The sequence below is a fragment of the Pristiophorus japonicus genome, chromosome 32 (genome assembly GCF_044704955.1).
Source record: "Pristiophorus japonicus isolate sPriJap1 chromosome 32, sPriJap1.hap1, whole genome shotgun sequence".
NCBI classification, from domain to species: Eukaryota; Metazoa; Chordata; class Chondrichthyes; family Pristiophoridae; genus Pristiophorus; species Pristiophorus japonicus.
Genome location: NC_092008.1, coordinates 5741209 through 5813297, shown reverse-complemented (window position 1 = coordinate 5813297; position 72089 = coordinate 5741209). Strand labels below are relative to the sequence as shown.

General features: G+C 46.1%; 1 pseudogene; it reads left to right on the top strand.

The window, feature by feature from the left end:
* The first annotated feature begins 34029 nt into the window (after positions 1-34029).
* LOC139240525 (uncharacterized) lies at positions 34030-54838 on the top strand (annotated as a pseudogene).
* Positions 54839-72089: the final 17251 nt, after the last annotated feature.

Sequence of the window (72089 nt, the reverse complement as noted above, 5' to 3'; positions counted from 1 at the left end):
CAGGAACCTTGTTTTTTCCATTACCCAGGATCCGGACTAACTCACTCATGGATCTGTATTTCCCGTGAGATTACTAGCCCTCATGCTACATCCAATGTGCATCTATATATTCGCCCAGATACTCTATATTCCATTATCTGCTCTGTATGGGAGTGTCTGACGAGAGATGGTAGGCAACAAATCAGACAATGAAAGAATAAATTATTCCCAGTATTGACACGGTCGCCAATTATGTTCGGTCTCTGGGATAGTCAATCATACTTACACTTAACTCAAGTTTCACGATTGAGGTATCCGATTAATACACTTTATTTGTCAAATAATTGATACAACTCTTTAATTGCATTGTCCTTGCGAGTGGTACCGAAAATTCTTCACCTGCAAAGGATTCAGCTGGTGTTGTAAACATGTGGCCTAAACTGCTCATGCTCGTATAATTTGTCAAAGGCAAATCGTGCTTGACTAACTTGATTAATTTATTTGACGAAATTTCAAAAGACACTTTCTGAAGTGCCGCATAGTAGATTTGCTGGCAAAATTGAAGCCCATGGTATTAAAGGGACAGTGGTTGCCGAGATACGAAATCAGCTGAGAAGCAGAAAGCAGAGAGTATTGGCGAACTTTTGTTATTCAGACAGCGGATAAGTACCCGATGGTGTCAGCAATGTAGCGCTGTTGGGATCACTGGTCCTTTAGGATATATATTAATGTCCTGGAACTGAGTACACAGAACATAATATCCAAGTTTGCAAATGTCACAAAGTTGCGAATTAAGTAAAATGGGAGGAACGTACCAGAATCCAGGTGTACATAGTCAGGCTAGTGACTTCAACAGAAACATGGCAGTGGACATTTGAAGCAGAGAATTGTGCATTGAAGCATATTGTAGGTACAAATGAGGAGATGCAACATGAATTAAATGGTACAATTAAAAAGAGGCTGTCAGAATTCTCGGAACTGTTACTTCACAGTACCGAGAAGGTTTAAATAGATTTAATCATCAATGGTTTCGGCACAGTAGATCGAGGAATATTGTTTCCATTGGCTGGAGGCTTGCTAACCAGTGGACACAGATTTAAATTCCTGACAAGAAATCTAATGGGGAAATAAAGAGTTGTTTGGACACCTCTAATTATTGTCGTGAATGACGAGACTGAAAGGGTGGATAATCCGGCTTCAGTACTAACAGTCACGAAGGAATTGGATAAATATTTGATAGGTAAAATTACCAAAACTATGGGGCAAGACCAGCTGAGTGGGACTAATTGCATATCTTTTTCAAAGAGCTGGAAAATGCACGATGGCCCGAATTATCTGCTTATGTGCTATGTAATCCTACGAACTATTTCAGCGCATGTCCGAACCTTATCGTCTTGAATATTCATGCTATCTAGATCAAAATCCCTGAAAGGTTCGGGTGTGTTGTGTATTTTATCAGGTTAATTATGTCCTCGTAACGTGATACTATTCTGTCAACCCGTGCTAACTACGTCTGTGTAATATGTGATTGTGTTAAACCTCGACGTCCCCACATCAGGTAACGTTTCCTTTCTGCCGCAATGTCATCTATATTGAGTTTATTTTGTTTTCTACATGAGAAACCGTGGATATTCACCATGGCCTTCTCCTGCTTCGCTCCTTTCCGTACATCATGTTGATTTCTGATGCTGCATCTTCTACATTCAGTCTCACCATTTAATGATTTTAATAATTCGGAGATACTGACATTTCACCACATTCTTCAACTGCTCTCTGAACTTATTCTGGGTCACGGCATAAATACAAGTGTTTGTGCAGCAACTCAGGAGCTGGAGCATAAATCCTATTTCTTTCATGTAAGCAGGTAGATGTATTGGAGCATAAAGTAAGTATAACAATCGGTTCCAAATAGAAAACAACATAAACACAGCCCATAACAGAATGAAATTCCCTGAAATAATAAGCAGTAAAATGATGGATTTCCTTCGTCGCTCCATCTCTATGTCACTGGCAATCCCCTCGCTGCTGTGATTCTGGAGTCTCCTGCGGACTCTGCTGGCCACTAAAATATCTCTGATGGTTAAAGCATTGAGGAGCAGAATCAGAACAAATGGGATGCAAGGGGTGAGAATAGAATGAAGAAGCTCGAGTGTTCCCCACAAACGTGAAATCATAACAAGAACACTCACGTAACAGAACCAGGGGGTATTGGCAAACCTGTACCAAGGTAAATACATAAAGTACCAGAAAATGTTCTTTAAACAGCTCAGCACAGTCGCTGCTCCAAGAACGACAGCCGCGGTTTTCTCAGTGCAATATTTAGTTTTCAGCTTCTGGAAACAAATTGCCACGAATCGCTCAAAGGTGAAAGTGACGGTGAACCAGACAGAACAGTCTGTAGCTACATAAAGCAGGACGGCGTGGATATTACACATGCGGATTTCTCGCACAAAATACAGACGATGAACAATTGGAATCTGCCTCAATATCAGGTCAGTGATAACAACCATTAGATCCATCTCTGCCATGGCCACCAAGTAGCGAGTGACGCATTTGGAGAGACTGCACTTTCCCCGAGACAGGATCACAATCGTCATTGAGTTAGCTGTGAGGAAGGGACATCAAAAGGAAATTAACACAACAGGACGAAAGTGAATTCAGCGGGTTGAAGGGGTTCGGGTAAAATTTCTACATTTATTACTGCTTCCAGTGATGGAATTTAATAATGTTCCAGAGAAAGTGCTTTCTGCTGGAGACTGGATGCACAATGCTAACTGTGCAACTCACCAATCAGCAAAGAATAGTAACTGGAACCGGGGCATGGGATTTAATATTGCAAGAGTAATGTGCCATCCAATCAGTGGATCAATATTGAAGTGGCATTAGCCCTCATCTCCAGGTTTGTTAAATCATTGCCTACTGCTGCAGGAAACCTGGAACCATCGACCTTCTGGGATTCTGTTCCCAGTCTGCACCCAATCAGGAGTTAGTTTGGGTAATTGGACTGTGGCTGAAATGTCTTGGTAAGTCATTATGGGCCGTAATTCAGCGGCAGAAATTGCAGGAGTGCGTCCGGTGAGAGTGAGTAAGTGACCGGGGGAGAATGAATCAGTAACCAGCGACAGTGAGTCACTGACCGGGGACAGTGAGTCAGTGACAAGGGGCAGTGAATCAGCAACAAAGGAGAGTGAGTCAGTAACCATGGGAGAGTGAGTGAGTGACCAGGGAGAGTGAGTCAGTGACCGGGGAGAGGGAGTCAGTAACCAGCGGGGGGTGAGTCAGTGACTCGGGGAGAGTGAGTTACTGACCGGGGGTGAGTGAATCAGTAACCAGGGAGAGTGAGTCCGTGACCGGGGAGAGTGAGTCAGTGACCAGGGGAGAGTGAGTCAGTGACTGGCGGAGAGTGAGTAATTGACCCTTGAGATAGACCCTGGAAGAGCATGAACAAAATATACGGGAGCAAAGCGACTTTGGGTATTGTATTTAAACTCGTCTGTGATTCCCTCTGAGCCGAATGCTTAGGGCAATCCTACGCCTTATCAGGGCACAAAAAGGATCATTTGATTGAGGTGAGGAAGAGAAAAATATTTAACATTTTAATCTGGTGTGAAAGCATGTAATAAAACAGAGCAATACTTCCACATGCACTTAAATCTGACATATTACATCCCATGAAAATAACACATTATTAAATAACATTTTAGATGACTTTCAACTCACCGATCCTCCAAAAGGTTTCAAATAATCTCGACTATAAATGTTCTAATGCTGTGACCAGTCCTGTTTTGAGGATGGCCCGCACCTGACGTTTCCTTCTCACTGCTGATGCTCAGTCGATTTATATCTATCTGTGCTGGTGTAAAATGGGCAATATGGAACCAATCCAGCCTTCTACATCCCGCATTAATGTGAAGGCAATGGGCGGTGGTGTATAACTGGGGGCTAATTCTAATCGCTCCATTTAAAAAATCGCACAAAGATCAAACTGTCCACTGCTGTGTGATTAGACATTTTTGTGATTGTGTTTAATATAACATAGATTAAATTTAGCACCTTGTGGTGTGTTAAAATCTCTGCATCCAATTAAATGATTTGTTTACCCGGAGTTCTACATCTGTGGTTGAGATTTAATTAAATATCCGAATCCAACTAGATCAGCGCTAATCCAGAGTTCTTTATCTGTGGTTGAGATTTGATGGAACTCCAATTGACGCGGTGAATTTGCATCAATAAAGTGATTTCACCATTCATTGTACTCCCTGCCAATCAACAAGAATCAGTTGCACGGAAGCAGAGCAAGAGATGGGGCAGAGTCAGAAGAGGTCTCATTGAGAGATTCTCCTGAACTGTGCTTGATGGACACGGGGTGGGGATTCCTTCTTCACAGATATGATCGGAAATCAATCCATTGATCTATAATGGGAGACACATTCAATCACGAATTAATTTGTAATCCCATCCTAACCTCCCAGAACACTGACTTATGCTGGGAAAGAGATTGTACAAAGGGGGTCATCAGACTGGATCTGGATCAAGATGGACATTATCGAACATTCACGGTGTGTTTCTGAGCTTTCTGCCACGACTGGTTTCCGAACTTGGTATAATTCACTGTTCCCAGTGCACGGTGATCGATTCTGGAAACCCATGAACACATCTGTCCGATTGAATAGAATGCGCTCTACACACACAGACTCTAAGAGAATCATCCAGTGAGATTGCGTATGCTAGAAATTAACAAACGAGTCAGTTCTCTGTCAGACCCTATCACATGGACAAAAGATGAAAAGGTGATATTTGCTATTCACTGCACTCAGATCAGTCAATGGGTGAATGTGACACCGTCACATTCGGGAATCACAGAGCATTGTCAGCCCCACATCCAGAGACAATATGTGGTGTCAATTAATTTCTGGATATTCTGACCTCAATGAGGTAATGCAGTCACACAGTTAAACATGATCTACAACATGAGAACTGGACACAGTGACTTACCAGGGACTCCGACCACAGCCAGAAGCGGTTAGTATATCTTTTGTATCTCAAAAACGAACCCTAGTATTGTAAACTCACTGATTCATAAATACATTCTTCTCCTCTCGTTAGAGCCGCTGATTGCTGTGAATGCCGGAGTTGATGCTCGCTGCGAGACTGTGGTACTGTGGTAAAACACATTGAGATGTTCACCGTATTAATAGAAGAGATAACCTCTCCAGTAATACAATTATGGTCCATGGAGAGGTACATTAATTACAGTCACCGAACAAACACATTTAATTAATCTATGGGGTATATATCAATTACAGTCAATGAACAAACACATTCAGTTAACCCCTTTCAAACCAACACCCCTCGCACCACTAAATGCACTTATGGATGTACGGTAGAATGACCCATTGTTGTAAAAGTACTTTAGTAATGAGCAAGAACAAAAATGTTAAATCAACAGTCTGAGCACACTGATTGTCAACTTGATTTCTTCAAGCTTGCCAACTTAGTTGGCTCGCTTTTTGCGGTCACATACAAGGCCATCTCCGGCAGCTTCGTGAATCGATCACTTTCCACAGCCCCTATTGCATTCCAACACCACTTCTAGCTGCATCTACGCATGTGAAAAATCTCTCCACAATTCACTTACTACTTTTGGGCACTGCAGTCTGACTAACTTCTCCATTTTCCAAGGTAGTTCTGCAGCTGTCGATCAGCTCCACCACTCACTCACTGACAGTTTTGATGTCCTTGTCCCCGGTAAAACTCTGACCTCTCCTACACTGGTTATTTTCTCAGGAATAAGACCCATTTTAGCTCCCATAGGTCCAAGGCCATTATTTAATCGTATCTGGCCCACATCTGGTTTACTCATTTAATGTGGAAGCTGGCTCTTCAAATACAGGCCTATCAGATCATGCATCTTTCACCCTAAGCAGATCCAATATCCAATATTATCATGGAAAGCAAACATGGACCCCGGCTTCCATTCAAAACTAACAACCATATTGTTAAACACCTCTGCCCTGCCCCGCTACACACACCTCCAAAATCAACTCCGAGGAACTGATGTAATTATTTGTCACAAATACTGAAATTATCTATTCACCTGTTTTTGGCTCATCTCCTTCCCCATCCCCATCAAGGAAAACATCTCCTGCTCTAGCTCTGAATTATGATTCTTCGCTAGATTTTCAAATATTTCCCCTCATGTCCTATCCGAGCTCATCGAGTCAATGAGGCAGACCTTCTGCTATAGTGAATCCAATTAATACAAACTCTGACATCCGAACTTCACTTCCTGGTGCACATGTTAACTGCACATTTAAAAACAGAGCCACCATCACATCAAAGCCTTCCTGGCAAAGAAGGCTCACCATCACCTCATGAACTGCCCGGTGAAAGAAAATTTCCATCATCACCTCAAGTCTCTCCCGTTTAAGGAGACATCCCATCATCAACTCAAGGCTCATCCAGTTAAAGAGGATGCCGTTGATCACCATTCTGACTGCCCGTTTAAATAAGGTCCATCATCACCTCAGTTCTTGACCAGTTAACGAGAAGGCCCTTCATCACCAATAGGATTGCCCATTTAAATAAGGTCCACCATCACGTCAGGATTTGACCAGTAAAAGAGAAGGCCGACCTTTACTTCAAGAACCACCCATTGTTGTCGTTGTCTGTCTGTTCAATTGTTCAACATTGACACCATATTCGTTATAATTATATGGCTTTATTTAGCATAAGCAAGACTTAATACCTTACAATATTTAAGCAGCAAGTTACAAAGTACGACTGAGAATAATATTATTCCTGCCCTTTCGGTAGACGATGCGATCTATTCCTCATATCTCCTACTCACATACGCATGTCCACCTGTCTGTTAACCTCCGTGGATCTTCTGCATTGAGAGACAAATGAAAACCCTGGGATATACCCCAAAAACCGGAAATGTTGACAAGTTCATGCAACAGCAGCGACTGGTCTTAGGCCTCTGTCATAGAAACATAGAACATAGAAAATAGGTGCAGGAGTAGGTCATTCGGCCCTTCTAGCCTGCACCGCCATTCAATGAGTTCATGGCTGAACAAACATGCTCAATACCCATCGCAACTGGTGAAACTTGCATCTACGAATGGGCATGCATACACAACACTTGCGATCTATTAGTTCTTTGATCTCCTGATCATTTTCATCAAACAAGTCCTGATGTTTTCTGGTTGAGTGACCAAGTGTCTCTTCACAAGCACTGGTTGTAGAGACCTGGAGGGCAGACCAAGCGCTATGGGGATTCAACGTCTCAGGGTGATCAAGGCATGCCAAATTGGCTGTGAGGCGCTGGCTGTATAGGGCTCTCTTAGCTGGGTCTCTAAGTGCCCTGGCATTAAATTTTTTGTGGAACTGCTTCTGCTGTTCCCTCTGCTTTGGGGCAATGTTAATGTTGATGATGGATCGGATTAGGCGGTGTTCCATCCAGCAGTCATCAGCTCCTGTCATAGCGTGGGTGATGTGCACATCCTTGCAATCCCTGGCTCGGACGTTGACATCGTCAAGCAGGTGCCAGTGTTTGGAGCGAGGGTGTTGCCACAATGCCTTCTATTTGTCCCTCTTGCGGACCAGGGTGTTGGTAATGAGGAGTTCATGTTCTAGACATTTTGTCAAGAGTAGGGTACCCCTGGAATTGGCTTTCCCTACCCTCTCTGTGCCAATCACATCTCCCCAGAGGGCTGTGTCCTTGCCAACCCTGGCATTAAAATCACCCAGGAGGATCAATTCGTCACCCGTGGGGACATTGGACAGGGATGTCTCGAGGTTAGAATAAAAACTCTATTTAGCCTCATCTGTTGCATCGACTATCGGGGCATACGCACTGATGACTGTGGCACATTGGTTCCGAGATATGGTGATACGGAGAGTCATGAGGCCTTGGTTGATCCCACAGGGGGAGTCCTTGAGGCGGTCGACCAGATCCTTCTTGATGGAAAAGCTGACTCCATGAAGGAGGCGTTCTGCCTCTGGTTTCCCTTTCCAGAAGAAGGTGTAACCTCCACCATTTTCCTTCAACTGGCCTTCTCCTACCTGCTGGGTCTCGCTTCGGGTGGCGATGTCAATGTCAAAGCATCTGAGTTCCCGGGCAACTATGGTGGAGCAGCGTTCCGGCCTTTTGCTGTTGGGATTTTCCATGAGGGTCCTGGTGTTCCAGGTCCCGAACTTCATACTGACGGAGTGGAAAATGCCTCTGCGTGAGGTCTTTTAATGTGGGGTGGCCACTGCACACGGGAAACCTCAAGGGCTTAGCTGAACAAGGTCTTGGTCCAGTGGCAAGGGGGTCCAAGACTACTGGAGAACAGGCACAGCTCGATAAGCCTAATTGCCGACGGCGAAGTTTTGTCCGCAAGCTCAGCGTCGGGTAGTGCCATTGATGGTAGATGATCCGAGGCTAGGTTGGCGGGGGGCAGGCATTTGGAAAGTGACTTCCAAAGTTATTTTAAAGGATTAAAAGTTGATAAAGGTTCCCAATTCTATTCAAAAGTTTCTAAGAGTTGTGAAAACGTTTTAAGAATTTTCTAAGAGTTGTTAAAAATCTAAGATGTAAATCAATAATAGATTATAAAAGTTTAACCAATTTCAAAAATTTCTAAAATGTATTAAAAGTCAAAGATGTAAGTTAATAATAAATGTTTTAAAGTATTTCGGTTGAGAGTCTAAAATGTAAAGTTCTCCCAAATTGTTTAATTAGTTTCCAAGTTGTCTAAAAGTTTAAAAACATTTTAAAAATTAATTAAAAGTTGGTTGGGAGTATGAGACGACGTGAAGCCTCGGTCCCTTCAGCCGCTTCAGCACCGGCCTCGGAGTCCCTTCGGCGGATTGAACGCCGGCCTTGGAGTCCCTTCAGCCGGCCCCACGTCCTCGAGTCCCTTTGGCAGGTCGTAGCGGAGACCACTCGGCCGGCCAGATGACCCTGCTCTCTCAGTGTCTCCGCTGGGCTGGGGCCCGTGCTCTCTCGGTGTCTCCGCCAGGAATTCTTGGAGGGTGGTCTTCACTTCCAGCTTGCTAGCGGTATTGTTGACAGAAGCGGCCGGCACAGAGTCCCTTCAGCGGGGCCCACACTCAATCCACCACACGTGCACGCACCCATCAAACATTTCCAGGGCAGGTATAGCACAGGGTAAGATACAGAATAAAGCTCCATCAACACTGTCCCATCAAATACTCTCAGGACAGTTACAGGGGGCTCAATACTGAGAAATGCTCCCGATAGACTGTCCCATCAAACACTCCCAGGGAAGGTACAGCAAAGGGTTCGAGACAGAGTAAAGCTCACTCTACACTGTCCCATCAAACAAAACCAGGGCAGGAGCACCACCGGGTTAGATTCAGAGTAAATCTCAATCGACATTGCCCCATCACACACTCCCAGGACAGGTGCAGGGGGTTAGACAGAGTAAAGCTGCCTCCGCACTGTCCCATAAAACACTCCAAGGGCAGGGACAGCACGTGGTTAGATGCAGAGTAAAGCTCCCTCTGCACTGTCCCATCAAACACTCGCAGGGCAGGTATAGCAAGGGGTTAGATACAGAGTAAAGCTGCCGCTCCACTGTCCCATCAAACACTCCCAGAGCAGGTGCAGCACGGGATAGATACAGAGTACATCTCCCTGCACACTGCCCAATCAAACACTCTCAGGGCAGGTGCAGGGCATTAGATGGAGAGTAAAGCTCACTCCATAATGTTGCATCAAACACTCTCGCGGCAGGTACAGCACTAGGTTAAATACAGAGTAATATGCCCTCTACACTGCCCCACCATACATTCCCAGGGCAGGTGCAGGGGTTAGATGCAAAATAAAGCTCCCTCTACACTGTCCCATCACACACTCCCAGGGCAGGTGCAGGGGGTAAGATACAGAGTAAACGTCGCTCTATACTGCCCCATCACACACTCCCAGGGCAAGTACAGGGGTTTAGATATAGAGTAAATCTCCCGCTACACTGTCATATCAAACACTCCAGGGGCAGGTACAGCATGGGTTAGATGCAGAGCCGGCGAGGTGGAAGCGCAGGGAATGGGGTAGGAACACGGGGCCTCACACATTTAGATTAGTAAAAGTCCAAAGCAACAACCAGACCCTGAGACCCAGGAGCAGCGGGTAACTGTACCGCGCAGATAACAGAGCTGAAACAGATACAATCACACTGTTTGAATATTTAAGCTCAGTTGCTTGACCAAGAACACAGCAGCCTCGTGCACTAATGGATAATAATTTCATTGATGGTATTCTCAGCTTCGATTCCCTGCCACGGTTGTTCTTCACACTGGGAATAAAATATCCATCAGTGAAATGAATCGTCGGTTGATTTATCGTGAAATTCAATGAATACCAAACCTCGCTAGTTATCATTTTCCGCAAGTGAAGCTATCATTCCAAGGAATGCTCTTTGTTAAAATGAATAATTTCCATCCTTTTTGTGCATTTGCTCCACCGTGCAAACTACCACCACACCTCCAACCTCCTTTTTCTCTCCAAAGCCCTTGAAAGTGTTGTCGGCTCCCTAATCCCGGCCCATCTTTCCTGGAACTCAAAGGTTAAATCCGTCCAATCAGGTTTGCGCACCTGCCATAGTCCCGAAACGACTCTTGCAACAGTGACACATAACGTCCTGTGTGACTGTGACAAAAGGTAAACTCTCCCGCGCCGTCCTTCCCAACTTAGCTGCGGGAGTTGCCGTGTTGAACACTCCATCCTTCTCCAACGCGTCTCCACCGCTATCCAGCTGGATGTGACTGCAATCCCCTCGTTCGATTTTCATTTAACGTCTAGTCGCCACAGAATCGCCTGCAATAGCTTTTCATCCCGCTGTGGCACTATTAACTCTGGTGTCCACCAAGGAGCAATCTTTGGCCCCCTCCTCTATTCATCAACCTGCTGCACCCTGGCGACATCATCTGGAAACACAGCATCAGATTCCACATGTACACTGGTGACACCCAGATTTACATCACCACCAGCGCTCTCCACCCTCCACTGTCTCCAAATGATCAGATGTCCTACATCCGGTGCTGCATGAGCTAACAATTTTTCCAACTACATATTGTGAATATTGAAGCCATTGTTTTCAGTCCATGCAACAAGCTCTGTTTCCTCGCCATCCAGACCAGTTCTCCACCTGCCAACATTTTGAGGCTGAAATAGACGGTTAGCAACTTTGGTGTCACATTTGACCCCAATATGAGCCTCCAACTACACATCCACTCTTTCACCAAGATCACCTATTTCCACTTCCATCTGACTGCACCGCTGCCTCGGCTCAGCTGCTGCTGACACCCTCAACCATGCCTTTTTTACATCTAGACTTGACTATTCCAATGCGATGCCTACCGGCTGCCCACGTTCTATCCTCCTTAAATTTGAGGTCATCCAAAACTCTGCCACCCATTTCCTAACTAGTACCCAGTCGCGATTACCCTTCACCCCTGTGCTTGCTGACCAACATTGACTCGTGGTTAAGCAATGTCTCTATATTAAAATTCAAATAAATGGTTCCAAATCCCCCCCGTGGCCTCGCCCCTCCCTATCTCTATAATCTCCTCCAGCCCCACAACCCCGCAAGATATCTGCGCTTCTCTAATTTTAGTCTCTTGAGTATCCGGAGTTTAATCGCTCCACCATTGGTTTATTATTTGTTGCTGAAATTCGCAGACAACAGAAACAACATAAATTCAACACACGCCCGCTGAGAATAGGGTCTGGGAGCGGCTCCTTGCCCGAAAAGCATTTTAACCAATTAAGCCATTGAACCAATTCAAAATCAAATCTCACAGCCTCTCACAAGTATCTAGCAGCTACCCGCTACTCTCTGTTGCAGATTTAGACCGTCAGCTACACTTGTCTATTTGCCTGTGAATCCTAATGCTGCATTTATCGTCCAAACTGGGGCTATGTTCATTTGAATTAGTTTACTTGTCCGATTCGTGCTGACCTGGACGTTGAAGGACCAACTTGCTCAATGAAGCAAGAAAATATCTATTATAAAAATGGACACTGATAACAAAAGCGATCCAGTTCACCCTCCCTCAGTAAGTGGTCGTGGCCCAAAGGATGTGAAGACTGGGTTAGGTGTAAATCGTGTTGTTATCACATGATGGCAGTTTTGAGATCTACCCCAGGGCATTTTACACACTGGGTGAGGATGTCTCCTGCGCGGGAGGGATCTCTTGTACACCCGACAGTTTCAGAAATTCTCTAACCTGATGTAATGCTAATACAACAACTGGTTTCTCCAACAGAAGGAGACAGTTCATTTACAACACTGATGATCTGTGCAAATGGGCTGGATTTTCAGTATAATGTTCCCAGTACGCCAAGGATTGGAAGGAGCAGGTGCTGCAATACTGCGCAGCAGCCAGAGGATGGTGCAGCAGTAACAGGTGTTGCAGTACTGTATTGCACCCAGAGGAGGGAGCAGCTGTATCAGGTGGTGCAATACTGGACAGCGGCCAAAGGACGGAGCAACTGTTGCAGATGGTGTAGTACTGTACAGAATCATAGAATCAGAGAAGTTTACATCAAGAAGGAGGCTAATTCAGCACATAGTTTCCATACCGGTCGACCAAGAGCTATCATGCCTAATGCCACCTTGCAAATCTGGTCCCTAGCCCTGTACGTTACGACACTTCAAGTGCACATCCAAGTGTTTTTAAAATGTGGTGATGCTTTCTGCCTCGAGCATTCATTCAGGCAGTGCTTTCCAGATGCTACCACCCTATTACTGAAGACATTTCCCCTCATATCTCCTCTACATCTCCCCCCAGTTACTTTAAATCTATGCTCCCTACTGGATCACCGTTCTGTCAAGGGAAATAGGTCATTCCAATCCTATCTATAGGTCATTCCAATCCTCTCTATACAGGCCCTTCATAATTTTATATACCTCAATCAGGTCTCCCCTGAGTCTACTCTGTCACAAAGGAAACAGACCCAGCATCTCCAACCTTAGCTCATGGCCAAAATTCTCCAGTACAGGAAATATTCTTCTCAATCTCCTCTGCACCCTTTCCAGTGCAATCACATCATTCCTCTACTGTGGTGACCAGAACTGCAGACAGTGTTGCAGCTGCGGCCTAAACTGTGTTTTACATATTCGAGCATAACGTCCTTGCTCTTGTGTTCTATGCCTCGACTAACAAAGGCAAATATTCCATTGACATTCTGAAGTACCTTGTCTTCCTGGCCTGTTATCTTCAGGGAGCCAGAGGAGGGAGCAGCTGCACAAGGTGTTGCAATACTGCACAGTGGCCAGTGGAGGGAGCACCAGTACCCAACACTCGCCGATCCTGCAGAACATACGTGGTGGGAGGAGCGATTTTAATCCAACCGCAGGGTGTCCAAATCGATATCTTGGACAGTTTACAATGTAGGCATCGTAGCATGGCATTACAGAGATATACAAGTTAGTAACTTTTGTGCAATACTAGTTGAACTTACATTGTGGGAGAAAGACCAAGGTGGAGCATGCTCAAAATTAATAGTGAACTCGTGAGGACTGACATCAGGAGAATGATCAGCACTTAGAGTGGATTCCAGGCAGAGTGGTGATGGTGAAGTCAAGGACATGATTTAGGAAATAACTGGAATGAGCAATGAGGTTAAACCTGCCGTTGTTCAGGAGAGCTCAATTAGATTGGGAAGAATGGGCTTCCTCACGAGTAAGAATCATGGGATCAGTACGGGAAGGTGTGAGAAAGGTGTCTGCCCTCCCCAATTGCGTCATTATGTATATGAATGACTGTCTGCAAACTGAATAAGACTGTGACGCCAATCACCCTGATCAATATTTATGCCTCAATCAACATAACAAAGGACAAATTACGTGGTCATTGAATAATGCTGTGTGTGGGAGCTTACTGTGCGCAAATTGACTGCCGTGTTTCCGACAATACAACAGTGACTACACTTCTGAAATGCTGCATTGGCTGTAATGCACTTTCGGATGTCCGGGGGTCGTGAACTGCGCAAAAACGTGCAAGTGCTGCATCTGCCTCAGTAAGATGAAAGTGTAGTGCGGGTTAAATATCGAATTCATATTCCAACCAAACTCGCTGACACAAATTGTATGTTATTGAGGAGCCATTACTGGGAATTATTTGCACTGACCGTCTTCCCACAGCGCTTCAGATTCATGCAGTTTTACTTGGGAACTTCACCATCTTTTCACACCATCACCCCACCTGCAGGGTTACGGACCGAGAGCTGCTAATTGGGATTAGACTGGATGAGCTTTTGTTGCACGGAGCAGATATAATGGTAAGCACTGCAGGGAATAGAATACGACCAGGATGATCTCCTGGACTAGTTTCGATCGCCTGGATGGGTTAGAGAGGAATCTTCCGAGATGTTTTCTCCCTTAATTGGCTTGGGTCTTTACCTGTTTTTTGCCTCTCCCAGGAGCTCACATGGCTTCTGTTGAGGCGGAGTTTAGATGTTTTTAGTTTAAAGAGTGTCGGAGTTGTGTGGCTGGGTACTCTTTGTATTTCTATCATTGTTTATGGGTTGGTATGTAATTTTAACGCTGCTGATGAAGGACTGTGCGGCTCTTTGTCGGCCGGCACGGATACGGTGGGCCGGAATAGCCTCCTTCTGCGCTGTAACTTTCTATATTTCTAAGAAGCAAAGGCAGTTAATTGTCAAAAATGGAGAGTAAAGGAGCACTTTCTCTGGGATTTGAAACCGGGGCCTCTCGCATTTTCCAGCCAATAAAGGGAAAGCGAGAGTCCTACCTCGGAACCAATGCTGGAACCAAGCCCACTCAATATGTACCCATAATCAAACCATGTGTTGGCCATTCGTGACAAACATAGCGATTGAGACTGAGACTGCCCTGATTGCCTTTTCTTCCTGTCTGCTGAAATGCCGCACAGTGCCACTCGGGCAATTATTGAGCACTGTGGACAGTAATGCATTGAAGCACCAGGTACCCATCGAGTGCAGCAGCAGAGTTGGTCGATTAGTTTGGTGTGAGGCTTCAGATTTGGACAGTTTATCAGCAATGGCACTGAGTAGACATAGAGGCTGCATGTGAGGGAACAGCCGCCCCGGAAGTGACCTTTGGAATCTGCGACTGCTGCCAGTGTTGTTTGGATCAGAGGGGTTTACTGTCAGTTCATAGCCCCAAGCAATATCGGCCCCATCGTGTCTTCCTCACATCCTCACATGAGGGGCCGGCGCCGGGCAGATGTTCCCCTGTCTCACCCGGGTTCACTGATGCTCCAGCTCCCCTGATCACCAACTTCCCCAGTCGGTAAATGTAAACATGAAAAACCGTACAGTGCAGGAACGGACGGGGAGACTGTAATTACTGACCAAATCTCAGCCCAAGGACACAGGTGTACCGATCGATAAAGATCAAACCAGTTCCGGAGTAGAGCCAGACAACTGCGAAACAGACCAAGAGAGGGCGGAAACAATCAGATTCAGACAACCAGAATGTTCGCACACAGACTCAGACTTTGACTAACTGACCCAGACTCTGCCTACACAGAAACAGGCAGTTCCTCCACAGAACCAGACTGTGCCTACACTGACCCAGACTCTGCCTACATAGACCCAGACTGTCCCTCCACTGACCCAGAACTCTGCCTGCACAGACCCAGACTGTGTCGACACAGATCCAGACTCTGCCTACACAGACGCAGATTGAGCCTACCCAGATTCAGACAGCTCTTACGCAGAGCCAGAGAGCTCCAAAAGAAACTGCTACTACACAGGTCCAGACAACTCCTGCGCAGTCTCAGACAGTCGCTAAACACAATTAGAATGCTCCTACTCAGATCCAACAGATCCAGGACGCTCCTACACAGAGCCAACGAACTCCCATGCAGGCAGGTACTGTTCCTACACAGACCCAGAGACCAACTACACAGACCCAGACACTTCTCTGCGGGACGCTAAAGATCCGACAGTCACAGACTGCTTCTGCACAGACCCAGCACCACCTACACAGAAACAAACATCCCATAGGCAACCCCAAACAACTCCTACACAGGTCAATACAGCTCCAACACAACCACAGACAGCTCCTACATGGAAGGAAGCAGCTCCTTTCACAGATACCGGCAGTTGCTACACAGATCCATTCGGTCCAGGTTAGAACTAGACAGCTCCTACCATGCAGTTCCAAGTGGTTCTAAACTGAAATAAACAGTTCCAACCCTAGCGGAGACAGTTTATAGAAAGGACCAGACAGTTCCAACATGTTCCTAAACAGCCTCTTTGGGAGACCCAGACAGCTCACTTCACAGACAATGACAGCAACGACACTGAATCCAAAGCTCCAACAGAGATCCAGGCAGCTCCCACACTGACCCAGTGAGCTCCAGCACAGACCGAGACATTCCACAGCGAAGCAGACGCTCCTGCGCAGACAGGATCAGCTGCTGCATAGTCGCAGGCAACACTTGCACCGACGCAGTCAGCTCCAGTCCTGGCACAGCGAGCTGCATAATAGATTGCTCCTATGCACAGCGAGTGCGCTCCTACATCGACCCGGGCAGCATTTGCACAGACCCAGGTAGAATGTAGACAGAGCCAGCCATCTCCTGTACAGATCCTGACATCTTATTCGTAGAAATTAAAACAAAATAAAGCAAATGCTGGAAATCTGAACGAAAAATGGAAAATGGTGTATATATACTTAGTGTCTCAGTCGAGAGAAACAGATTGAACTTTTCAGGTCGATGACCTTTCAGCTTCTTCATGGACTCTGGTTGCTCAAACACAAACCTAGAGCTGAACTATACTGAACCGAATATAAGATATAGACCCACACAGCTCCAACCCTCACACAAATACATCTTGCACAGCCCAGCGATCAACAACACAAACTCAGACAGCTGTTGCACAGAGCCTGGACCTTCTACTGAGAATCTGACAGTTGCCCAGCTGATGCCCAGGCAGTAGATGAGATCAGAGAGTTCAGCATATACCATAGATGAAACCTGGGCGTTTCCTGTAGGTTTTGGCTTAGTACCACACCAACAGATATCAGCTAACACAACACGTAACGTGGAATGATCATGGGCTCAAACTGTTCAATGTGGGGCTCAGTACCACGCCGTGTGATATCTGCTGACACAGCACAGGCCAGCAATGAAGTCTGGGCATTTCCTGTGTTGTTCTGTCTCAGTTGCGGACCTCCTGAGATGATCTAACGTACCACAGGGCGGGAATGAAGCCGAACCCAACTTGCTCTTTGTGGCTCAGTGCCCTGCCGGGTGAGACCAGCTAATGCACCACAAGCCAGTTTTGTATCCTGGGCCTTGGCTTCTCTCTGAGGGTCCCATAATCACACTGGGTGAGATAATAGATCTCAGCACAGGGCGGGAATCAAGCCTCGGACGGCCCTCTGCTATGGCGCTCCCGACCTCACCAGGTGAGATCAGATAACTCAACACAGACCGGGGATGTTTCCTGGGCCCATCCTGGTCTGTGTGGTGATCAGTCGCCTCCCGAGTCAGGTGAACTTACATAACGCAGGTCTGGGCTGGAGCGTGGTCCTTTCATCCTTCATGAGGCTCAGTAACACTCGGGAGTTCTCTGCAGTAGCGGTAGCGGATTTTGAAGCGTTGCTGCAGTGCATTTGTAGAGGTGGAGAAGGGAGTGAGTGTTAAGTGCACTGGTTGGAGTTTCAATCAATGGGGTTGCTTTTTTCCTGATGGTACCGAGTTTCTTGAGTGTTGTTGGAGCTGCACTCAGCCACGCAAGGGGAGCGTGTTCCAACACACCCCTGACTTCTGCCTTGTACATGGCGGAAGGGCTTTGGGGAGTCAGTTTGTGCGCCTCTCGCCACAGAATACCCAGTCTCTAGCCTGCTCTTGTCGCCACATTATATACGTGGCTGGAACAGGTAAGTCTCTTCTCAATGGCGACCAGCAGGCTGTTGATCGCAGTCTGAAAAACGACCATTTAGAATGACTCGCCGTTTTCTATCCTTAAGCCAATTTCTTATCCAAGCTGAAACAGGCCTTCTTATTCCAAGAGCCTCAATTTTGTTAACCAGCCTTTTATGTGGTACTTTGTCCAAAGCTTTCTTCAAAGCCATGCAGACAAAGTCCAGTGAATTTCCTTCATCATCCTTCTCTGTTACTTAATTTAAAAAATCAATTTGTTCAATCAAACACGATCTGCCTTTCACAAATCAGTACTGGCTATCCTTAATTAACTTACATCTCTCCAAAGTGATTGTTAATGTATTCCTTCATTATTGTTTCGAAAACCTTACCCGGCACTAATGTTATACTGACCGGCCTGTAATTACCAGGATTGGCTTACACCATTTCTTGAACAAGGATGTCACATTTGCCATTTCCAACATTCTGGCGCCACCGCCGCATCGAGGGTAGATTGGCAGATTGTGCCAATCCCTTCCGCTATCTCCAACCCCGCTTCACCTAGAAACTTGGTATGAAAATCATCCGGACCAGGGCACTTACCATTCTAGTACATCCTGCCTATCAATTTTCATACCATGCATTGCTTCTACAATCTCCACCTCTGCCGATATTTTGCCAGCATCCTCTTCCTTCGTAAACACTGATACAAATACTCATTAAGTATTCCAGCATTGCCCTGCACCTCTAAACATATGTCATCTTCTTTGCTCTTATAAACCCCACCCCATCGCTTACTACCCGCATATAATTTCCCTGCTGGTAGAAGATATTGGGTTCACACTTATGTTAACTGCCATTCTTTTCTTATAGTATCTTCAGTTCCCCTCGTAAGCTATGGCATTTGGGCTGATTCTCATTTGAAGAATTCTCATCACATGCATCGTACACCCTCTTTTTTGTTGAATCATATTCTCCATCCCACTCGTCATACAAGCAGCCGTGGTTTTGGTTCACTTTCCGTTACCTCGTGTTGGAATGTCCCTAGCCTGCACCTGATACATCTACTCCTGAAAGATCACCCATTGTCCTGTTACAGATGATCCAAACAATCATTGGTTCCATTTTACCTTGGCAGGATCCGCTCTCCTCACATTGAAGTTTTCCCACTTTCAATTTAAAATGTCTGCTCTAGATTGTTCCTTATTCTTCTCCACTATTAATTTAAACCTTATCATACGATGATCACTGTTTGCCAAGTTTTCGCCCAAATAATTTCCTCCAATCTGTCACATAGAAACATAGAAAACATTGAAAAAAGGTGCAGGAATAGGCCATTCGGTCCTTCGAGCCTGCACCACCATTCAATAAGATCATGGCTGATCATTCCCTCATTACCCCTTTCCTACTTTCTCTCCATACCGCTTGATCCCCTTAGCTGTAAGGGCCATATCTAACTCCCTCTTGAATATATCCAGTAAACTGGCATCAACAACTCTCTGCGGCAGGGCATTCCACAGGTTAAAACTCTCTGAGTGAAAAAGTTTCTCCTTATCTCAGTCCTAAATGGCCTACACCTAAGCCGAAGACTGTGACCCCTGGTTCTGGACTTCACCAACATCGGGAACATTCGACCCGCATCTAACATGTCCCATCCCGTCATAATCTTGTATGTTTCTATGACATCCCCTCTCATCATTCTAAACGCCAATGAAAAAAGGACCAGTTGATCTAGTCTCTCCTCATATATCAGTTCTGCCATCCCTGGAATCAGTCTGGTGAATATTCACTGCACTCCCTCAATAGCAAGAACATCCTTCCTTAGATTAGGAGACAAAAACTGAACACAATATTCCAGGTGAGGCCTCACCAAGTCCCTGTACAACTGCAGTAAGACCTCCCTGCTCCTATACTCAAATCCCATAGCTATGAAGGCCAACATACCTTTTGTCTTTTTACCGCCTGCTGTACCTGTGTGCCAAATTTCGATGACTGCTAAACCATGACACACCTCCCTTTTCCTGAAGTGACACCATTCAGATAATATTCTGACTTCGGTTTTTTGCCCCCAAAGTGGATAACTTCACATTTATCCACATTATACTACATCTACTATGCATTTGCACACTCACCTCACCTGCCTAATTCACCTTGCAGCCACCTAGCGCCCCCCTCACAACTCACACCGCCACCCAGTTTAGTGCCATCTGCAAACTTGGAGATATTGCACTCAATTCCTTCATCCATATCATTGATGTATATTGTAAAGAGCTGGGGTCCCAACATTGAGCCCTGTGGCACGCCACGAGTCACTGCCTGCCATTCTGAAAAGGGCCCGTTTATCCTGACTATCTGCTTCGTGTCTGCCAACCAGTTCTCTATCCATGTCAGTATATTATCCCCAATACAATGTACTTTGAATTTGCACACCAATCTCTTGTGTGGTACTTTGTCAAAAGCCTTTTGAAAGTCCAAATACACCACATGCACTAGTTCTCCCTTGTCCACTTTACTGGTTACATCCTCAAAAAATTCCAGAATATTTGTCAAGCATGATTCGCCCTTCATAAATCCGTGCTGACTTGGACCGATCCTGTCACTGCTTTCCAAATGCGCTGCTATTTCATCCTAAATAAGTGATTCCAACATTTTTCGCACTGATGTCAGACGAACCGATCTATAATTACCCGCTTTCTCTCTCCCTCCCTTTTGAAAAATTGGTGTTACATTAGCGACCCTCCAGTCCATAGGAACTGATCCAGAGTCGATAGACTGTTGGAAAATGATCACCCATGCATCCACTATTTCGAGGGCCACTTCCGTAAGTACTCCGGGATGCAGACTATCAGGTCCCGGGGATTTATTGGCCTTCAATCCCATAAATTTCCCTAACACAATTTACCACCGAATAAGGGTATCCTTCAGTTCCTCCTTTTCACGAGACACTCGGTCCCCTAGTACTTCCTGAAGCTTATTTGTGTCTTCCTTCGTGAAGACAAAAACAAAGTACTTGTTCAATTGGTCTGCCATTTCTTTGTTCCCCATTATAAATTTACTTGAATCCGACTGCAAGAGACCTATGTTTGTCTTCACTAATCTTTTTCTCTTCACATATCTGTAGAAGCTTTTGCAGTCAGTTTTTATGTTCCCTGCAAGCTTCTTCTCGTACTCTATTTCCCCCCTCTTAATTAAACCCTTTGTCCTCCTCTGCTGAATTCTAAATGTCTCCAGTCCTCAGGTTTGTTGCTTTTCCTGGCTAATTTATATGCCTCTTCCTTGGATTTAACACTATCCTAAATTTCCCTTGTTAGCCACGGTTGAGCCACCTTCTCCATTTTATTTTTACTGCAGACAGGGATGTACAATTGCTGAAGTTCATCCATGTGATCTTTAAATGTTTGCCATTGCCTATCCACTGTCAACCCGTTAAGTATCATTTGCCAATCTATTCTAGCCAATTCATGCCAATTCACGCCTCAAACAATCGAAGTTACCTTTCCTTAAGTTCAGGACCCTAGTTTCTGAATTAACGGTGTCACTCTCCATCTTAATAAAGAATTCGACCATGTTATGGTCAAACTTCACCAAGGGGCCTCGCACAACAAGATTGATAATTAGTACTTACTCACTACACATCACACAGTCTAGGATGGCCAGCTTCCGAGTTGGTTCCTCGAAATATTGGTCTAGAAAACCATCCCTAAAACACTGCAAGAAATTCTCCTCCACCGCATTGCTACGAGTTTAGTTAGCCCAACCAATATGTAGATTAATGTCACCCATGATAACTGCTGTACCTTTATTCCATGCATCCCTAATTTCTTGTTTGATGCTGTCCCCAACCTCACGACTACTGTTTGGTGCTCTGTTTACAACTCACACTAGCGTTTGCTTCCCCTTGGTATACCGTCGTTCCACCTTTACCGAATCCACATCATCCAAGCTAATGTCAATTCTTACTATTGCATTGCTATCCTATTTAACCAGCATTGCCACTCCACCTCCTTTTCCTTTCTGTCTATCTTTCCTAAATGTTGAATATCCCTGGATGTTGAGTTCCCAGCCTTGGTCACACTGGAGCCATGTCTCCGTGATGCCAATTACATCATACCTGTTAGCTGCAATCTGCGCAGTTATTTCTCCACCTTATTCCGAATAGTCCTCGTATTGAGGCACAGAGCCTTCAGGCTTGTATTTCTAACATACTTTGCCACTTTAGAATTTTGCTGTAATGTGGCCCTTTTTGCTTTTTGCCTTAGGTTTCTCTGCCTTCCACTTTCACTTTTCTTCTCTCTATCTTTTGCTTCTGCCCCCATTCTACATCCCCCTGTCTCCCTGCATAGGTTCCCATCCCCCTCATATCAGTGTAACTCCTCCCGAAGAGCTCTAGCAAACACTCCCCGTAAGACATTGGTTCTGGCCCTGCCCAGGTGCAGATCGGTTTGTATTAATCCCACCTCCCCCAGAACCGGTTCCAATGTCCCAGGAATTTCAATTCCTCCCTTGTGCACCACTTCTCAAGCCACGTATTCATCTGAGCTATCCTGCGATTCCCGCTTTTACTAGCACGTTGCACTGGTAGCAATCCTGAGATTACTACTTTTGAGGTCATACTGTTTAATTTAGCTACTAGCTGCCTTAATTCGTCTTGTAGAACCTCATCTCATTTTCTACTAATATATTTGGTCCCTATATGCATCACAACAACTGGCTGTTCACAATCCCTTTTAAGAATGCCCTGCAAACGCTCTAAGACCTCCTTGACCCTTGCACCAGGGAGGCAACATACCATCCTGCAGTCTCGGTTGCGGCCGCAGAAACGTCTATCTATTCCCCTTACAATTGAATGCCCTATCACTATAGCTCCCCCACTCTTTTTCCTGCCCTCCTGTGCAGCAGAGCCACCCATGGTGCCATGACGTTGGCTGCTGCTGCATTCCCCTGATTAGTCATTCACGTCAACATTACCCAAAGTGGTTTATCAGTTTTGCAGGGGGATGACCGCAGGGGACCCCTGCACTTCCTTCCTTGCACTGCTCTTCCTGTTGGTCAGCAATTCCGTATCTGGCTGTGCACCCTTTACCTGCAGTAAGACCAACTCACTAAACGTGCTATTCACGTCATTCTAATGGGACTGAAGGTAGACAAGTCCCCTGGTCCTGATGAAATGCATCCCAGGGTATTGAAAGAAATGGCAGAAGTTACAGCAGATGCATTCGTTATAATCTACCAAAGTTCTCTGGACTCTGGGCAGGTACCAGCGGATTGGAAAGCAGCTAATGTAACGCCTCTGTTTAGAAAAGGGGGCAGACAAAAGGCAGGTAATATAGGCCGGTTAGTTTAACATCTGTAGTGGGGAAAATGCTTCAAACTATCATTAAGGAAGAAATAGCGGGACATCTAGATAGGAATAGTGCAATCTGGCAGACGCAGCATGGATTCATGAAGGGGAAATCATGTTTAACTAATTTACTGGAATTCTTTGAGGATATAACGAGCATGGTGGATAGAGGTGTAACGATGGATGTGATGTATTTAGATTTCCAAAAGGCATTCGATAAGGTGCCACACAAAAGGTTACTGCAGAAGATAGAGGTACGCGGAGTCAGAGGAAATGTATTAGCATGGATAGAGAATTGGCTGGCAAACAGAAAGCAGAGAGTCGGGATAAATGGGTCCTTTTTGTGTTGGAAATCTGTGGTTAGTGGCGTGCCACAGGGATCGGTGCTGGGACCACAATTGTTTGCAATATACATAGATGACCTGGAAGAGGGGACGGAGCGTCGTGTAACAAAATTTGCAGATGACACAAAGATTATTGGGAAAACGGGTTTTGCAGAGGACACAGAGAGGCTGCAAAGAGATTTGGATAGGTTAAGCGAATGGGCTAAGGTTTGGCAGATGGAATACAATGTCGGAAAGTGTGAGGTCATCCACCTTGGAAAAAAAAACAGTAAAATGGAATAATATTTGAATAGGGAGAAATTACAACATGCTAACCTGAGGGTCCTTGTGCATGAATCCCAAAATGTTGGTTTGCAGGTGCAGCAGGTAATCAGGAAGGCGAATGGAATGTTGGCCTTCATTGCGAGAGGGATGGAGTACAAAAGCAGGTTGTTCCTGCTGCAATTGTATACGGCACTGCTAAGGCCGCACCTGGAGTACTGCGTGCATTTTTGGTCACCTTACTTAAGGACGGATGTACTGGCTTTGGAGGGGGTACAGAGACGATTCACAAGGCTGATTCCGGAGATGAGGGGGTTACCTTATGATGATAGATTGAGTAGACTGGGTCTTTATTCGTTGGAGTTCAGAAGGAAGAGGGGTGATCTTATAGAAACATTTGAAATAATGAAAGGGATAGACAAGATAGAGTCGGAGCGGTTGTTTCCACTGGTCGTGGAAACGAGAACTAGGGGGCACAGCCTCCAAATACGGGGGAGCCAATTTAAAACCGAGTTGAGAAGGAATTTCTTCTCCCAGAGGGTTGTGAATCTGTGGAATTCTCTGCCCAAGGAAGCAGTTGAGTCTAGCTCGTTGAATATATTCAAGTCACAGATAGATAGATTTGTAACCAATAAAGGAATTGTGGGTTACGGGGAGCGGGCGGGTAAGTGGAGCTGAGTCCACGGCCATATCAGCCATGATCTTATTGAATGGCGGAGCAGGCTCTAGGGGCTAGATGGCCTACTCCTGTTCCTAATTCTTATGTTCTTATGTTCTTATGTACAACTGTTTACAATATACATAGATGAAACTGAGTCGTCAGGGACATCGGAAGCATTCCTGACTTCTCACATTGGACAGGAGGAGCATAACACGTGTCCGAGCTGTCCTGCCATGACTTAAATCTTAGATAAACTTAAATTGGCATCAACAATGTTATAGGTTAATTACTGATAAAGAAAGGAACAAGAATATATATTACCAATCTCCAGCCAATCACTTACCCCCTTGGCTGTCTCGTCACCTTTCGATGTCTTTCGACTTCTTTTTTGCCATCTCACCCTGCTGCAGCTGCGCCAGCTGGCCTTTATCGGCCTCCACACGCTCGCCTCTCCGACGCTGCTCAGAATGCCGCCTCCCACCGACGATGGGCCTTTATAGGCCTCCCCAGGCTCGCCTCTCTGGCGCTGCTCTCCTTTCTGTGATGCTGATCAGATTCGGATAGAATCTCAGGCTTGAAAACCATCCCTTGTAACACAGGAACCTTGGTTTTTCCGGTACCCAGGGTCCAGTCTAACTCAATCATGGATCTATTTCCCGTGAGATTACTAACCCTCATAGTTATCCCGCCATGCTACGTCGAATCTGCTCTGTATGGGATTGTCTGACTAGAGATGTTAGTCAACAAATCAGACAATGAAAGACTTAATTATTCCCAGTGTTGACACGGTCGCCAATTATGTTCGGTCTATGGGATAGTTAATCATACTTACGCTTAACCCAAATTTCAGAATTGAGGCGTCACATTAATACACTTTATTTGTCAAATAATTTATGGAACTCTTTAATTGCAGTGTCCTTGCGAGTGGTACTGAAAGTTCTTCACCTGCAAAGGATTCATCTGGTGTTGTAAATTTGTGCTCTTAACTGCTCATGCTAGCCTATTTGTCAAAGGCAAATTATGCTTGACTAACTTGACGAATTTTCAAAAGACACTTGATGAGGTACCGCATAGCAGATTTGCTGCCAATATTCAAGCCCATGGTATTAAAGGGACAGTGGCTGCATAGAATATGTGGAAGCAATCTGGTCCCGCACACTGCAGACACTTTCATGTCACCACCAACCAGCACTCGTGCAACCAGAGTGATCTACTTCCAGCCTTCCGGTGCCTTGTCTGTGATGAAGTATTCTGATTGTCCCGAAGCCGGTATTAGGTTTTAATTCCTTTTCAGTGCCTGAATGCGGATATTCCTGTGATTAAACACGAACACAATGTTTACAGGGACAGTTGGATTCACCGGTTCTTTTATTGGTGAGAATTCAAAAATTCAAAGTGACACACATCAACCCCAAACTTCGTCACCTACTCGCTAACTGCTACACGCTGCTCCCGTGAGATGGAAGCCCAGTTGCTGTTTCAAGCTTGAATGCAGGTAGAAGCAGAACTCATTCAAAGAAAGTCCAATCCCTGAAGCACCTGATTTTTTGCACCGAACTCCATCGCAAAGAGTTGAGGATCGTATGGAGTGATTTGGGCACATTTTTCCCCACAATGCAACACATCAAACATAACTCAACAGCTGTAAAGCGCTTTGGGGCGTCATGAGTTCCCGAAAGGCTCTGCAGAAAAGCAAGTCCTTCTTTGTAAATTTCAATATTATGAGCTCGTCCAGGATTTGAACCGAGGACTTCTGGCCATTTTTGAATTAACAATTCCCCTAAGCAAGAATCATGCCCGCAGAACAAGAAACCAACGGTTGAACAAATGTCGAGATAAGGTGTAACCACTATAAGAGCATTTTTTGTGTGTAACTATTTTGATGAGAGGAGCACATGAGACCGAATCAGTGACTTTGCTTTTTCGACCAATCTTCTGAAGCGCCGCACGGTCCCACACCGACAGTCAATGAGCTGTTGGGATATTAGTGTATCCAGGCTGCGGGTGGCCACCCCGAGCGCAGCAGAGGGGTTTCTGCATTAGTTCTGGGTGGAGACCGTATCTTTCCCCTTCTCTCTTCCTCTTGTCTGAATCCCGCTGCTTTGTTTTCTCTATTTATTCCCCGGCCTCATTGTACGTGTTTAAAAGGGAACAAAAGTTGGAGTGGGCGACACTCTGGAGCAATTTCTCTCAGTCAAACATATCTATTTAGTGAAGTGAAATAAAGAGCAATTAAAGAATAAGGGAGAAGCCACTGTCACCCTTTTGACAGGAGAATAAACTCGCCCAAGGCTGTTCATCCAGAGCAAGTTTAAACATAATCTTCCTGCACGGGATCCTTTCACGTGGAAAGCAAACGTGATAACGGCTCCACTGCGGAAACCGCTCTGACCAGAAGTACAGCAGAGGGCAGCTGACCAGTGAATGCCTTCTGTGCTGATCGGGAATGTGTTGGCTCACCATAAACAACTTCTGTCCCTCACTGACAGCTGTCAATCCTTCTCCTCCGCTGCCGTTTACAGAGACATGTCACTGATCCCCACCACCACCCCACCACCCCACATCCCTATCGTGTTATCTTCCATGTTAGCACAGTGGGGCCACGGAGGCAGCTCCTCTCTCCCCGCAGTTCGTGAACTCAGTCAGTCTGTAAAATTAAAGGGGAACAAGTGTCCCACAAAGGACAGGGGAAGGAAGAGAGTGTGTAACCTCGGTTTAATTGTTTGTCAAAGGCTACCCATCCTGTTGTGTATTTCCAGCAGTTTCCTACTTTCACAGGTGGAGATACCGGAGCTGGACCATGTTCCCAAAATACAATGAGGTCGGGATAAAAGTTCCTCACATACTCAGAGCAAAATAAATGATTGAAGTTCTACAATGGATTAATTAACGATGTTTAAATCAATGAATCTTTTTTCCACATGAGATACATGTAACTCTTTCTTATCAGGTTATAATTTTGATGGAAGTGCAATTTCTCTGGCCAGAATTCGACCCAGGGCCACGGTGGTGAGAGCGCCGATTCCTAATCACTGGACCACCAGGGAACGCTGCATTGCTGCATCGTAATGCTTGATGTCATTATTGTCCTTTTCAATCCACTTGTTTCACACCCAAACAAATTGTAAACGTGATCTGAATTTAACGCCACATGATTCCTTGAAATCACCTTTAAATGATTCGATAAAACTCCTTATACCACAGTAAAACAGCTTCGATTCCAGGTCAGGGCGGTAACTTTTGTAACGTTGTTTTAAAATTCAAACCCTTACAAATTGATGAAATTCAGCTAATGTGAAAAAATAAAAATTCATTTAATCACTGTTAATTAACCGATAATCATTTGCAGAATTTATCTGTCTAACTCTGCCTTAAATATATTCAACGACTCAGCCTCCATGGTTCTCTGGGGCAGAAATTTCCATAGATTTACAACTGTCTGAGAGAATAAATTCCTCCTCATCTCAGTATTAAATGGGTGCTCCCTTATTCTGAAACTATGCACCTAAGCGCGATATTCCACCATGAGTGGAAACGTCCCATCTGTATCTATCTTGTCGAGCACCCTCATTGTCTTATATGTTTCAACTTGAATGAAGGAATAGAAATGTGTTTATCTGCTTTGCACATAACAAAAAAACAGCAACACATATTGATAAGACATCTTTAACGTTATGAACCGCCCCAAGGTGCTTCAAGGATTATAATGCGCTAAACAATTGACAGCGAACTGCATATGTAGAACTTAACACAGGTGGTCAATAGCTTGTTCAAAGCATTACGTTTTAAGGAATTTCTTGAAGGAGGAAAGAGAGGTAAAGAGGCGGAGAGGTTTGGGCAGCGAGTTTCAGAGATTGCGGCCCAGGCAACAGAAGGCACGGCCACCAATGGGTGAGCAATTGTAAGCGGGGATGCCCACCAGAGCAGAATTAGAGGAGTGCAGGCATCTCGGGGTGTTGTAGGGCTGGGGGGGGGGATTAAAGAGATAGGAAGGAGCGAGGCGATGTTGCGATTTGAAAAAAAAGGATATGATTTTTAACTCGAGGTGTTGCTTAACCGGTAGCATTGTTGGTCAGCAAGCACAGTTGTGGTGGGTGAGTCGGCCTTGGTGTGAGTTCGGACACCAGCGGCTGAGTTTTGGATCACCTCTAGTTTATGCAGGTAAAATGTGGGAAGTGAGCCAGGATTGCTTTGGAGTAGACAACTCTAGAGATCGCAAAGGCATGAATGAGGGCTTCAGCAGCGGGTGAGCTGAGGCAAGGGCGGAGATGGTTGATGTACAGAGGTGGAAATTGGAGGTCTTATTGGGACATTGACAGATCCAGTGCTTGGGCAAAACTGTTGCTGAATCTGCGAAAGTGTGAGTTGTTCATCATTGCAGTCCAAGAATTACAAACCTAATATTTACTAAATGGTGAGAGATTAGGAATTGCAGATGAGCAAATGCTTTGAAAGTCCCTATAAAACAATGACTGGGAATTACACATTGCAGGGTAGAACAGGTTAAGAAATAATAGATAGGGGAAAGTGGGAGGTGTGAATAGCTGTACTTATTAGCAGTAACATAATTGTAGTAGAAAAAAGTGTTGCCCGCTATAAGCAAGACAGAAATAGACTACATGTGAAAAAGATCAAAGATAATAAAGGATCAAACACACTAATAGGTGCAGTATACACACCACCCAATAGTGGAAGGGAGATGGTAGAAGAAATATGCCAACAAATGATGGAAGAGTAAAACACACAAAATAGTAACTATGTGATTTCAACTCCACCAATATTAATTGTACAGAAGAGTTAGGTAACGGGGTTAAGGGAATGGAGTTCTGACCATTTGGACACGACTCCTTTCTAACCCACTATTTAAAAAGCACAATAGTAGAGGATTCGCTTTTGGAATGAAACAGAGCAGATACGAGAAGCAAAATTGGGGAGAATCAAGGCAAAGGTGACCATAATATAATAAGATAATAATTCAGAACGACGAAAGTATGAGACCAGGGTAAAGGATTGGTGAAAAGCTGATTTTGAGCGGCTGAGAATGGAACATAGCAAAATAAAATTAACAACAATATTGGCAAACAATGACAGAATCTAGCAATGGGAAATATTTAAAATGTTGTTCAGCAGCGTTCGAGAACAATTTACTCCGTTAAAAACACGAACATGCTAAACACGAATTAGACATCATGGACGAATGATACAATGGACATAAAGGAACAACATAGGTAAGGAAATAATCCTGAACTAAGCACATGGATAGCATGATCAGGGAGAATATGAAGAGATTAGGAAAGGTCAATAAAGTACTGAGGAAGGAAAAGAGGAAGTATGAAATTAAAATTATTAAGGAACATAAAACAATATAATAAACTATTTTAAAAGGCACATCAATAAAAAATAGGGATATGAATAGGATAACGAAGTAATAGACCGCTTAATGCCACAGGTAACGATAGAGAGCTGGATGACATATTAAATAATTATTTTGCTGCAGTATTTACCAGGGAGCTAGAACATTTTGACGCAACATTGATGATGAGATTAGTAATTAGATAAGTACATTTAAAATAAAATGAGTGGATATATTATTGAATGGCGGTGCAGGCTCGAGGGTCTGGGTGGCTTACTTCTGCTCATATTTCTTATGTCATGCTCTTATGTAATTAATCATAGTCAAAGACGACGAAACCCCTGGTCTGGAAGGATTATATTATCGCATTTTAAAATAATCCAGGAAAGAAATTGTGGAGGCATTACTCTACACATTAAATAACTCATTCGAAAAAGTTATAGTGCCAGTGGACTCGCAGATAGCTAACGTAGTACTTCTATTAAAAAGGAAGAAAGATTATGTTCAGGGAAATGTAAAGCAGGCAACGTAACATCAGAGGTAGAAAAAAACAACGAAATCCCTACTAAAGGAGAAATTAGAAGATCATCTAGAACCCACAAATTTAATAATGAAAAGTCAGCAAGGATTTTAAAATGGGAAGACTTGCTTGGGCAACCTCACTGCATTTTTTGAAGATCTGACAGAGGCAGTTGACAATAGTAATGCAGTAGATGTAATATACATAGCTTTAAAGTCATTCGATAAAGTACCACATCATAGATTAGTGAATAAAGTCAGAGAATATGGACTTTCGGGACAAATAGCAGAATGAATAGTTAGCTGGCTTCAAGACAGAAAGCAGAGGATGGGGGTAAAGTGTAGCGATTCATAGTGGCAGTAGTCAGGACGTGGTGTTCGACAAGGATCAATCCTCAAACCACAGTTGTTCACACTTTCTGTTAAAGATTTAGACTTTGGAACCAAAACAGAATTTTTAAATTAGCTGATGACACCTCATTGTGGGGCATAGTCAATAGAGAGAAGACCAGCAACAAATTACAGGAGGATAGACTGTAACATCTTATATAAGTATGCAAAAAGGAAAAGATTAGAGAAAGTATAAATGGGTCCCTTAGTGGGTGAGACAGGAGAAATTATAAAGTGTAATTAGAAATGGCAGAATAATTAAACACATACTTTGTGTCTTCATGGAAGAAGGTACAAAAAACCACACAGAAATAGTGGCGAACCAAGGTTCTGGCGAGAATGAGTAACTGAAAGAAAATAATACTGGAGAAATTAGTGGGACTGAAAGCCGATAAATCCCGTGGACATGATGGCTTACATCCTAGGGTTTTGAATTCGATGGCTATAGAGATAGTGGCTGCATTGGTTTTCATCTTCTAAAATGCCATAGATTCTAGAATGTTTCCTGCGGATTGGAAGGTAGCAAATGTAACCCCCCCTATTTCAGAAAGGAGGGGAGAGAAAACGGGGAACTACAAAGCAGTTACACTGATATCAGTAGAAGTAAGCTAGAATATATGAGTTAGGACTTGGTAACAGGGCACTTAGAAAGAAATAATAGGATTGGGAAGAGCGAACACAGGGTTTAGAGAAACATAGAAAATAGGTGCAGGAATAGGCTATTCGGCCATTCGAATCTGCACCACCATTCAATAAGATCACGGCTGATCATGCAACTTCAGAACCCCATTCCTGCTTTCTCTATATACCCCCTGGTCCCGTTAGCCGCAAGGGCCATATCTAACTCCCTCTTGAATATATCTAACGAACTGGCATCAACAACTTTCTGTGGTAGAGAATTCCACAGGTTAACAACTCTCTGAGTGAAGAAATTTCTCCTCATCTCGGTCCTAAATGACTTACCCCTTATGCTTAGACTGTATCCCCTGGTTCTGGATTTCCCCAACATCGGGAACATTCTTCCTGCATTTAACTTGTCCAATCACGTCAGAATTTTATATGTTTCTATGAGATCTCCTCTCATTCTTCTAAATCCCAGTGAATATAAGCCTAGTCGATCCAATCTTTCTTCATATGTCACTCCTGCCATCCCGGGAATCAGTCTGGTGAACCTTCGTTGCACTCCCTCAATAGCAAGAATGTCCTTCCTGAGATTAGGAGACCAAAACTGTGAACAGTATTCAAGGTGAGGCCTCACCAAGGCCGTATACAATGGCAGTGAGACCTTCCTGTTCCTAAACACAAATCCCTTCCATTCCATTTTGCTTACAGCTACCAGTCTTTCTTTTCATTGTGGACCGTACCCTGTAGGAATATTGTACAGTTCTTAATCATGAAAACCCCCTCACAACCAGTAGACAGACGAGATACTCATTCCTATTTAGGCCTCCAATCATTATGAAAGGGAAATCAGGTTTGTCGCATCTGTTAGAGATTTCTGAGGTTGTAAGTAGCAGAATAGATAAGGGGGAGAGCAGTGGATGTGATATATTTGGATTTTCAGAAGGCATTTGATAAGGTACCGCACAAGATGTTATCAAACAAAAATTAGGGCCCATGGGATTGGTCGTAATATTCTAGCATGGATTGAGGATTGGTTAACGGGAAAAAAAAAGAGAGCAGGAATACAAGTCATATTCGGGTTGGCAGGATGTAACTAATGGTGTACCACAACGATCAGGGCTTGGGTCTCAGTTATTCACAATCTATATCAATAATTTGGATGAGACTTCCAAATGTATTATATACAAGTTTGTTGATGATACAAAGCTAGGTGGGAAAGTAAGCCGTGACGTTGATGCAAAGAGGCTTCAAAGGGATATAGACAAGATAAGCAAGTGGCCAAGATCACGGTAATTGAAAGATAATGTGGAGACATGGGAATGTATCTACTTTGGGAAACAAATGGAAGAGTGGAGGGTTATTTAAATGGTGAGAGATTGTGAAAAGTTGGTGTTCATAGGGACCTGGATGCTCTTTTATACGAATCACTAAAAGATAACATGCAGGTACCAAAGGAAGGACATACATGTCATTGAAGGAATGCAGCGAAGGTTCACCAGGCTGATTCCTGGGATGGCGGGATTGTCACGTGTGGAGAGATTGAGTAAACTATGCCAATATTCTCTAAAGTTTAGAAGAATGATTGAAACATACCAAATTCTTACAGGGCTTGACAGCATAGACAGGGAGCATGGTTCCCCTGGCTGAGGTTCCTAGAACACGGGGTCACTGTCTCAGAATAAGGGGTCGGCCATTTGGGACAGAGATGAGCAGAAATGTCATCACTCAGAGGATGGTGAATGTTTGGAATTCTTACCCCGGGGGTCTGTTGAAGCTCATCCGTTGAGTATAGTCAATACAGAGATCGCTAGATGTTTGGATATTAAGGGAATCAAGGGATATGGGGATAGTGCAGGACAGATGGGTTTTTACTACAATCCAGTAGGTGCACGGTCACCCTTACCGATATTATCTTTTTATTCCAGTTTATTTAATGCATTTAAATTCCACAGCTGCCCTGGTGCGATTTCAACTCAAGTCTCTGGATCATTAGTCCGGGCCTCTGGATTACTAGTCCTGTAAAATAACCACCATGCTGCCGTACCTGATTATTTAAAGAGTCAAAGATCCTGCATGCGTTTTTTGCAATCTTATCAAGTTGTCCTTCAAGAAGTAGTATACGTAAACAATCAAGTCTGTCTATCTGCACCCCATTTAAAATTGCACCATTCAGTTTATATTGCCACTCCTAATTTTTCCTCCCAAAATGTATCACTTCACACTTGTTAAATTTTACCTATCGTGTGTCCGTCCATTTCAGACGTTCTATGTTCCCCTGAACTCTGCTCCCCTCCTCATTGTTTACTACATTTCTGCATTCTGTATCATCTGCAAACTTTGAGATTATGCCTTTAGACATGTCCAGGCCATCAAGCTTGATCAAAAGAAGCCCTGTCATTAATATAGAAACCTGATTGAAAGGGGTTAACTGAAACTGGTTGTTCACTCACTAGAATTAATATCAGTCTCCACGGGGTAACAGAAGCTGTTTGTTCAGTGACTGTACCTAATGTCAGTCTCCACAGAGACGAATTGTATCAGTGCAGGTTTTACTTGTTCTATTAAAAAAGGACTCCTTTCAATGTGTTTTCCCACAGTGTCAGTGAGAGCATCACCTATAGCACTATCAGGGATTTGCGTGCTGCTCCACAGAAAGGGAGGCAGAATCTGAAAAAAAGTGGATAGGAATGTTACAGCAATGGATCGGAATCTGAAAACAGTGGATTGGAATGTTACACCGATGGATAGGAGTTTCATCTTGCTTTTTAACTATCTTGTTGCATATTATGATAGATTGCCATTAGAATTGCGAATCAGTGGCGTACTTAAGAGTATTCAACACCTTTACTATCCGTCCCTTGCTGCTGTTGGTGTTGCTGGTAAGTCTCTGTGACCAACTATTAACTCTGCAACCCTTTGTTAACTGTATTACTGTCCTTGTAATTTACTCTCCCCTCTTTGCTGCTCGTGGTGCCCCTGGTAATTCTCTATAACCGACTAGTAGATCTGTAAACCATGATTAACTGTGTTACAGTGTGTGTCATTTAAATCTTGGAGCACCCAAGTCATTGTCTTCAGTCCTGGTCACAAACTCTGTTATCTATCTACCAACTCAGCCCCCTCACTGGTAAATGTCTGAGGCTGAACAAGACTGTTCGAAACCTGAGCAATCTATTTGAACCTGGGCAGAGTTCCGAACTCATATCAGATGAAAGCAAAACAATGCAGATGCTGGAATCTGAAATACAAACAGAAAATGCTGGAAACCTCAGCTGGTCAGGCAGTATATGTGGAGTGAAGCAGATGTAACATATCAGTTCGTTGACCCTTCGTCAGAAGTGGCAAATGTTCAAAATGAACAAATTGTTAAGGAGCACTGAAAGGAGGAGGGGAGGAAAGAACAAAATGGATGGTACGTAATGGGGTGGAAGACAGGAGAGATGTGAGAGACAAAAGGGATGATGGGCCAACTTGAAATGGTAGTATCGGAATTTAGAAAAAGTTTAGCTGAGATAGAATGCAAAAAGGGAGGATAATTATAAGCTGCCGTGGGAAACAGAGAGAGAGAAAAAATACATCAGAGTAAAATATGGGTAAAGGTTAAGCTCTGAAATTGTTGAACTCGATTTTGAATCCAGAGGGCATAAAAGTTCTTAAAGGAAAGGTGATGTTCCTCGAACTTGCGTTGAGCTTCATTGGAACAGTGCAGGAGTCAGAGAATGGCCATATCAGGGTGGGACTGTAGTTGAGAATTAAATTGACAGGCGAAATGAAGTTTGGGGTCACACTTACAGACTGAAGGGAAGTGTTCCAAAAAGCAGTCACACAATTTGCATTTGGTCTCCCCAATATAGAGGGGACCGTATCGTCAGCAGCAAATATTGTATACTAAATTGAAAGAAGTACATGTAAATCGCTGTTTCACCTGGAAGGAATATTTGGGGCACTGGATAGTAGGAAGGGAAGAGGTAAGACAGCAGGCATTGCATCTCCTGTGCTTGCACGGGAATGTACCATGGGAAGAGGAGATGGTGCTTGACGTGATTGTGGAATGGACCAGGGTGTTGCGGATGGAGCAATCCCTTCGGAATGCTGAGAGTGGGAGGGGAAGATGTGATTGGTGGTGGGTCACGCTGGAGCTAGCAGAAATGGTGGAGGATGATCCCTTGAACATGGAGGCTGGTGGGGTGAAATGTGAGTACAAAGGGAGACCTGTCATGGTTCTAAGAGGGAGGCGAAGATTCCAAGAGGGAGGGGAAAGTGTGTGAGCAGAGTTGCACGAAGTAGAATAGGCATGGTAGAGAGCCATGTTATCCATGGGAATGGGAATCCTTGGTTGAGAAAAAACGAAGACATTTCAGAGGCAATAGTGTGGAAGGTCGCAACGTCAGAGCAGATGCGATGGAGATCGAGCAACTGGGAGAATGGAATGGAGTCCTTACAGGATGTGGGTGAGAGGAAGTGTAGTCCAGGTAACTGTGGGAGTCAGTGGGCTTAAAGTGAATGTTTGTCAATAATCTATCACCAGAAATGGAGACAGAGAAGTCGAGGAATGGAACGGAAGAGTCGGAGGTGGGTCATGTTATGCTGAGGGAAGGGTGGAAATTGGATGCAAAGTGAACAAAATGTTCAAGTTTAGGGCGAGAGCAGGAAAAGGTCATCAATCTATCAGAAAACGCGGTGTGGGAGGGGATCCGAGTTGGACTGGAAAAAAATGTTCCACATCTCCCGTGAATGGAAGGCATAGCAAGGACCCATGCAGGTTCAAGATGACAACAAGTTCAGTCAGGTGGAGGAGGGTGTTGGTGGTGGGGAACTGATTGGGCCGCTGCTTGAGGAAGGAGCAGAGCGCTCTCAGGCCATCCTGGTGGGCGATGGAAGTGTAGAGGGATTGGACGTCCATGGTGAAAAGGAGATGGTTGCTCCCGCAAAACTGGAAACTGTTAAAGCGACAGGGGGCGTCGGAAGAGTCGCAAATGTGGATGAGAAGAGGGTGCAAAGGGGGAAAAAGTAGAGTCGACATAGGAAGCAATCCATTCCATGGGGCAAGAACAGCTGCAACGATGCGTCTACCAGGTCAGTCCTGTTTGTGGATCTCGGGAAAGAGGTAGAAGTGGGCTGAGCGGGTTTGGGGAACTATGTGGTTGCTGGCTGTGGATTAAGGTTTCCAGATGAGATGAGGTCAGTGATGGACTGGGAAATGGTGGCTTGATGATCGGTAGTGGTCATGGTGCAGGAGTAGGTAGGAGGAGGTGTCAGAGATTTGGAGATCAGCCTCTGCAAGATAGAGGTCGGTTCGTCAAACTGCAGCAGCGCCACCCTTGTCATTGATAGTGAGTAAGATAGCTGTCGACTGCAGGACGATATCAATGGACTGGTCAGGTTGGCAAAACAGTGGCACATGGAATTCAATCTGGAGAAGTGAGAGGTAATACATTTGGGGAATGCTAACAAGGCAAGGGAATAGGCAGTCAATGGTAGGATACTGAGAAATGCGGAGGAACAATGGAACCATGTTTTGCATCCCACAGATCCCTGAAGGTACCAGGTCAGGCAGATAAGGTGGTTAAGACGACCTATGGAATGCGTGCCCTTATTAGCCGAGCCAAGGATATAAGAGCAGATAGATTATGCTAGAACTGTAAAAATCATTAGCTAGGCCATCGCTTCAGTACTGCGTACAATTCTTGTCAGAGCATTACAGGAAATATGTGATTGCATTGGTGAGAGTACAGACGAGATTTACAAGGATTATTCCAAGACTAGAAAATTATATCTATGAGCAAATATTGGACAGGCTGGCGCTGTTTTCTTTGGAACAGAGGAGTGTGAAGGGAGTCTTAATTGAGGTGTACACAATGATGAGGGGCCGACGTAGCGTGGATAGGAAGGGCCGATTCCCAGTAACAGCGAGGTCAGTAACCAGTGGCCATATTTTTAAGGTAATTGATAGAAGGATTAGAGGGCTGTTGAACAGAATTTATATCACCAAGTGTGTGGTGTGGGTCTGGAAATCACTGCCTGAAATGATGGTGGAGGCAGATAATCTTATTACATTTAAAACGTACTTGTATAGTCATTTGAAGTGCGGTAACCTGCATGGGTATGAACCAAAACCACTATAAACGTTATTAGGTTGATAACTCTTCGTCGACAGTGGCAGACTTGAAGGGCCGAATGGCCTGTTTCTGTGCTGTAAATTTCTATGATTCTATGAATTCTCACATCCCATGTACCATTCTGCTAACATCCTCTGCACCCACTCTAATCCTTGACATCATTCATAATGTGTCATTCTCAGAATTAGACACAACACTCCAGCTGGGGCCAAGCAAATGATTTCTAAAAGTTTGATGTTCGGTAGTGGATTTGTGTTACACTGTGTCTCTGTTTTAAAGCCAAGAACTCCGTATGCTTTTTTAACAGCTATTGCAACGTGTACTAGCACCTTCAAATATTTCTGTAGGGATTCCCCATGTCTCTCTGATCTTGTACCCACTTTAAACTTTTACCGTTTAGTTTAATTTGCTTCTGCTCATATTTCCTACCAAATGTATCATTTCACACTTTTCTGTGCCAAATTGCATCTGCCTTGTGTCTGCCCAATTCAACAGTCTGTCTGTGACCTCCTGAAATTCAGAATCATTGATTTTATTCTCATTTTATTATTAGATTTATTTGCTTGCAGACTAGGTGTGATGCTGTTAAAGCCGGTATTACTTGCCCATGCATAGTTACCCATGAGAAAATGGCTGGCGTTCATCTAGAGCTGCTGCAGTCCATGTGGTGAAGGTGCTCACACAATGCTGATGCTGAAGGAATTTCACGATTTTGAACCAGTGACGATGAAGGAACGACGCGAGATTTGAAGCATATGGTAGCATAGTGCTTATGATGCTTGACTAGTAATCCAGATACGTGGATGAATGAATCAGAGTAATCACATACTCGGGGGAATTTTAATTAAATTAAGTAAACAAATGAGGGATAAAAAGTAAAATCAGTCATGGTATCCATGAAACTAAAGGATTGTGGTAAAAAAAAAAACGATCTGATTCACTAACGTCCTTTTGGGAAGGAAATGTGCTGTCTTTACCCATTCTGACCAAAATGTGACTCCAGACCATAGCAATGTGCTTGACTCTGAAATGGTCGAGCAAGCCATTCAATTGTATATGGTGGCTCACCACCATCTTCTTGAAAGCAATTAGGGATAGGCAATAAACGCTGGTCTTGCCAGTCATGCCCTCATCCCATGAATGGATTTAAGGAAAAGTCGATGTCTGGGCTGAACTTTATCCCCTCCTGTGTGCCTCATCCCCTTGATGCTAATTGTAAGCATGCAATTGCTGCCTGGGGGCGGGGGGTGAAAAGAATTTATGGTAAAATACTAAACATAAAAAAACTACCGTTTGCATTTTCGGGATGCAAATCCTTCACTGGACATTTGGCAATGAGTTGGGCCTTGAACACGAGGATGAAAAGTTTAAAATCGAGTCATTATCGGACTGGGCACCGTTGTAGGTCACCGAGCAACGGGCGGGGTGGTTGGGTGAGAGAGACTTGGAGTGAGTTAGGACACGGGCAGCAGAGTGTTGGCTGAGACAGAAATGGTTGTAATTACTTTTAGATTTAACTCACATCTCCCCACACCTGGAACAATCTGTCTCGGAGGATAACAAATGACTGTGAATTGGTTTCAAGCCAAGCCTTTGAGAGGCAAAATCTTAGTCCAATTCATCAGCACGCTATGATGTTTGATATCTGCCGAGTCTGCAGACAATGACGGAGACATTTGTCCCGGGCAGTAGAGCTGAACGGGCGGTATCTGATCCGGCGCCCGTTACACTCAGCACCGGATATTTAGTTGTACTGCAGTGAATGACGGATTTGTAGGCATAGGTCTTCAATTATCAACACTATTTTCCAGCAAAGGTTTCTTCCCAACACTGTGAAGCCACTTCTGTGTCACAGAACTAATCTCAGTAATTCTGCACCATCGACACACCCGTCGTCCCAAAATTCATCGTTCTCTTTAAAAAAAAAACATTACTCGAGATAAGGTTCTCATTGTATAACATGCAATGTGCCTCTAAACAGGAGGGCGGACAAACAGCCAGTAATTGTACAACATGCAGTGAGCCCCTAAACAGCAGGGCGGCGTGACACAGAAACACTGTCACTGTCGTTTTAAAGATAAAGGACAAGTCACATTTGATTTTTAAAGAGACAGAACCAGTAATACGGATTTTTACACAAGTCATACAGGCTTTGTATAGGGACAGGACCAGTTTCACAGGATTTTAAACGAGACAGGACCTGTCACACAGGCGTTTTTAAAGACAGGGCTAGTCACACAGGCTTTTTGCCGACACAGTACCAGTCACACAGGCTGTTTAACGAGCCAGGAGCAGTGACATAGGCGCTTTAATGAGACAGGACACATCTTTACAATTATACAGGGCATTTGTGAGACCACACTTGGCAAACATAAAAACATAAGAAATAGGAGCAGGAGTAGGCCATGCTACCCTTAGAGCCTGCTCCGCCAATTAATACAATCATGGCTGATCCGATGATGGAATCAGTTCCACTTCTCTTCCCGATCCCCATAACTCCTTATTCACTTATCGTTTAAGAAATTATATATCTCTGTCTTAACTGTATTGAATGTCCCGGCATCCGCAGCTCTCTGAGGCAGTGATTTCCACAGATTTACAACCCGCTGAGAGACGAAATTCCTCCTCATCTCAGTTTAAATTGGACGGCCCCTTATTCTAAGACCATGTCCGCTAGTTCTAGTATCCCCCAAACATCCTCTCTGCATCCACCTTGTAAAGCCCCCTCATAATCTTATGCATTTCGATAAGATCACCTCTCTTTCTTCTGAATTCTAATGAGTAGAGGCCCAACCTACTCAACCTTTCCTCATAAGTTAACCCCCTCATCTCCGGAATCAACCTAGTGAACCTTCTCTGAACTGCTTCCAAAGCAATTATATCCTTTCATAAATATGGAAACCAAAACTGCACGCAGTATTCCAGGCGTGGCCTCACCAAAACCCTGTGGAACTGTAGCAAGACTTCCCTGCTTTTCTAATTCATCCACTTTGCAATAAAGCCGAGATTTCTTTGGCATTCCTCATCACTTGCTGTAGCTGCATACTAACCTGTGATGTTTCATGCACAAGTAACGCCAGATCCCGCTGTATTGCAGCACTTTGCATTTTTTCTCCATTTAAACACTAACTTTCTCTTTGACATTTTTCTGCTTCAACACTTTCCAACATTATGCTAAATCTGTCAAATGTTTGCCCACTCACTTAGCCTGCCTATGTCCTTTGGCAGATTTTTTGAATCCTGCTCACACATTGCTTTTCCTCCCATCTTTATATCATCAGCATATTTGGATATATTACACTCGGTTCTTTCTTCGAAGCCGTTAATATAGAGTGTAAATAGTTGGGTTCCCATTAGTTGCTGATTGCCAACCCGAGAATTAACCAATTACCCTGACTCTCTGTTTTCTTTTAGTTAGCCAATCCTCTATCCTTGCTACTCTATTACCCGCAACAACGTGAACTTTTAGCTTGTGCAGTAACCTTTTATTTGGCACCTTGTCAAATTCCTTCTCGAAATCCAAATACACTGCACCCACAGATTCCCCGTTATCCACCCAGTTCGTTACATCCTCAAATAATTCCAGCAAATTTGTCAGACATGAGTACCCTTTCATAAATCCATGCGAACTCTGCCTGACCAAATTATGCTTTTACAAATGTCCCGCTACTGCTTGATTAATAATGGATTCCAACATTTTCCCAACCACAGATGTTAGGCTAACTGGTCTATAGTTTCCTGCTTTTTGTCTGCCTCCTTTTTTAAAAAGGGGCGTTACATTTGCAGTTTTCCAATCCTCTGGGACCTCCACAGAATCCAGGAGATTTTTCTAAATTACAACCAATGCATCCACAATCCCGACCACTACTTCTCTGAAGACCCAAGGATGCAAGCAATCAGGTCTAGGGGGTTTATCCGCCTTTATTCGTATTATCTTACTGAGTACCACCTCCTCAGTGATTGTGATTGTGTTAAGTTCCTCCCACCCCATTTGCCCCTTGACTATCCACTGTTGGGAATTTGTTTGTATCCTCTACCGTAAAGACTGATACAAAATATTTGTTAATAGTTTCTGTCTTGTCCATGTTCCCATTACTAATTGCCCAGTCTCATCCTCTAAGGGACCCGGATTACCTTCAGCCACTCTTTTCCTTTTTAGATACCTGTAGAAATTCTTGCTATCTGTTTTTATATTTAGTGCTAGTTTAATTTAGTTATCTATCATCCCTTTCTTCTTCATTTTATTGTCATTCATTGCTGATTTTTGAAAGCTTCCCAATCTTCTGTCCTCTCACTAGTTTTGGCCACTTTGTATGCCTTTGTTTTTAATTGGATACCGTCTTTTATTTCTTTAGTTAAACACGGATGGCTCGCTTTTCTTTTACACCCTTTTCTTCTCACTGGAATATATTTTTCTTGAGAGTTGTGAAATATCTCCTTATATTTATGACACTGTTTATCAACCGTCCTAAACTTTAATCTATTTCCCCAGTCCAATTTAGCCAACTCTGGTGTACTGTGTCCTTTTCTGGTCACCTTACCTAAGTGAAGTGAAGGTTCATTAGATTGGAACCTGGCATGAGGGCATTGCCCAATGTGAAGCGTTTGAGTAGATTAGGCCTATATTTCATAGAGTTTAGAAGAATGAGTGGTAATCTAATTGAAAAATATATAACCCTTAACGGTCTTGACAGGGTTAATGCTGAGCAATCTAAAACACGGGGTCACAGTCTCAGAAGAATGGCTCGGTCATTTAGGAATAAAATAAGGAGATATCTTTTCACTCAAATGGTTGTGAATCTTTGGAATTTTCTATCCCAGGGGCATATGGATGCTGACTTTTTGAGTACATTCCTGACAGAGTTCGATGCATTTTTGGAACTAGGGGAATTACGGGATATGAGGATAGTGCCAGAAAGTGGAGTTGAGTTAGAAGATCAGCCATGATCTTGTTGAATGGCAGAGCAGGCAGAATGTGACAAATGGGCTAGGGGCAGCACGGCCTGACTGCACTGCAATTTGTGTGCGGACTAGGTCCATGCAGCAGAGCAGGTTTCCAGTCGGCCTGGTTAACCCTTGCCACTGGTTAAAGGCCTAGCTCTGTCAAGCCCGTGTGATGGCTGATGTGCCACGGTCATCACACGTTAAAACATCCACGCACAGGCATCTTCCAACCCTGGAGTTCAGGACTGGAACATCGGGTGCTGCATTGAAACATCTCTGAATTTATCCTTCTGCTGTGGAAGCAAGTCATCCTCGTTCTAGGGACGACCTATGATGATGAGTCCAGATCGTATTTCTTATCTTCTTATGCCGCACAGGCTATAAAAGCGAAAGGACAAGTCTCACATGCTTTTGAAAGAGACAGGAAAAGTCATACATGCTTTCTACGGAGAATATACTCTAAAAAGACGGGCTTGAAATTCGTCTCCTGATTCTGATCGCCTTTTTTAAATCTCCTCCCAATCTTCTCTGTGCCAAGGAGAACAACCTCAGCTTCTCCAGTCTACCCATGAAACTCAATTCCCTCTGAGGTGGCCGCACAGAACAGATACTTTTGGATCGGTAATTCAGAGCGTAAATTCTAGGCCCTCATATAGTTCTTACAGATGCTCTGTTGGCTCCTGCTGCACTTCAAAATACACAATCCCTGCAGATTTTAACTGAAGTACTGAGGATAAGAAAGTACTTTCATATTTTCCCGTCTAATATTCTCTGAACACGTGAACACCAACAGGTGAAAAAGTGCACGGATAAATCTTCCATTTGACTCCAGATACTTTACAAAATCATTTGGCGGCTCTTTGCCTGTGAGATAAGACATCTGATTTTGATGTGAATAAATGCATTTAGTGGGGCATTACCTGCTCAACGATATCTACTTATTACAATACATGTCTATTCTTTGCAATGTAATTTGGAAAATCTTCCCTTCAGTCAGGTACAATTTGTGTATTTCAACAAAAATGCCGAAAGCTCAACCTTCAACACCTTCTTACAACTAGTTATATTTATAACTGCAGTGCGCTAGCATTTATTATCTTAGCATTGTCAAATTACATCCATATATTTTAAATACAATTGTCTGTAATTATTGCACGCCAAGTTTGCAGTTTTTGTATTTTGCTGTTGCATTCAGTTTCTGTTCTAAGTATAATGAATATTCTAACCAGGAGCAGGCATCCCAACTGGATTTCCCCCTCCCTAACACAGTGGGACAGAAGCGAACTGCACCGCTCGACTGGTCCCGGGACATCAAGGCTTCGTGGGAGATGCTGGTCCTTTGCGTTCCTGGGACCTCGGCCGGTGTTTTTGCCTGCTGGGCTAAAGGTAGATCTATCATATAATCTCTAACTGATCAAACATCTGTTAATTTCATGAAACGTTTATCGCTATTTCCTTTATTGATGCCACAATGTATTCCACCATTATCTTAAATAAACCCTGTATTCCGCTCCACGGGTAATATACTTGACGATATCAATGAATAATGGTAATGCATTACAGACTTCACCCCAAATCTAATTAAACTGTTGCTCTTGCTCCCAGCCTGATATATAATTATCCTGCTTTTTTCCCCTCCCTCACAGTGAACTTAGTGACGATTGTGATCCTGTCTCGGGGAAAGTGCGGTCTCTCCAAATATGTAACTCGCTACCTGGTGGCCATGGCAGCGGCCGATCTACTGGTTGTTATCCTCGATCTGATATTAAGGCACATTCCGGTTGTTTATTGGCGGCAGTTTCAATTTGTGCGGTCCCTCCCCGTGTGTAATATCCACGCCGTCCTGCTGTATGCAGTCACAGACTGTTCTGTCTGGTTCACCGTCACTTTCACCTTTGATCGATTTGTGGCCATTTGTTGTCAGAAGCTGAAAACTAAGTATTGCACCGAGAAAACAGCGGCTGTGATTCTGGGAACAGTGACTGTACTGAGCGGTTTAAAGAACATTTTCTGGTATTTTATTCTGAACCGTTGGTATTTGCTTATGAACGTCCCCTGGTTTTGTGTTGTATCAGCGGCTGATCTGTATTCACCGGTCTGGACAGCAATCGAGTTTCGACATAATATCCTAACCCCGGGTGTCCCGTTTGTTCTGATTCTGCTGCTCAATGCTCTCACCGTCAGACACATTTTAGTGGCCAGCAGATCCCGCAGGAGACTCCGGGGTCCCAGCAGTGGGGAGAGGCCCAGGGATCCAGAGATGGCGAGCCGCAAAAAATCGATAATTTCACTGTTTGTTATCTCTGGAAATTTCATCCTGTTATGGGCGGTATTTATGTTGTATTCTATATATTACCGGATGTGGTGGTTCGGGTATAAGTCTGTCAATATACCTGATTATGTAAGTGCACTTGGATTCATGCTGCAGATGCTGAGTTGCTGCACAAACACTGGTATTTATGCCGTGACCCAGGCAAAGTTCAGAGTGCAGCTCAAGAATTTGGCAAAATATCCCTTTACTGTGCTTGTGAAATTCATTAAACGATGAGAAGAAGCAGAGATTTTGGAGCCTCAGACTCCATGTGGCGTGATATTGTTAGCGAGCTGCTCTCCCACGCCCGTCCACTGGGCGAGTGATCCGGGTGAATAATGACAATCGCACACACTACACTTGGATTCCTGTGAGGGGCCAGTGATTTGGGTGAATATTAACTCACTCACACACTGTCTACACTGTGCTCACTGTGTGAGGCCTGTGATCAGGGTGAATATTAACAGACTCACTCACACACTGTCTACACTGGGCTCCCTGTGATGAGGCCTAAGATCAGGGTGAATATTAACACACTCACTCACACACGATCTACACTGCACTCCCTCTGTGAGGCCTGTGATCCCTGTGAATATTAACACACTCACTCACACACTGTCTAAACTGGGGTCCCTGTGTGAGGCCTGAGATCAGGGTGAATATTAACACACTCAATCACACACTGTCTATACTGGGCCCCCTGTGATGAGGCCTGAGATCAGGGTGAATATTAACACACTCACTCACACACTATCGACATTGCACTCCCTCTGTGAGGCCTGTGATCCCAGTGACTATTAACACATTCACTCACAGACTGTCTAAACTGGGGTCCCTGTGTGAGGCCTGTGATCAGGGTGAATATTAACACACTCACTCACACACTGTCCACACCGTGCTCCTTTTGTGAGGCCTGTGATCATGGTGAATATTTACACACTCACTCACACACAGTCTACACTGGGCTCCGTGTGTGATGCCTGTGATCTGGATGAATGTTTTGCACATTCACTCACACACTGTCTGCACTGGGCTCCCTGTGTGAGGCCTGTGATCAGAGTGAATATTAACACACTCACTACACACTGTCTACACTGGGCTCCCTGTGTGAGGCCTGTGATCAGAGTGAATATTAACACACTCACTCACACACTGTCAACACTACGTTCGCTGTGTGGGGCCAGTGATCAGGGTGAATATTCATATCATCAGTCACACATTGTCTACACTACATTTGCTGTGTGGGGCCAGTGATCAGGGTGAATATTAATATGCTCACTCACACACTGTCGACACTGGACTCACTTAGAGTGGCCAGTGATCCGAGTGAATAACAAAATGCTCACTCACACACTGTCTATTGGGCTCGCTTTGAGCAGCCAGTGATACGGGTGAATATTAATAGACTTACTCGGACACTCTTTACACTGGACTCCCGGTGGGGGGCCTGTAATGCGGATGAATATTAACACACTCCTTCTCACACCCTCTACACCAGCTTCCTTCGAGGGTTCGGTAATCAGTGTGAATATTAACACGCTCACCCACACAGTTTTTCCACTGGGCTCACATGAGGGGCCAGTGATCCGGGTGAATTTTAATAAGCTCAGTCAAACAGCGTCTACACTAGGCGCCCTATTACTGACCAGTGATCCAGGTGAATATTAACAGGCTCACTGATACATTGTGTACACTGGGCTCACTGTGAGGCACCAGTGATCCAGCTAATATTAACTCGCTCACTCCCACAATCTACACTGGGCTCCCTGTGACGGGCCAGTGCTCCTGGTGAATATTAACACGCTAACTCACATATTGTGTATACTGGTCTCCCAGTGAATACCGCTGATCCAGCTAATATTAACACGCTCACTCACACTTTCTCCTATGGGCTCCCTGTGACAGGCCAAGTGCTCCTGCTGTATTTCAATTAACTCACTCACACAATGTTTACACTGGGCTCCATGTGAGGGGCCAGTGATCGAGGTGAATACTAAGAGGCCCGCATAAAAAAGGTTTACATTTGGCACGCTGTGAGGGGGCAGTGATAAGGGTGAATGACAACACGCTCACTCACACATTGTGTATACTGGGCTCACTGTGAGGGGCCAGTGATCAGAGTCAATATTAACACATTCGCTCACACACTTTCTACACTGTGCTGCCTGTGAGGCATAGACAGTGGTGTGCAGCACTGAGGGACCCAATGGGGGCCTCGCCCTCCAAAAGCTCGGTATAGTGCCCAAAAGGCACCGAGGTGGGGCGGGGGGTGGGGGGGGAGATTTTGCCAATCGCACGCTTCACCTGGAATCTGGGCATTCTCTCCCCGACAGTGGTCCTTGTCCACAAGCCTGCTCCCTACTCTACTTCCCACCTTGTCGCGATTAACGTGTTACAGTAACTGACCAGAGAGTCCTCTCCCCCTCCTCTCCCCCTCCTCGCCCCCTCCTCGCCCCCTCCTCGCCCCCTCTCGCCCCCTCTTCCCCACGACTGGTAAAGTCTCTGCGCTCTGCACCTTGTTGCCAGCGCCATGTCCACGCCCAATGGTAAATCGGCTTCAAGTGCTGCCGGGGAGTGTGTGCTGTGCTTGCTTCGCCTGCACTGAATCTCCCAACAGGAAGCCTGTTCCTGGGGCCTGTGTGTTGCTGGGCTGCCATGCCATTCTATCTCTCGTTGTGCGCCACTCCTGTTAACGGGCACTCCCTCTCTCTCTCTCTCTCTCTTTACTTTTGCGTTTGTCTGTTTGTACCTGACGAGGCTGGGTGTCATTGCAAGTCCAGCTAGCCTGCACGGTTTTGCAAAGTTTTCTACCATTTGTCAAGTCTGCCTTTTCAGCCTGATTCTAACATTCGGACTCCCGCGGACAGCTTTTCTTTCGTGGGAATATGGGGAGGATGGATGAACTCTGACTTACAGATTAACGTGCAGATTAGAACGGGGTATTGCAGTTTGCACAGCCGTTCGTGAGGACTCACTCCTCCCCAGCTGAGTTTGCGTTTGAGCGGAAGGTCAGGCAGTAGCAACTGGCAACTCAGAAATACGGCAGGAAAGATCAGCTGGCCTGTCGAGCTTTTTATTCGTACAACTCCGGAGATCTTCCGCCCGCACGAGAGCCTTGCACCTTTATCGAGGTACTCTTTCCCCTGGTTGATGCCAGTTTCAGAGATGGAAGGAAAATCGTGGACCAAAGCAGTAACTTCGTTGCGAGTGACAAACCAATTTTATGTCTGGGCCCCCTCCCGCCCACTTTGGTGGACGTAAAAGATCCCATTTCGAAGAGCAAGGGGGTTGGGAGGTGTGCTGGGGCCAATATTTACCCCCTAATCAACAGCACTAAAACAGATGCTCTGGGTCATCACCATGTTGCCGTTTGTGGGAGCTTGCTGTGCGTAATTTGGCTGCCGTGTTTCCAACAGTGAGCACATTTTTTTTTAAATCACTTCATTGGCTGTAAAGTGCTTTGGGATCTCCTGAGGAGGAGAGAGGAGCTATAGAAATGCAAGCCCTTTAAGTGCCAGTTCTGGTTGCATTGCCCTTTCACCTCGAGAAATCTAGCTGACGGCTTAGAGTGACGGACAGCGGCTAGGTGGAGAAGCGAGAGAGCAGTAGGTCGGGAGGCAGAGATCTGGCTAACGCCAGGTTTTGAGTTTTAATCGCCTGTCGTGGGCTGGGAGGGGAGGCGACGATGAGCCTGTATTTTAACGCAGAGAGTTGGGAGAGTGTGTGCAGCGAGGGTGGGGAAAGCTCCAGAAATCGCAGAAGGTGTTACTGCTAAAGTTGTTCCAAGTCTGTTTTAGAGGTGAGAAGGTTGGGGCGCCCCTAGGATTTGGTGTAGCTTGCCTGGGAGTGATGGTCGCTCCCGGCTCAACTGAGATCAAGCCGACACTCTTAGTAAAACTACGCTGCTCTCCCAGTACAGGTCATTTAAAAAAAAACCTTCCCCTCCATGTTTGGTAATTCATTCCATTAGTTTTGCTTTTTCTCTTTTCTAAAAGTCCGAGTCGAACCCGGCCGAACGAGCCTCACGAAGGGGCCAGTCCCCCATGAACGTGGATCAACCATCGCCCACTGCCCAGGAGTCGCTGTCATTGGATACGTGTGAAGAGACTGGTGGGTAACGCGCCAAGTATTCACCACTGGGGGAGCCCCACCAACCCAACCCCCAAAAACCACCCTGCAACAGCCAGTGGCCGATGTGATCGGGAACTCCCCTTGGAGCTGAGGCTTTGCTTCCCTGCCGTCGGGTCGGTCCGGGTTGCTCCCCAGGATTCCCCCTTGTACCAGTTGTCTACAGAAGTGAAAACTGTCGCAATCGTGTGGGTTTGAGATTGACGTGTTCCATTGCAGGCAGGCACAGCAAGTAATCAAGAATGGGATGTTTAGCCTTTATTGCAAGGGGGTGCAGTATAAAAGCCGAGAAGTCCTGCTGCAACTGTACAGGGTATTGATGAGGCCACACCTGGAGTACTGTGTACAATTTTGGTCTCTGTTTTTAAGTAAGGATATACTTGCATTGGAGGCTGTTGAGAGAAGGTTCACTCGGTTGATTCCTGAGATGAGGGGGTTGCCTTATGAAGAAGGTTTGGGCTATACTTATTGGAGTTTAGAAGAATGAGAGGTGATCTTATTGAAACGTATAAGATTCTGAGGGGGCTGGACAGGGTAGATACAGAGAGGATGTTTCCCCTCGTGGGGGAATCTAGAACTAGGGGGCACATAGTCTCAGAATAAGGGGGCGCCCATTTAAGATGGAGATGAGGAGGAATTTCTTCTGGTGAATCTGTGGAATTCTCTGCCCCATAGAGCTGTGGAGGCTGGGTCATTGAATATATTTAAGGTGGAGAGAGACAGATTTTTGAGCGATAAGGGAGTGAAGGGGCGGACGAGGAAGTGGAGCTGAGTCCATGATCGGATCAGCCATGACCTTATTGAATGGCGGAGCAGGCTCTAGGGGCCGAATGGCCGACTGCTGCTCCTATTTCTTGTGTATGAGGGGGGAGAAAGAGCGAGGAGATCACAAGAATTGTGCAATGTACCCTTCTTGCTTAACACACAATGATGTAGCACAGGAGGTGGCCATTCGGTCCATCGTGCCTGTGCCAGCTCTTTGAAAGAGCTATCCAATTAGTCCCACTCCCCATTGCCCTGCAAATGTCAAGAACATGACAGAAACCAACTTAAGGTTCCACTGCTGACAATATTCGAAGTGCATTTGCTTTTGAGATTTTGAATGCAACCAAATTCCTTAATTTTTTTATTACAAAAATAATTTTCTCTGGTAATTTATGCTCTCTCCCCCACACCCCCACCCCACCCCACCCCCCAATCCTTCAAGCCAACATCTAATTTTTGTCCATCTGCCAGTATTCAAGGGGGTCAGACAAGACTGGTGAGTCAGGGAGAGAGACGGAGAGAGAGAGCGAGCAACGGAGGGAGAAGGAAGAAAAGAAGTGAGGGCAAAAGACGAGAAAGCAAATCGTCCCTTTGTCTAGCGGCGTTGGGCGGACACTGCGTGTATCCAAGAGTGACTCTTCGCTGGCATTTATCGGTGTTGGCCACGGTTGAGTCGGACGGTGCGTGTATCCAAGAGTGACTCTTCGCTGGTATTTATCGGTGTTGGCCACGGTTGGGTCGGACACTGCGTGTATCCGAGAGTGACTCTTCGCTGGTATTTATTGGTGTTGGCCACGGTTGGGTCGGACACTGCGTGTATCCGAGAGCGACTCTTCGCTGCCTTCCGATGCGATGACTCCCGCACTTTTGTCTTGCACGACTCAAAACGGCTCTTCTTTGTATTTTTTTTTTCTTTCCTGGTGGGGCAGGTTCTGGAGGAAGCCAGGTGAGCGAGCAGGAGAAGGAAGAGGAGAAGCTGCCGGAGTTGCCGCTGCTGAGCGAGCAGCTGAGCCTGGACGAGCTGTGGGACATGCTGGGCGAGTGCCTGAAGGAGCTGGAGGAGTCTCACGGCCAGCATGCAGTACTGGGTGAGTGGGAGGGGCTCGGTACTCGACCGGGAGGGGTGAGCGGGAGGGGCTCTTTACTCGACTGGAGGTGAGAGTGGGAGGGGCTCGATACTCGACTGGGAGCGGCAGCAAATCAGAATTTCACATCATTAAAGTAATGAATCATCGAAATTTACAGCACGGAAGGAGGCCACTCGGCCCATCGTGTCCCCGTTGTGCCGGCCGACCAAGAGCCATCCCGGCCTAATCCCATTTTCCAGCTCTTGGTCCATAGCTCTGTAGGTTACGGCACTTCGAGTGCATGTCCAAATGTGGTGAGGGTTTCTGCCTCTACCGCCCTTTCAGGCAGCGAGTTCCACCCCAGAACCCCACCACCCTCTGTGTGAAGATAGTTCCCCTCAAATCCCCTCGAAACCTCCCCCCCCAATTACTTTAAATCTTTGCCCCCTGGTTGTTGACCCCTCTGCTAAGGGAAACAGGTCCGTCCTATCCACTCTATCCAGGCCCCACACACCTCAATAAGGTCTGCCCTCAACCTCCTCTGCTCCAAAGAAAACAACCCCAGCCTCTCCAATCTTTCCTCATCGCTAAAATTCCCCAGTCCTGATAAAATCCTGGTAAATCTCCTCTGTACCCTCTATAGTGCAACATCCTGGTACATCTCTGTAAGTGCAACATCCTGGTAAATCTCCTCTGTAACCTCTCTCGTGCAACATCCTGGTAAATCTCCTCTGTACCCTCCGCAGTGCAACATCCTGGTAAATCTCCTCTGTACCCTCTCGAGTGCAACATCCTGGTAAATCTCCTCTGTACCCTCTCGAGTGCAACATCCTCGTAAATTTCCTCTGTACCCTCTCTAGTGCAACATCCTGGTACATCTCCTCTGTACCCTCCCCAGTGTAACATCCCGGTAAATCTCCTCTGTACCCTCTCTCGTGCAACATCCTGGTAAATCTCCTCTGTATCCTCCCCAGTGCAACATCCTGGTAAATCTCCTCTGCACCCTCTCGAGTGCAACATCCTGGTAAATCTCCTCTGTACCCTCTCCAGTGCAATCACATCCTTCCTGTAATGTGACCAGAACTGTACGCAGTACTCCAGCTGTGGTCTAACTGATGTTTTATACAGTTCAAGCATAACCTCCCTGCTCTTATATTCTATGCCTGAGCTAATAAAGGCAAGCATTCCATATACCATCTTAACCACCTTAACCACCTGGCCTGCTACCTTCAGGGATCTGTGGATCTGTACTCCAAGGTCCCTCTGTTCCTCTCCACTTCAGTGTCCTACCATTTAATGTGTATTCCCTTGCCTTGTTAGCCCTCCCCGAATGCATCACCTCACACATCTCCGAATTGAATTCCATTTGCCACTGTTCTGCCCACCTGACCAGTTCATTGATATCTTCCTGCAGTCCGCAGCTTTCTTCTTCATTATCAACCACAGCTGATTTTAGTAAAATCTGCAAACTTCTAAATCATGCCCCCTATACTGAAGTCTACATCATTCATGTATACAACTAATTTAAGCAGGAACTTCAGTTCTACACGTTTGCACGGTCCGTGTTGTGACTCTCTCTTTCTCTCTCTCTCTCTCTTCTCTCTCCGCAGTGTTGCAGCCTGCAGTTGAGGCCTTTTTCCTCGTCCACGCGACGGAGTGCGAGAGCAAGCCGCCCGTGCGAGACACGCGGGAGAGCCAGCTGGCCCACATCAAGGACGAGGCGCCGCCCCTCTCGCCGGCCCCCGTCACCCCTGCCACGCCTTCTTCCTTGGACCCCTTCTTCTCCCGCGAGCCCTCGTCCATGCACATCTCCTCCAACCTGCCTCCGGATACGCAGAATTTCCTGTGCTTGACAGGTAGGTGAAACGGCCGGGTGACCAGCGTCCTTCGAACGTCAGCTTTACTCTGTATCTAACCCCCTGTACCTGCCCTGGGAGTGTTTGATGGGACAGTGTAGAGGGAGCTTTACTCAGGATCCAACCCCCTGTACCTGCCCTGGGAGTGTTTGATGGGACAGTGTAGAGGGAGCTTTAGCTGTATCTGACCCCGTGTTATACCTGCCCTGGGAGTGTTTGATGGGACAGTGTAGAGAGAGCTTTACTCTTTACAAGGACTTTGGTTCGGTAATCACTAAGGAGGACACAAACAACCATCCGGATATAAAAGGGGTCAGAGGTTCTAGCAAGGAGGAGGAACTGACGGAAATCCTTATGAGTCGGGAAATTGTGTTGGGGAAATTGATGGGATCAAAGGCCGATAAATCCCCAGAGCCTGATGGACTGCATCCCAGAGTACTTAAGGAGGTGGCCTTAGAAATAGCGGATGCATTGACAATCATTTTCCAACATTCCATAGACTCTGGATCCGTTCCTATGGAGTGGATGGTAGCCAATGTAACCCTACTTTTTAAAAAAAGGAGGGAGAGAAAACACGGATTTATAGACTGGTCAGCCTGACATCGGTAGTGGGTAAAATGATGGAATCAATTATTAAGGATATCATAGCAGCGCATTTGGAAAGAGGTGGCATGATACGTCCAAGTCAGCATGGTTTTTTGAAAGGGAAATCATGCTTGGCAAATCTTCTGGAATTTTTTGAGGATGTTTCCAGTAGAGTGGACAAGGGAGAACCAGTTGATATGATGAATTTGGACTTTCAGAAGGCCTATCGGCAAGGTCCCACACAAGAGATCAATGTGCAAAGTTAAAGCACATGGGATTGGGTGTCGTGTGCTGACGTGGATTGAGAACTGGTTGTCAGACAGGAAGCAAAGAGTAGGAGTAAATGGGTACTTTTCAGAATGGCAGGCAGTGACTAGTGGCATACCGCAAGGTTCTGTGCTGGGGCCGTAGCTGTTTACATTGTACATTAAGGATTTGGACGAGGGGATTAAATGTAGTATCTCCAAATTTGCGGATGACACTAAGTTGGGTGGCAGTGTGAGCTGCGAGGAGGATGCTATGAGGCTGCAGAGTGACTTGGATATGTTAGGTGAGTGGGCAAATGCATGGCAGATGAAGTATAATGTGGATAAATGTGAGGTTATCCACTTTGGTAGTAAATACAGAGAGACAGACTATTATCTGAATGGTGACAGATTAGGAAAAGGGGAGGTGCAACGAGACCTGGGTGTCATTGTACATCAGTCATTGAAGGTTGGCATGCAGGTATAGCAGGCGGTTAAGAAAGCAAATGGCATGTTGCCCTTCATAGCGAGGGGATTTGAGTACAGGGGCAGGGAGGTGTTACTGCAGTTGTACAGGGCCTTGGTGAGGCCACACCTGGCGGATTATGTACAGCTTTGTTTTCCTAACTTGAGGAAGGACATTCTTGCTATTGAGGGAGTGCAGAAAAGGTTCACCAGACTGATTCCTGGGATGGCGGGACTGACATATCAAGAAAGACTGGATCAACTGGCCTTGTATTCACTGGAGTTCAGAAGAATGAGAGGAGACCTCATCGAAACATTTAAAATTCTGACGGGTTTAGACAGGTTAGATGCAGGAAGAATGTTTCCAATGTTGGGGAAGTCCAGAACCAGGGGTCACAGTCTAAGGATAAGGGGTAAGCCATTTAGGACCGAGATGAGGAGAAACGTCTTCACCCAGAGAGTGGTGAACCTGTGGAATGCACTACCACAGAAAATTGTTGAGGCCAAATCAGTAAATATATTCAAAAAGGAGTTAGATGTAGTCCTTACTACTAGCAGGATCAAGGGGTATGGCGAGAAAGCAGGAATGGTGTACTGAAGTTGCATGTTCAGCCATGAACGCATTGAATGGCGGTACAGGCAAGAAGGGCTGAATGTCCTGCTCCTGTACCTATTTTCTATGTTTCTATGTATCTAACCCCGTGCTGTACCTGCCCTGGGAGTGTTTGATGGGACAGGGTAAAAGGAGCTTTACTCTGTATCTAACCCCGTGCTGTACGTGGTGTTTAATTTGTCCCCCCGACTTTAAAAGTCCCCGGATTCAGATTGTAAATGTAGATGCAAACCGGTTTGACTGTCTGAACGTCGGTGGTTGCCGTTTTTCAGAAACCCATCGAACCGTGCTGAACCAGATTCTGCGGCAGTCCACCACACAGTTGGCCGACGGCCCCTTCGCGGTCCTTGTGGACTACATTCGGATCCACGATTTCGACGTCAAGCGCAAGTAGCTCCATGTGAAAGCGGAGCCTGAATTGTAAACGCCGGTCGGACCCTGGTGATGGAGAGATTTGTCCGCGCATTTCCCTCCTTTCCTCCCGCCCCCAAAACCTGTGCTCAGCCGGACTGTCCCTGTCCACAGGGCGGTGCGTTTAGGCAACCTGCTCAGAGACCCTGTTCCAATGGTGCCCAGTAAACCATTAATACATTCCCTGGCTGTGGGCAAGTCCGGCATTTATTGCCCATCTGCAGATGTCCTTGAAAGAAAGAAAGAAAGACGTTTCCGCTGCCCTCCTTTGTCTCATTTACCATGAAGGAGCTCCGCATAAAGCATTTGCTTAGCGAGTCTCGTATCTGGCATGCATATTATGTGGCCTGCCCAGCGAAGCTGATCGAGTGTGGTCAGTGCTTCAATACTGTGGATGTTAGCCTGGTCGACGACACTGATGTTGCTGAGCCTGTCCTCCCAGGAAACCTGCAGGATCTTGCGGATACATCATTGATGATATATCTCCAGCGACTTGAAGTGCCTTCGAAACATCGTTTATGCCTCAGATCCATACAGGAAGACGGGTATTACTGCAGCCTGTAGACCATAAGCTTGGTGGTAGATTTAAGGGCCTGGTCTTCATTCACTCTTTTCCTCAGACAGCTGAAGGCTGCGCAGGTGCATGGAGGCGATGCTGTATCTCCGCATCAATGTCTGCCTTTGTTGATAAGAGGCTCCCGAGACATGGGAAATGGTCCACGTTGTCCAGGGCCACACCGTGGATCTTGATGATTGGGGGGCAGTGTTGTGTGGCGGTGACAGGCTGGTGGAGGACCTTTGTCTTACGGGTGTTAAGCGTAAAGCCCATGCTTTCATATGCCTCAGTGAATACATTGACTACATCCTGGAGATCAGCCTCTGAATGTGCACAGATACAGGCGTTGTCCACATACTGCAACTCAACGACAGAGGTTGGGATGATCTTAGACCTGGCTTGGAGACGGCGCAGGTTAAACAGCTTCCCACTGGTTCTGTAGTTTACTTCCAATCCAGCTGGGAGATTGTTGCTGAATGGGGGAGCATGGTAGCGAGGAGAATTGAGAAGAGGGTTGGAGCGATAACGCAGCATTGTTTGCCCCCGGTACGCACATGGATTGGGTCTGTAATAGATTCATTGGGAAGGATCATGGCGTGCATGTCATCGTGAAGCAGGCGTAAGGATGTTGACAAACATTTGCGGGCATCCGAAACAGAGGAGGAGGCTCCATAGACCCTCATGGTTGACAGTGTCAAAGGTCTTTGTAAGATCGAGAAAGGCCATGTACAAGAGCAGGCGCTGTTCCCTGCATTTTTTCTGCAGTTGTCGCGCTACAAAGATCATGTTTGTTTTGCCCCGTAGGGGATGAAATCCGCATTATGATTCTGGGAGGAGCTCCTCGGCCACAGGGAGAAGACGATTGAGGAGAACTCGAGCGACAACTTTCCCAGTGGCTGATAGTAGGGAGAGTCCCCTGTAGTTGGCGCAATCGCACTTGTCCACTTTTAAAAAAATAGTCACAATCACTGCATCTCTCAGATCTCCCGGCATGCTCTCTTCCCTCGAGATGAGAGAGATGAGGTCATGTATCTACGCCAACAGTGCCTCCGAACAATATTTTAACGCCTCAGCAGGGATTTTATCCGCCCCCATAGTCTTGTTATTCTTAAGCTGTTTTATGGCTTTGCCAACCTCACAAGGATGTCTCGAGGTTAGAATAAAAATCTTCTTTAGCCTCATCTGTTGCATCGAGTGTCAGGTCAAACACACTGATGATTGTCGCACATTGGTTCGAGAAACATAGAAACATAGAAAATAGGTGCAGGAGTAGGCCATTTTCCCCTTCGATCCTGCACCACCATTCAATGAGTTCATGGTTGAACATGCAACATCAGTACCCCATTCGTGCTTTCTCGCCATACCCCTTGATCTCCCTAGTACTAAGGACTACATCTAACTCCTTTTTGAATATATTTAGTGAATTGGCCTCGACAACCTTCTGTGGTCGAGAATTCCACAGGTTCACCACTCTCTGGGTGAAGACGTTTCTCCTCATCTCGGTCCTAAATGGCTTACCCCTGATCCTTCGACTGTGACCCCTTGTTCTGGACTTCCCCAACATTGGGAACATTCTTCCTGCATCTAACCTCTCTAAACCCGTCAGAATTTTAAATGTTTCAATGAGATCCCCTCTCATTCTTCTGAATTCCAGTGAATACCAGCCCAGTTGATCCAATTTTTCTTGATATGTTGATCCAATCTTTCTGAGATAAGATGATACGCAGAGTCATGAGGCGTTCATTGACCCACAGGGGGAGCCTTTGAGATGGTCGACGAGCTCATTCTTGATGGCAAAGCCGACTCCATGATGGTAGCATCCAGCCTCTGGTTTGCAACGTTGATGTTTCACTGAGTTGGTGGCGGGTCTCATGCTGCGGGATGGAATCGAGAACACTCCTGTCAAAGGCAGAATCTTGATTGAGGAGATCTTCAATGTGCTCTTTCCATCGTGCGCTGACAGCCTCGGTGCCCTTGATGAGTGTCTCCCCTTTCTTGGCCAGGGGTGGGGTGGGGCCTTGTTAGTTTGGACTGTAGGTGGCCTTGACTGCAGCAAAAAATCCTCACATATCAGGGCTGTTGGCCAATTGTTGTATCTCCTGTGCTTTCTCCATCCACCATCTGTTCTTTCGGTCCCGAGTTTTTTGTTGGACTTGAGCCTTCAACTGCCTGTAATGTTGTTTTGCATCTCCCGAGTTGGGCTGTTGCTTGAGGCTCAGAAATGCTTTTCCCTTGCTGTAGTGTATATAGGCACCTTTCGTTATGACTCCACGAGGCAGGGTATCATTTGAAACTGTACAGACCTGCCATCCTTTATTCACAACGCCTGAGTGCTGACAACAAGCTGTGTGTTCCTTTTTATACTGGATTACCTGCCGTGTGCAGGCAACCCCTGGGTCTCCAGCAACAGCACCCTCGAGTGTACCAGTATAAGGGTACATTCAATGTTGCATACAGTATTACAGACATCACACTGTGAATGGGCATGCATACACTTCACTTGCGAACTATTATTTCTTCGATCTCCTGATCATTTTCATCAAAGCAGTCCTGATGTTTTCTGGTTGAGTGACCAAGTGTCTCTTCACAGGCACTGGTTGTAGAGGCATGGAGGGCAGACCAAGCGCTATGGGGATTCAACATCTCAGGGTCATCAAGGCATGCCAAATTGGCTGTGAGGCGCTGGCTGTATAGGGCTCTCTTAGCTGGGTCTCTAAGTGCCCTGGCATTAACTTTTTTGTGGAACTGCTTCTGCTGATCCCTCTGCTTTGGGGCAATGTTAATGTTGATGATGGATCGGATTAGGCGGTGGTCCATCCAGCAGTCATCAGCTCCTGTCATAGCGTGGGTGATGTGCACATCGTTGCAATCCCTGGCTCAGACGATGACGTGGTCAAGCAGGTGCCAGTGTTTGGAGTGAGGGTGTTGCCACAATGTCTTGTATTTGTCCCTCTGGCGGAACAGGGTGTTGGTTATGAGGAGTTCATGTTCTAGACATTTTGTCAAGAGTAGGGTACCCCTGGAATTGGCTTTCCCTACCCCCTCTGTGCCAACCACGGCTCCCCAGAGGGCTGTGTCCTTGCCAACCCTGGCATTAAAATCACCCAGGAGGATCAATTTGTCACCCGTGGGGACATGGGACAGGGATGTCTCGAGGTTAGAATAAAAACTTTCTTTAGCCTCATCCGTTGCATAAAGTATCGGGGCGTACGCACTGATGACTGTGGCACATTGGTTCCGAGATAGGATGATACGGAGAGTCATGAGGCGTTCGTTGATCCCACAGGGGGAGTCTTTGAGGCGGTCGACCAGCTCCTTCTTGATGGCAAAGCCGACTACATGAAGGCGGTGTTCTGCCTCTGGTTTCCCTTTCCAGAAGAAGGTGTAACCTCCACCATTTTCCTTCAACTGGCCTTCCCCTGCCTGCTGAGTCTCGCTTAGGGTGGCGATGTCAATGTCAAAGCGTCTGAGTTCCCGGACAACTATGGTGGAGTGGCGTTCCGGCGTTTTGCTGTTGGGATTTTCCATGAAGGTCCAGGTGTTCCAGGTCCCGAACTTCATACTGACGGAATGGAAAATGCCTCTGCATGATTTTTTTGAATGTGGGGTGGCCACTGCACACAGGCAACCACACGGGCTTAGCTGAACAAGGTCTTGGTCCAGTGGCAAGAGGGTCCAAGACAAGTGGAGAACAGGCACAGCTCGATAAGCCTCATTGCCTACGGCGAAGTGTTGGCCGCAAGCTCAGCGTCGGGTAGTGCCATTGATGGTAGATGGTCCGAGGCTAGGTTGGGAGGGGCAGGCATTAGGAAAGTGACTTCCAAAGTTATTTTAAAGGATTAAAAGTTGATAAAGGTTCCCAATTTATTTCAAAAGTTTCTAAGAGTTGTTAAAACGTTTTAAGAATTTTCTAACATTGTTAAAAATCTAAGATGTAAATCAATAATAGATTATAAAAGTTTAACCAATTTTAAAAGTTTCTAAAAGTTGTTAAAAGTCAAAGATGCAAGTTAATAATAAATGTTTAACAGTATTTCGGTTGAGAATCTAACATGTAAAGTTCTCCCAAATTGTTTAATTAGTTTAAAAGCTGGCTAAAAGTTCAAAAAATTAAAAATTAATTAAAAGTTGGTTGGCAGTATGAGAGGACGTGAAGCCTCGGTCCCTTCAGCCGCTTCAGCGCCGGCCTTGGAGTCCCTTTGGCGGATTGAACGCCGGTCTTGGAGTCCCTTCAGCCGGCAGCACGTCCTCGAGTCCCTTTGGCAGGTCGTAGCGGAGACCACTCGGCCGGCAAGATGACTCTGCTCTCTCAGTGTCTCCGCTGGGCTGGGGCCCCTGCTCTCTCGGTGTCTCCGCCGGGAATTCTTGGAGGGTGGTCTCCACTTCCAGCTGGCTGGCGGTATTGTTGACAGAAGCGGCCGACACAGAGTCGCTTCGGCGGGGCCCACACTCAATCCACCATACGTGTACGCACCCATCAAACATTACCAGGGCAGGTACAGCACAGGGTTAGATACAGAATAAAGCTCCCTCTACACTGTCCCATAAAACAATCCCAGGACATTTACAGGAGGCTAGATACAGAGAAATGCTCCAGATACACTATCCCATCATACACTCCCCGGGTTGGTACAGCAAAGGGTTAGAGACAGAGTAAAGCTCACTCGACACTGTCCCTTCAAACACAACCAGGGCAGGAACAGCACCGGGTTAGATACAGAGTAAATCTCCCTCTACATTGGCCCATCACACACTCCCAGGACAGGTGCAGGGGGTTAGAAACTGAGTAAAGCTGCCTCCACACTGTCCCATCAAACACGCCCAGGGCAGGGACAGCACATTGTTAGATACAGAGTAAAGCTGCCTCTGCACAGTCCCATCAAACACTCCCAGGGCAGGTATAGCACGGGGTTAGATACAGAGTAAATCTCCCTCTACAATGCCACATCACACAGTAACAGGGCAGGTGCAGGGGGGTTAGATACACAGTAAAACAACTTCTACACTGCCCTATCGCACATTCCCAGGGCAGCTGCACGGGTTAGATACAGAATAAAGCTCACTCTACACTCTCCCATCACTCACTCCCAGGGCAGCTGCAGGGTGTTTGATACAGACTAATGCTCCCTCTAAACTGTCCTCATCAAACACTCCCAGGGCAGGGACAGCACGGGTTAGATACAGAGTAAATCTCCATCTGCACTGTCCCATCAAACACTCCCAGGTCAGGTACAGCACGGGTTAGATACAGAGTAAAGCTTCCTCTACACCGCCTCATCAAACACTCCCAGGGCACGAACAGCACGGGGTTAGCTGCAGAGTAATTCTCCCTCTACACTGCACCATCACACATTCCCAGGGCAAGTGCTGGGGGATAGATACAGAGAAAAGCTCCCTCTGCAATGTCCCATCAAACACTCCCAGATTTTGTACAGCACGGGGTTAGGTACAGAGTAAAGCTGCCTCTACAATATCCATTCAAACACTCCCAGGGCATGTACAGCACGGGGTTAGATTCAGAGTAAAGCTCCCTTTACACTCTCCCATCAAACACTCCCAGGACAGGTACTGGGGGTTAGATACAGAGCAAAGCTCCCTCTCCACTCCCCCATCAAACACTACCGGGGCACGTAGAAGACGGGGTTAGGTACAGAATAACCGGTCCCTCTCCACTGCCCCATCTCACAATCCCAGGGCAGGTGCAGGGGATTCGATCGAGAGTAAATCTACCTCGACACTGTCCCATCAAACACTCCCAGGGCAGGTACCGTATGGGTTAGATACAGAGTAAAGCTCCCTCTAAACTTTCCCATCAAACACTCCCAGGGCAGGTCCAACACGCAGTTAAATACAGAGTAATGCTCCGACTACACTGTCCCAACATACATATCCAGGGCATGTACAGCAAGGGGTTAGATACAGAGTACAGCTCCCTCTACACTGTCCCAGCAAACACTCCCAGGGCAGGTAGAGGCGGTTAGGTACAGAACAAAACGCCCTCTATATTGTCCCATCAAACACTCACAGGGCAGGTACAGCACGTGATTAAATACAGAGTAATTCGCCCTCGACACTGCCCTATTGCACATTCCCAGGGCAGCTACAGGGGTTAGATACAGAATAAAGCTCACTCTACACTCTCCCATCAAACACTCCCAGGGCAGGGACAGCACGGGTTAGATACAGAGTAAATCTCCATCTACACTGTCCCATCAAACACTCCCAGGGCAGGTACAGCACGGGTTAGATCCAGAGTAAAGCTTCCTCTACACCGCCTCATCAAACAGTCCCAGGGTACTAACAACACGGGGTTTGCTACAGAGTAATTCTCCCTCTATACTGCCCTCACACATTCCCAGGGCAAGTGCTGGGCGATAGATACAGAGAGAAGCTCCCTCTCCACTGTCCCATCAAACACTCCCAGATTATGTACAGCACGGGGTTAGGTACAGAGTAAAGCTGCCTCTGCAATATCCATTCAAAACTCCAAGGGCAGGTACAGCACGGGGTTAGATTCGGAGTAAAGCTCCCTTTGCACCCTCCCATCTAACACTCCCAGGGCAGGTACTGGGGGCTATATACAGAGCAAAGCTCCCTCTCCACTGCCCCATCAAACACTCCCGGGGCACTTAGAAGACGGGGTTAGGTACAGAGTAACCGGTCCTTCTCCACTGCCCCATCACAAACTCCTAGTGCAGGTGCAGGGGGTTAGATAGAGAGTAAAGCCCCCTCTACACTTTCCCATCAAACACTCCCAGGGCAGGTACAGCACGGGTTCGATGCAGAGTAAAGCTCTCTCTACACTGTCCCATCAAACACTCCCAGGGCAGGGACAGCACGCAGTTAAATACAGAATAATGCTCCCTCTACACTGTCCCAACATACACATCCAGGGCATGTACAGCAAGAGGTTAGATACAGAGTAAAGCTCGCTCTACACTGTCCCACCAAACGCTCCCAGGCAGGTACAGGGGGTTAGATTCAGAGTAAAGCTCCCTCTAGACTGTCCCATCAAACAATCCCAGGGAAGGTACAGCACGGGTTAGATGCAGAGTAAAGCTCCCTCGACACTGTCCCATCAAACACTCCCAGGGCACGTCGAGTCTGGGTTAGATAGAGAGTAAATCTCCATCTACAGTATCCTATCAAACACTCACAGACAGGTACAGCAGGGGGTTACAGACAGAGTAAAGCTGCCATTACACTGTCCATCAAGCACTCCCAGAGCAGGTACAGCACGGGGTTAGATACAGAGTAAACGTCCATCTACACTGTCCCACCAAACACACACAGATCAGGTATAGCACGGGGTTAGATTCAGAATAAAGCTGTTTCTGCACAGTCGCATCAAACATTCCCAGGACAGGTACAGCACGGGGTTAGATACAAAGTAATGCTCCCTCTACACTATCGCATCAAACACTCCGAGGGCAGTTGTAGCACGTGGTTAGAGATGGAGTAAAGCTGTCTCTACACTGTCCCATCAAACACTTCCAGGGCCGGTACAGCACGGGATTAAATACAGAGTAATTCGCCCTCGACACTGTCCTATCGCACATTCCCAGGGCAGCTACAGGGGTTAGATACAGAATAAAGCTCACTCTACACTCTCCCATCACACACTCCCAGGGCAGCTGCAGGGGGTTAGATACAGAGTAAAGCTCCATCTAGACTGCCCCGTCACACATTCCCAGGTCAGGTGCTGGGGTATAGTTACAGAGAAAAGCTCCCTCTCCACTGTCCCATCAAACATTCCCAGATCTTGTACAGCACGGGATTAGGTACAGAGTAAAGTTGCCTCTACAATGTCCATTCAAACACTCCCAGGGCAGGTACAGCACGGGGTTAGATTTAGAAAAAAGCTCCATTTACAATGTACCATCAAACACTACCAATACAGGTACTGGGGGTTAGATACAGAGTAAAGCTCCCTCTGAACTGTCCCATCAAACGCTCCAAGGGCACGTAGAACACGGGGTTAGATGCAGAGTAACTGGTCCCTCTCCACTGCCCCATCACTCATTCCCAGGGCAGGTGCAGGGGGTCAGATAGAGAGTAAATCTCCCTCTACGCTGTCCCATCAAACACTCCCAGGGCAGGTACAGTATTAGTTAGATACAGAGTAAAGCTCCCTCGACACTGTCCCATCAAGCACTCCCAGGGCAGGTACAGCACGGAGTTAAATACAGAGTAATGCTCCCTCTACACTGTTCCAACATACACACCCAAGGCATGTACAGCAAGGGATGAGCTACAGAATAAATCTCGCTCTACACTGCACCATCAAACACTCCCAGGGCAGGTACTGCACGGGGTTTGATACAGAGAAAAGCTCCCTCTGGACTCTCCAGATACAGAAACATAAAAACATAGAAACATAGAAAATAGTTGCAGGAGTAGGCCGTTCGGCTATTCGAGCCTGCATCGCCATTCAATAAGATCATGGCTCATCATTCCTTCAGTACCCCTTTCCTGCTTTCTCTCCATACCACTTGATCCCGTTAACCGTAAGAGCCATATCTAACTCCCTCTTGAATATATCCAATGAACTGGCATCAACAACTCTCTGCAGCAGGGAATTCCACAGGTTAACAACTCTCTGAGTGAAGAAGTTTCTCCTCATCTCATACTAAATGGCCTGCCCCTTATCCTGAGACTATGTCCCCTGGTTCTGGACTTCCCCAACATCGGGAACATTCTTCCTGCATCTAACCTGTTCAGTCCCATCAGAATCTTATATGTTTCTATGAGATCCTCTCTCATCCTTCTAAACTCCAGTGAATAAAGGCCTTGTTGATCCAGTCTCTCCTCATATGACAGCCCAGCCGTATCTGGAATCAGTCTGGTGAACATTCACTGCACTCCCTCAATAGCAACAATGTCCTTCCTCAGATTAGGAGACCAAAACTGAACACAATATTCCAGGTGAGGCCTCATTAATGCCCTGTACAACTGCAGTAAGACCTTCCTGCTCCTATACTCAAATCCCCTAGCTATGAAGGCCATCATACCATTTGGCTTCTTCACCACCTGCTGTACCTGCATGCCCACTTTCAATGACTGATGTACCAAGACACCCAGGTCTCGTTGCACCACCACATTTCCTAGTCTGCCACTAGTCAGATAATATTCTGCCTTCGTGTTTTTGCCCCAAAAATGGATAACCGCACACTTATCCACATAATACTGCATCTGCCATGCATTTGCCCACTCACCTTACCTGTCCAAGTCACCCTGCAGCCTCTTAGCGTCTCCTCACAGCTCACATCGCCACGCAGTTTGGTGTCATCTGCAAAGTTGGAGATATTACACTCAATTCCTTCATCTAAATCGTTAATGTATATTGTAAAGAGCTGGGGTCCCAGTACTGAGCCGTGAGGCACTCCACGAGTCACTGCCTGCCATTCTGAAAAGGACCCGTGTATCCCGACATTCTGCTTCCTGTCTGCCAACCAGTTCCCTATCCACATCAGTATATTACCCCAATACCATGTTCTTTGACTTTGCACAACAATCTCTTGTGCGATACCTTGTCAAAAGCCTTCTGAAATTACAAATACATCACATCCATTGGTTCTCCCTTGTCCACTCTGCAAGTTGCATTCTCAAAAAATTCCAGAAGATTCGTCAAGCATGATTTTCCTTTCATAAATCCATGCTGACTTGGACTGATCCTGTCACTGCTTTCCAAATGCGCTGCTATTTCATCCTTCATAATCGATTCCAAAATTTTCCCCACTACTGATGTCAAGCTAACCGGTCTATAATTACCCATTTTCTCTCTCCCTCCTTTTATAAAAAGTGGTGTTATATTAGCTACCCTCCAGTGCATGGGAACTGATCCAGATTCGATAGACTGTTGGAAAATGATCACCACTGCATCCACTATTTCTAGGGCCACTTCCTTGAGCACTCTGGGATGTAGACTATCAGGCCCTGGGGATTTATCGGCCTTCAATCCCATCAATTTCACTAACTCAATTTCCCGCCCAATAAGGATATCCTTCAGTTCCTCCTTCTCACTAGACCCACTTTTCCCTAGTACGTTCGGAAAGTTATTTGTATCTTCCTTCGTGAAGACAGGACCGAAGTATTGGTTCACTTGGTCTGCCATTTCTTTGTTCCCCATTATAATCCGACTGCAATGGACCTACGTTTGGCTTTACTAATCTTTTTCTCTTCACATATTTATAGAAGCTTTTGCAGTCAGTTTTTATATTCCCTGCAAACTTCCACTCGTACTCTATTTTCTCCCTCTTAATTAAATCCTGAGTCCTCCACTGTTGAATTCTAAATTTCTCCCAGTCCTCAGGTTTGTTGCTTTTTATAGCCAATTTATATGCCTCTACATTGGCTTTAACACTATCCTTACTTTCCTTTCTTAGCCACGGTTGAGCTACCTTCCCAGCTTTATTTTTACTCCAGACAGGGATGTACATTTGCTGAAGTTCATCCATGTGATCTTTCAATGTTTGCCATTGCTTATCCACCATCAACCCTTTTAGTCTCGTTTGCCAGTCTATTCCAGCCAATTCACGCCTCATACCGTCGAAGTTACCTTTCCTTAAGTTCAGCATCCTAGTTTCCAAATTAACTTTGTCACTCTCCATCTTAATAAGGAAGTCTATATATTATCATTACTTTTCCCCAAGGCGCCTCGGACAACAAGATTGCTAATTAGTTCCTTCTCATTACACATCACCCAGTCTGGGATGCCCAGCACCCTGGTTGGTTCCTCGACATATTGGTCTGGAAAGCCATCCCTAATACACTCCAGGAAATCCTCCACCACCGCATTGCTACCAGTTAGGTTAGCCCAATCAACGTGTAGATTAAAGTCGCCCATGATTACTGCTGTATCTTTATTGTACACGTCCCTTATTTCTTGCTTGATGCCGTCCCCAACCTCACTACTATTATTTGGTGATCTGTACACAACACCCACTAGCGTTTTCAGCCCTTTGGTTTTCCGCAGCTCCACCCATACCGATTCCACATCATCCAGGATAATGTCCTTCCTTACAATTGCATTGATTTCATCTTTAACCAGGAACGCCACCCCGCCTCCTTTTCCTTTCTCTCTATCCTTCCTAAATGTTGAATAGCCTTGGATGTTGAGTTGCCAGCCTTGGTCCCCCTCGAGCCATTTCTTCATGATGCTAATCACATCGTATCCGTTAACTGGTATCTGCATAATTAATTCATCCATCTTATTCAGAATACTCCTCGCACTGAGGCACAGAGCCTTCAGGCTTGTTTTTTTTCCACACTTTGCCACTTTAGAATTTTGCTGTAATGTGGCATTTTTTTGTCTTGGGTTTCTTTGCCCTCCACTTTTACTATTTTCCTTTCTATATTTTGCTTATGCCTCCTTTTTATTTCAGTGTATACAGCACGGGGTTTGATACAGAGTAAAGCTCCCGCTGCACTGTCCCATCAAACACTCCCAGAGCAGGTACAGTATGGGTTAGATACAGAGTAAAAGTCCCTCTAAACTGCCCCATCAAACACACCCAGGTAAGGTATAGCAGGGGGTTAGATACAGAGTAAAGCTCCATCTACACTGTCCCATCAAACACACCCAGGCCCGTACAGGGGGTGAGATACCGAGTAAAGCTCCATCTCCACTGTCTCATCAAACACTCCCAGATCACGTATAGCACGGGGTGAGATACAGAGTAATGCATCCTCTACACTGTCCCATCAAACACTCCCAGGGCAGGTGAAGTATGGCTTAGTTACAGAGTAAGGCTCCCTCTACTCTGTCCCATCAAACACTCCCAGGGCAGATACAGCACGGGGTTTGATACAGAGTAAAGCTCCCGCTACACTGTCCCATCAAACGTTCCCAGGGCAGGTACAGTATTGGTTAGATACAGAGTAAAAGTCACTCTACACTGTCCCATTAAGCATACCCAGGTCAGGTAAAGCAGGGGGTTAGATACAGAATAAAGCTGCCTCTACACTGTCCCATCAAAGACTCCCAGGACAGGTACAGCACGGGGTTAGATACAGAGTAATGCTCCCTCTACACTGTCTCATCAAACACTCCCAGATCACATATAGCACTGGGTTAGATACAGCGTAATGCACCCTCTACACTGTCCCATCAAACACTCCCAGGGCAGGTGAAGTATGGCTTAGTTACAGAGTAAGGCTCCCTCTACTCTTTCCAATCAAACTCTCCCAGGGCAGATCCAGCACGGGGTTTGATACAGAGTAAAGGTCCCGCTACACTGTCCCATCAAACACTCCCAGGTCAGGTACAGTATTGGTTGGATACAGAGTCAATATCCCTCTACACCGTCCCATTAAGCATACCCAGGGCAGGTATAGCACAGGGCTAGATACCGAGTAAATCTTCCTCTGCATTGTCCCATCAAACACTCCCAGGGCAGGTACAGCACGGGGTTAGATATTGAGTAAAGGTCCCTCTGCACTGTCCCATCAATCACCTCCAGGGCAGGTACAGCACGGTGTTAAATACAGAGCAAAACTCACTCTACACTGTCGCATCAAATACTCCAAGGGCAGCATCAGCACGGGGTTAGATATAGAGTTAAGCTCCCACTACACTGTCCCATCAAACACTCCCAGGGCAGGTACAGCACGGGGTTAGATACAGAGTAAAGCTCACTCTACACTGTCCCATCCAATGCACCCAGGGCAGGTACAGCACGGGAAAGATATAGAGTAAAGCTCCATTTACACTGTCCCATCAAACAGTCCCAGGGCAGGCACAGCACGGTTTAGATACAAAGTAAATCTCTGACTATCATGAAATGAGGAGGGACAGTTTTACCTGGTGGAGGAACCGGGACAGTGACAAGCGGCGTGAGACACATCGGGGCCTGTGTTTAGGGTCCTGCTCCTGACCCCGGAGATTCCAGCTGTCCTATCTGGATCATCGCAGGCTGGTAATTGAAAGTTTCTGCGGGGGAGAGAGTGAGCGAGAGAGAGAGAGAGACAGAGAGAGAGTGAGAGAGAGAGAGAGAGTGAGAGAGAGAGAGAGAGAGAGACAGACAGAGGGAGAGAGAGAGAGAAAGCCATAGAGACAGAGAGAGAGAAAGACAGACAGACAGCGAGAGAGACAGAGAGAGCGAGGGAGAGAGACAGCGAGAGACAGCGAGAGACAGCGAGAGACAGAGAGAGAGAGAGAGACAGAGAGAGAGAGACGGTGAGGAAGAGGGAGAGAGAGAGAGAGTGAGAAAGACAGAGAGCGAAAGAGAGAAAGAGAGACAGGGAGAGAGAGAGAGAGACGGAGACAGAGAGGGAGAGATGTGCAGAGAGAGAGAGTGAGAGAGAGAGAGAGAGAAAGAGAGAGACAGAGAGAGAGAGAGAGAGAGAGACACAGAGACAGAGAGAGAGAGAGACAGACAGAGAGAGAGAGACAGAGAGGCAGAGAGTGAGAGAGTGAGAGTGAGAGGGAGAGATACAGAGAGAGTGAGGGGGAGAGAGACAGAGCGAGAGAGACAGACAGAAATAGAAAGAGACAGAGTGAGAGAGGCAGTGAGACAGAGAGAGAGACAGAGAGAAAGAGAGAGACAGAGAGAGAGGCAGAGAGAGAGAGAGAGAGAGAGAGAGAGAGAGACAGAGAGAGAGAGAGAATGAGAGAGAGAGAGAGAGAGAGGTGGAGAGAGAGTGAGAGAGACAGAGAAGTAGAGAGAGAGACAGACAGACAGACAGACAGACAGACAGACAGACAGAGAGTGAGTGAGTGAATGAGAGTGAGAGAGAGATACCGAGAGAGTGAGGGGGAGAGAGAGAGAGACAGACAAACAGAGAGAGACAGAGTGAGAGAGGCAGAGAGAGAGCGAGAGACAGAGAAACAGAGAGAGAGCGAGAGAGAGAGAGAGGGAGAGTGAGAGAGAAAGAGAGACAGAGTGAGACAGAGAGAGGGGGGAGAGATAGAAAGTCAGAGAGACAGAGGGAGAGAGATAGAGATTAAGCGAGAGAGAGAGAGAGAGAAAGGGAGAGTGTGAGAGAGAGACAGAGACAGAGACAGTGAGAGAGAGTGGGAGAGAGAAAGAGTGAGACAGAGAGAGAGAGAAATCGAGAGAGAGAGAGACAGACAGAGAAAGACAGAGAGAGAGAGAGTGAGGGAGAGAGAGTGAGAGATAGTGAGAGAGAGAGAGAGAGAGGGAGAGAGAGAGTGTGAGAGAGAGAGAGAGGAGGGGAGAGAGACATAGAAACAGCGAGAGGCAGAGAGAGAGAGAGAGAGAGAGAGATGTGCAGAGAGAGAGAGTGAGAGAGACAGAGAAAAAGAGAGAGAGAGACAGAGAGAGAGAGAGACAGACAGACAGACGGAGAAAGAGACAGAGTGAGAGAGGCAGAGAGAAAGAGAGAGAGAGAGAGAGATGGAGAGAGGGAGTGAGAGAGTGAGAGAGACAGAAAGTGAGGTTGAGAGAGAGAGCGAGAGAGACAGAGAAGGGGAGCGAGAGAAAGAGAGACAGAGAGTGAGAGAGAGAGAGAGAGAGAGAGGGAGAGAGAGGGAGAGAGAGAGTGAGGTGGATAGAGAGAGAGAGACAGAGAGACAGAGAGTGAGAAAGGGAGAATGAGAGAGTGTGTGAGAGAGACTGAGGGGGAGAGAGAGAGAGAGAGAGAGGGTGAGAGAGACAGACAGACAGAGAGAGAGAGAGAGAGTGAGAGAGGCAGCGAGACAGAGAGAGATACAGAGAGAAAGAGAGAGACAGACAGAGAGAGGCAGAGAGAGAGAGAGAGAGAGAGACAGAGAGAGAGAGACGGAGAGAGATAGAGGAAGAAAAAGTGAGAGCAACAGAGAGAGAGAGAGAGGTGGACTGAGCGAGTGAGAGAGGCAGAGAAATAGTGAGAGAAAGAGTGAGACAGAGAGAGAGAGAGTGAGAGTGAGAGAGAGAGAGAGATACAGAGAGAGTGAGGGGGAGAGAGAAAGAGAGAGAGACAGACAGACATACAGAGAGACAGAGTGAGCGAGGCAGAGAGACAGTGAGAGGCAGAGAAACAGAGAGAGAGCGAGAGAGAGAGAAAGAGATACAGAGAGAGATAGAGAGAGGGGGAGAGATACAAAGTCAGAGAGAGAGAGGGAGAGAGATGGAGATTGAGAGAGAGCGAGAGAGAGAGAAAGGGAGAAAGAGAGAGAGATAGAGACAGAGAAAGAGAGTGTGGGAGAGAGAGTGAGACAGAGAGAGAGAGCGAGAGATCGAGAGAGAGAGAGAGACAGAGAGAGGGAGAAAGATACACACACATAGAGACAGAGCGGGAAAGAGAGTGTGTGTGTGAGAGAGAGAGAGAGAGAGAGAGAGAGTGAGACAGTGAGAGAGAGCGGCAGAGAGGGAGTGAGAGAGACAAAGAGAGAGAGGCACAGAGAAAGAGAGAGAGACAGACAGACAGAGAGAGAGAGAGAGAGAGAGAGAGAGGGAGAGAGAGTGAGGGAGAGTGAAAGAGAGAGAGAGAGACAGAGAAAGAGTGAGTGGGAGAGAGAGTGAGACAGAGAAAGAGAGAGATCGAGAGAGAGAGCGAGAGAGAGGGAGAGAGAGAGAGAGAGAGAGAGAGAGGGAGAGAGAGATAGAGAAAAATAGAGTGGGAGAGAGAGAGTGAGACAGAGAGAGAGAGAGATCGAGAGAGAGAGACAGAGAGAGAGGGTGATAGACACACACTTAGAGACAGAGAGAGAAAGAGAGAGTGTGTGTGTGTGTGTGTGAGAGAGAGAGAGCGAGAGAGAGAGAGACAATGAGAGAGAGCGGCAGAGAGAGTATGAGAGAGACAGAGAGAGAGAGAGAGTGAGAGAGAGAGTGACAGACAGAGAAAGACAGAAAGATAAGGAGCGAGGAAGAGAGAGGGAGAGAGAGTGAGAGAGAGTGAGAGAGACAGAGAGAGTGAGAAAGACAGAGAGAGAGAGAGAGAGAGACAGACAGAGAAAGAGAGAGAGTGAGAGACAGAGAGAGCGAGAGAGAGTGAGAGAGAGAGAGACAGAGAGTGAGAGAGTGAGAGGGAGAGATACGGAGAGAGTGAGGGGGAGTGAGACACAGCGAGAGAGACAGACAGACGGAGAACGAGACAGAGTGAGGGAGGCAGAGAGAAAGAGCGAGAGAGAGAGAGACAGAGAAGGGGAGCGAGAGAAAGAGAGATAGAGAGTGAGAGAGAGAGAGAGGGAGACAGAGTGAGAGAGGCAGCGAGACAGAGAGAGAGACAGAGAGAAAGAGAGTGGCAGAGAGAGAGAGAGAGGCAGAGAGAGAGAGACGGAGAGAGAGAGGGATTGAGAGTGAGAGAGAGAGTGAGAGAGAGACAGATGGAGAGAGGGAGAGAGACAGATGGAGAGAAGGAGAGAGAGAGTGAGAGAGACAGAGAGAGAGAGTGAGAGAGAGAGAGAGAGACAGAGAGTGAGAGAGAGAGAGAGAGAGAGAGAGGGAGAGTGAGCGACAGAGAGAGTGAGGTGGATATAGAGGGTGAGAGAGACTGAGGGAGATTGAGAGAGAGGAGGGAGAGAGAGAGACAGACAGACAGAGAGAGAGATAGGGAGACAGAGTAAGAGAGGCAGTGAGACAGAGAGAGAGACAGAGAGAAAGTGAGAGACAGAGAGAGAGGCAGAGAGAGAGAGAGAGAGAGAGAGAGAGAGAGAGACAGAGCGAGAGAGAGAATGAGAGAGAGAGAGAGAGAGGTGGAGAGAGAGTGAGAGAGACAGAGAAGTAGAGAGAGAGAC